The 61,643-nt window shown below is 39.8% G+C and overlaps 2 protein-coding genes across 4 annotated transcripts; one reads left to right on the forward strand and one right to left on the reverse strand.

The window, feature by feature from the left end:
- The first annotated feature begins 38,075 nt into the window (after positions 1-38,075).
- Positions 38,076-49,662, forward strand: LOC109237195 (potassium transporter 7-like). Of its 2 annotated transcripts, none has more exons than XM_019403465.1 (10): positions 38,076-38,751; positions 41,358-41,586; positions 41,688-41,936; positions 42,089-42,139; positions 43,022-43,282; positions 46,293-46,345; positions 46,507-46,621; positions 46,838-47,092; positions 47,839-48,361; positions 48,759-49,662. In XM_019403465.1, exons 1-10 carry the CDS (start codon positions 38,461-38,463, stop codon positions 49,291-49,293), a joined length of 2,562 nt encoding a protein of 853 aa, XP_019259010.1. In that variant the 5' UTR covers positions 38,076-38,460; the 3' UTR covers positions 49,294-49,662. The 2 variants fall into 2 exon arrangements, with proteins under 2 accessions (XP_019259010.1, XP_019259011.1); XM_019403466.1 differs by having other exon boundaries at positions 38,687-38,762.
- A 282-nt stretch (positions 49,663-49,944) lies between these two features.
- Positions 49,945-60,398, reverse strand: LOC109237197 (copper-transporting ATPase PAA1, chloroplastic-like; the record flags this gene model as incomplete). Of its 2 annotated transcripts, XM_019403468.1 has the most annotated exon segments (6): positions 49,945-50,548; positions 50,632-50,896; positions 51,412-51,492; positions 52,155-52,358; positions 59,957-60,197; positions 60,301-60,398. In XM_019403468.1, coding segments are annotated over 5 exon segments (873 nt in total), but the record flags the coding sequence as incomplete, so codon positions are not given.
- Between the last annotated feature and the right edge of the window lie 1,245 nt (positions 60,399-61,643).

Below are 61,643 nucleotides of genomic sequence, written 5' to 3' on the forward strand. Positions count from 1 at the left end.
CAAAGGTGATCTTGTGGCTTTAAAGTACTTGCCCTACCATGTTGGCCATTTCTCCACTGGTGATTTTGTTAGGCATATAAGCTTCATTCAACACTTTCATTAATGCATTCCTATGCATCTCAGAATTCTGTAGCAGCGACAGAATGGAAATATGAGCGGGGGTTTTGTTCAGACGATTAACAACAGAGTATTCTCGTGCATGTACTTTCCTCCAGAGATCATCTGGACCAGTTTCAATGATGGGTTGTTTGGCAGCAGCTTCCTTGCTTGTTCCTCCCAAATTTTCAAGTGTATAGATCCTTCCAATTCTGGTCATTCCCTATGTAGCACCAGAATCTTCCATTTTTTCTTTTCCTTTTCTCCTAGCTTAGGCAACATAATCCCAAGGTATGGCGTTAGAACTAAAGGGTGGTGTGGATGCTACCGTCACAGTGAAGGGTGTGACTATTTCTACTTCAAATGGAGTAGATGTAGTCACAGGTGCTGTCACTTCGATTTCAAATGGAGCTGATACGGCTACTTCGACTTCAACTTGTGGTTGTATCTGTACCACAATAGGAGTGAGTGTGACTGCAGGCTTCTGAGGGTCGTCACCTTCCCGAATAAGCCCAATTGATTCTTCGGGATCCCATTCTTCATCAGTTTCTATCACATTTACTCCTTCACCCCTATGATCTGGGAGGGGATTGTTGTGGACATTAGGTGTGGCTTCCTTTGCTTGTATGACTTTGGTATCAATCAGGGTCTAAATCTTATTTTTCAGAGTGCGGCATTCATCAATAGTGTGCCCCTTCATACCGGAATGGTACGCACATGTTTTGTTCGGGTTGACCCACTAGGAGGAGTTTTCCATGGCGACAGCGCGGATAGGGGTGACATATCCGGCAGCCTTCAGTCATTCATATAGTTGGTCGATGGGCTCAGCAATAGGGGTGTATTGTCTGGGCGGACTGCGATCGATTGGGTTTGGGTTTTTGATAGTTTTAACGGGTTGGAGGTGAATGGTAATAGGTTGGCTGGGTGTTATAAGTGTGATAGGTGGTAGCGGGTTGAGGATATTTGGGAGGTGAAGGTTGGTATGTAGGTGGAGGTGTTTGGTATGTGAGTGGGGATTTTGGACCTTGGGCTACCATCACTGCCCCTACTTCTTTCTTCTTTGATATACCCCCTGACTGTAATGCTTTGTTCGTAGCCTACAATGCCTCAAAGTTAGTAACGATCCCGCTCTTGATCCCTTCTTCAATCCTTTCCCCGAGTTTGATGATTTTGGAGAATTTGTGATTTTTGATGACCATTAACCTTTCATAGTATTGTGGATCCTGGGCCCTAACGAAGAATTTGTTCATCTAATCTTCTTCTAATGATGGCCTAACCTTTGCAGCTTCTGACCTCTATCGAGTAGCATACTCGCGGAAAGTTTCCGTTGGTTTCTTCTTGAGGTTCTGTATGTAGAAGACGTCTGGTGCATTCTCTGTATTAAACCTGAATCGGTCCATGAAGTCTGATGCCATGCTTACCCAATTAACCCACTTCTTGGGATTTTGACTGATATACCAAGATAGGGCATCTCCAGTGAGACTCCTCATGAATAGCTTCATGCGAATTCTTTCATCTTTCCCAACTCCCACGAGCTTGTCACAGTACGTCCTCAAATGTACCTTTGGGTCACCTGTTCTGTCAAATATCTCAAACTTGGGAGGTTTGTAACCCTCTGGCAGTTCTATGTCTGGCTGAATGCATAGATCTTCATAATCAGACCCTCAATTCTTTTGCCTCCTTCAACACCCTAGACTCGGCTTGTGAGATTATTGAGCTCCTCCGCTATATTCCTAATGAGCAGGTCCTTCTCGGCGGATTCTGGTGTGTATGAGATTGGTTGAGCGGAGTGAGGTAAGGTTTCTACGTATATGGGATTGTTTTGGTGGGTGCCGGGGGTTTGAGTGTAATGGTGATCGTTAGTTGAATTTTGCGGATCTGGGATAGGTTGTGGGGTATTCTGAGGAGTATGGTAAGTGGTTTGTGGGTATTGAGTCGGGAGATACTTTGAGGGGGTGTTGGTACAGGTGGAGGATTAGGATTTTGGGGAGGTGTTGCGTATTGATAGGGTGCGGGAGGATTTTGTGGACGTTGGTTTGGTGTATTTTGAGGAGGTGCTGGGTTTTGAGCATTTTGCTAGTTAAGATCGGGGACGTTTAGGGTGAGGGAGAGGTTTGCCAAATTGCGGACCTGCTTAAGCTCCTCTTGCAATTCTTGTATCTTCTGTTCCAATCGTAGGACCAAATCATTTTGTGCCGGAGTACTCTGACTGTCTGAAGTTTCAATATTCTCAGCATGTATAGCATTGTCTTTCCTAACACCACTCATATAATCCATCTTAGCTTTTCCTTTGCTTTTCGGATTGCTTGAAGGAGGAGGAGGTGGAGGGCCTCTGGATCTGGTGTGATATGATGACAATGCCAGTATGTGCGAACTAACCTTAGGGAATGGGAATAATAAAAATAAAGAAAAATGCAAAAAGGTAAACCAGTTAGTGAGGATTCTGAAAAGTATTTGCAGTATATAAACACATTTTGTAGGAATGTAAATTCGCGTCCTAATTTGGGGAACCTCGTTGTGCCCGAGGTAAGCCTAGCGACAAGAAGATTTGGAGAGATTTAATGCCGATAAATGCCTCATTTCATTAATGTAATAAGACAAACCTATAAACGACAATAAATAAATGAGTTACTAATGGCATTTGCCTTATTACATTCGAATTCCAAAATGACTCAAAAACAGATAAACCTAATCTACTTGGTCCTAGAGAGACCTTCTCCATATTTGACCCTTTTGGCTCCGTCGATCAGATTCCCCAGGTCGTGCATGTCCAACAGCATGTACGCCCTCGCTAGGTGTCCTCCTTCATTGCCCTCTGCATTCTGACAGTCTACGACCATTTTCCTCGTCTTCCCTTCTAGTTCAATTAGACCCTGCTCCAAATACTCCAACCTTTCTGTCGACCTTGTATCTATTTCCCTCCACTCGTTAATTGACTCCATGTATAACTTGTGTTGTTCCAAGTGCCTGGCTTCGGATTCAAGGAGTCTTTTGCGTAGCCTCTCATACTTCACCTATGCTTCAGCAGCCTCATCTATGACCATGTTCCCTTGACCAACCCCCGGCTCGACTATTCCTGTTATGTTATCTTCTAACCATGATGGGTAGAAGTACACATGACCTGCATGGTATCGATCTGGCTCGATGGTATCCTTTTCCATGATAATCTTCAAATGCCACGTGTTGGGCCTCACATTTGTATGGAATGGCATCATCCTGAAAATCGGCTCTGTAATGACTCATTTTGGAGACTCGTGGTATGACTTGCTTTCTACCAGCTTGTCTCATGACCCTGATAGGAACATAGGGATGTATTCCCCTTAACCCAATCAACACCAAATGCAGAACATCCCTGGATCTGATGATGAATTCATTAGTAGGGAACCACTCGAACATCCAATGAACCTTGTCCTCGCTCAAATTGCTGAAAAACTGTGCCCATTCTGTAGCATTCTCTGGCTATGCAAACCTATCTGGGATAAAGCTCATTCTTTTGGGATGGTGGAAAGCTATGTGATCATTCGATGGTCTCCGTGGAAACTCTTGGCGGTATTGGCCCCTCTGAAGATGTTCTAACAACCAAATCTTCAGCAGCAAGTTACAACCCTCAGAATGTTTGAACCCTTTCTTGCAACGATCTAGATCCCGGTATATTTCTGCGACAATCATCGGAACAATAGTGTATGTTTGTCTCTCAATTCCCTCCATTAAAGCTTTGGTTACCATGGCCAACCTAGTGTGAATTCTTTCCCCTTGGCTTGGAAACACTATCATACCCAGAAAGTAGACGATGAATACAAAAACCCAACGATGAGTCCAACCCAGGAAGTGATGGAGAATTTATCATGAAAAATATGGTAAGATTTGATGTGTCCATATCGTTCATAGAGGAAGTCGAAGGGTATGTAGGACTTCTTCAGGCATGCCAAGTCATCATTCTTTCTCAGACCCATCATCTTCAGAAACCCCTTGGTCGTGCGATTTTCTGGTACTAGCAAACCGGGACTATCCCATGGTAATCTAGGGAATCCTCTTATTTCCTCCAAAAGAGGAGTCATTTCTATATTACCAAAACGGAATGCATCCCTTTCTCCATCCCAGAACATAGTAGTGGTTGGATGTCCAATAAGGAGGGTAAATTTCCAAGAACCCTTTTTCACGTGATTTTTGTCGCTTGGCGAAAGGTTTTCCCACCGATCCAACAATAACGGTGGTATACTTCGGACCATGACGAACCTGGGGACTTCGTGCCTCATTTACTGCAAAAATAAACAAAGTTAGACCCTTGCCCCCTCCGGATTCGACTACTTAAACATAAATGATTAGCATGTCGGCATTTGTCTCTCCAAATAATGCACATATCATGGTTGCGCCCATTGGGATTATGCAAATCCCGGTGGACTTTGGACAAGGTTTTTCTTAGAGGGTTATTATGCGGACAACATATTAACCCATGCTAGGTTTGATCATGATGCATGTACAGTCATTATCAGAGTAAGGTGTAACACCCCGAAAATTCGTCTTAGGTATGAATGAGTTAAAGGAGTAGTAAGGTTATATTTTGAACATGTGAAGTCCCATCGGGATGATTATGGGTGAAAATAGTTGTTTCAAAATCAAGATGGAAAGTAAGGTGCATAAGATTTGACAAAATCGACTAAGTTTGCAGAAGGTCTGTCTTCCAGAATGGTTTAGTGAAACTATGTAAGGAATTTGGGAAAACTCAAAGAATGAAAGTTTTAGGCCTTTGAAATAGCTTTCCAACGATATATTATGGAACCCGAACAGATCTATGTGCAAAAAGCTATGCGCATTTTACAGAACAGTATATGATATGCGCGCCCGGTAGCGTGCCCATAGCGCGACCGTGCTAATTTTGAGGCAGTGTTACTGCCGTTTTGCGTGGTCAGTAGCGCGGGCAAGTCTCCAGGTGCACGGGCGCGCTCGTTGGGGGTCGTTTTAAAGCCCTACTTCGTCCCCCACAGCCCCAAAACATAAAAACTTGCTCTAGAAAGGGAAGCTCTCAAAAACCTAACTCCTTAAGGGTCCTTCCGCCACCCAAGGTAAGTTCTAATGGTGATTCTAAGCTAATTTCAATTTACCAACATCTTATTAACATGGGTAAACCCTCCATATCATTAGATATTCGATTGGGACATCATTGTTGAGAGAAGAAACCCTAGAACTCGAATTCAAGAGGATTGAACTTCAAAAAGGTAATGTCTTCAACCTCTAATTGATTATACTATTGGATTAATGATTATAGACTCTAGTTCATGAGATATGAGTTGATGGGTTTGATAGAAAAGCATGAATGATTATAGGGTTGGGGTGTTGATTGTAGATTATTGGTTAGGGGTGTTGTTTACCTTATGGGTGATGAAGAATAATGTTGATTATAATCATTTGAGACTTTAGAATTTATCTAGGAACAAGAGAATGGGTTGTTGGTTGTAGAGACACCATTAATAAGGACTATGAAGTTTTATGTCACCAAGCGTTTGAGGAAATGTTTAAGTGACTAAAACATGAGAATTTATGCTAATATGGAATCCCTTTGACTTGTACTGATATAGATTAAAGTTGAAAGGGTTGGCGAATATTGTATTACGCTCAAGAGAAGGAAGTTAAGGTATGTGAGGCTAACTCTCTATGTTTGGGAATGTTATACACTACGTTTCTTTTATGACGTTACTAATTGCCTCAGAAATATAGTTAAGCCTAGTTCCTTGAATAGTTGTAGAACTTCTATTCTCTAGCTTCGTAATTCGCTCATGAATTTCATTCTGAACGTTGTGAGCTCAGTGCATATTCAATATAGACTTGGGTTTGATACCCCCGAGTCTTAGTATAGATTACTCAGTATGCCATATACAGTTGAAATTTCAGTATTCATAATTAGTTCAAGAATACATGTCTCAGTCTAGTCCCATTCAGTATGTCAGTATTATGTAACCCAGTATGATCCAGTATTCCAGTATCATGTAACTCAATGTGATTTAGTATTTCACTATCATGTATTGCAGTATGATTATGAGTTTCTGATTTTAAATTCCTGAATGTTGAACACCTGTATTTGGGCCTGAGGCCGTAGTTTATGCTTTATGCATGTTTGGGCCTGAGGCCGTAACTTGTGCACATATATATTGGACCCGAGGCCGTAGCTTATTCAGATAAACAGGTTGTTCATCATTCAGAAGAGGGAGTATTCATATCCTTACTTCCTTTATTCAGTTCAGTTATCAGTTATCAGTTATCAATTATCAATTATCTTTTCAGTTATCAGTTCAGTTATCAGTTATCTTTTTAGTTATCACTTCAGTTTCAGTTTCAATAGTTAACATTTCAGTTATCAATTATCAATTCTCAATTACCAGCTTAGTTTCAGTTTCAGCATTTATAATTCTTTCTTTCAGTTGCTTTACATACCAGTGCAATTCAAATGTACTAACGTCCCTTTTGCCCGGGGCCTGCATCTCACGATGCAGGTAATGATTTACAGGTTGATGATTCAGAGCGCTAGGATCTCGTACCAGTTGTTTGGCGATCGCCAGTTCTTTCGGGGCATTATCATTACTTTACGGTCATTCAGTATTTACAGGCAGTTAGTATTTTTAGTACTTCATTAGAGGCTTCATAGACTAGAGTAACAGTTAGACAGAGTCGCAGGCTTTTCATATTAAGCTATGTTGGCTACAAATATGTTTCAGAATTGTATTAGTATTTCCGCACTTTGATTTATACCATCCAGACTTTCAGTATATCAGCATGTGTTAGTTTATCTTCCACATTCAGTATGTTATGATACCACATGTTGATTCATCCAGCCAGTTGGTTTGCTCGGTCACATGTAGCCAGGCACCGAGTGCCATGTTACGTCCAGGCTCAGGTTCGAGGCATGACAAAGCTTGGTATCACAGCCCTAGGTTCAAGTGTCCTAGGGAGTCTATGAAGCCGTGTCTAGTGGAGTTTCCTTTATAAGTTTGTTCCGGCCACTCATATAAACGGTTAACTACCAAGACATCCAGGATTGTCTCATTTTTTTCTACTCTAGATCGTGCCGTGAAACTTAGAGCAATAGGTAACCTTCTCTTCCTATCGAATTCCAAACGTATTGGATGCCAAAGCGACGCGCAGGAGAAACCTAAGGTCCTAGAGAGGATAATTGCCCATTGGGGTATAATTATGGAGTACAGATTAGTAAATATGAGACTTGAGAGGACGTTAAAAGTGGGATGCAATGGATAGTAGTACAGATTAAAGCATAACCTTATCAAAAAGTACAAAAGCAGTTATGATGTCTTATGGTTATCAGTTTACCTCAATTACCAGTTATACAATCTTTCAGTTAGCAAGTTTATGGTTATTCAGGATGCTAGTTATCAGTTATTCAGTTACCAGATATCCAATTTTCAGTGTATCAAAATTCTGGTGACTGGTGAGTATACAGTGATGCCTATGGGTGCTAAAAGAAAATGTAAGTAACAGTGATATAGCAAAATCTTCACATGTTTTAGGACCAGATTAAGACCAAGACTCACCGGATGACACATGAAGTGAATTATCAGGTGATGGTATACTTTGAAGGATAAGTTTATGCATTGTAGTGTACTTGTATGTATTTTACCTCCTAGAACAACTTTATGTAATTCTTGGGAATGGAGCCACAAGTTGGATGATGATAGTTCAGATGTCACACTCTAACATTGATCACTATAGTTTTGGACAGAAAAGAGCCTAGGGGTAAAATACCTAGGAGTCAGAAACGTTTGTTATTACCAAAGATGTGATTTCTTACAACTCATGCAAATGACTAGAAGATATGATGTATGCAATGAGAACCAAGAGCAGCCAATATTGACTTTCAGGGAATGATTTTAAGTTGTTTAGATTTATTCAAATCAGAACTAGAAGTACCACGTTAGTAAGCTACTATAAGAAGCAGCTATTGATGTAAGATAAAAGATATGGCAGTTCCCCCTTAGGTTATGTGACTAAGTGATTACCGCGGATGTTTATAGTATGATATGATTTTGTATTATATAGAAAGTTTGGGGTTAGATATTCTAATTTTTATTTAAGATAGACGAATTCCCTAAGTGTGATCCATGCACATGGTTTAGAAAAAAAAGGGATTGTATGCGACCGTAGAACAGGGCCGAATGGTGAGGGAAGTTAGAATAACATTATGCCTTACTTTAGTTATCCAAAGTAGAACAAGAAAACGTGATTCTAGCAGGTGTTTAGTAAAAGAATAATAAGTAAGTTTTGAATAGATACAGTGAATTAGCAATTTCAGCAGAGCTAGTAGAGCTACAATTTGATTTACTTAGCCAGGTTAACTCTAGTGAGTGGTTGATAGTTTGAAATACTGAATTTAAGTTAGAACCCGTAGAGTTTAAGTTAAACCCGAAGTACTGTGGCAGTGGGAAAAAAAATCAGCTAGCAGTGAGAGCACAAACTATAGAAGAATACCCTTTAAGAATTATCGAAAATGGGTCTCCCCAAGATTGATAGTGTGAGTAGAGTTAAATTATTAAGATTGTGTATGATATTTGTGAATACATTAGCTTTCCGTTAATTCATGTAGATCAAGTTCATAATGGTAAGATCCCAAAGATATTCCCAGCAGAGTCGCCATGCCGTCGTGCCCCCTTTTTCTCGCCAAAACCGGGTTTCGACATTTTGACAGCTCCTTTGAGAGGGTAGGGAAAAGGAATTGATTAGAGTCGCCACCTAACAGATTAAGGTGTGTTAGGGCACCTAGAGCAGATAACTCATATCATACCAGTTTGCATCATCAGATATCGGGTAAGGGCTCGAAATTACCTTGAGGGGAAGGTGTTCCCCTCGAGGTCCACAACGGTGGGTCCCGACCGAACTTAATTTATGAATTAGTCTAATAAAGAAGCTAGAGAATTACCTAATGGGGGGTCCTAAATTTTTTAGCCTAAAGGATCACCCCGTGCAACATAAATAATACTTCGTTACTCCCTCGAGATGGGTGTTACTCATATTATACAGTGGGCACAGACTATCATCTCCTGCTACCCAATTACTATCTTTAAGTTGTTACTTATAGCACTCTAGTTGATTCTAGTGCGTTTCCTATGTGTGCACTACCCGTCCCTTACCTATGGTCCTGGAGGCATTAGGACTTCTATTTGGGGTGGTTCTAGACTATGCCTGGGTTGCTCAAAATTGTAAAATACTGGGCGACAAACAAAACAGTTAGGACTTTTCACATAAAAATAGATATGGGCTCATATTGACCTCCACACATAAACAGCAAATGCACGCAATTGATTAGCAGGTTTTATTGATTGCAAAATCCTATAGACAGGATATCTATGTGAGAAGACAAGAGAGCAGTGATATACAGAAACAGTTTTATTACTGCGAGTGTTAAGGCCTATTATTTTGCCTACTGATTTTATTTAGTACGACATCTGGGCGTTTCATGCAGTGACGAATAACAGTAAATCATAGTTACAAATCCAGAATTGTGGTTTTAGTCCTATAGGCATATTGTCTAAGTGATTGGCAGTGGCAATTGTATTCAGAACCAATTAGTAGAATCTTATAGGTATGATATCTAATGTTGAACTGGTTTTAACCCTATAGGCATGATTTCTAGATGCACACTGATTTTAGCTTTATAGACATGTTTCAAAACCTTGTATTTCCCTTTAATCCTATAGGCATGCTTTCTAATTACTGAACCGACTTAAATCCTATAGGCATGATCTCTAGGTTTGAAACTGATTTTAATCCTATAGGCATGATATCTATTACTGAATTGATTTAAATCCTATAGGCATGATATCTATCAAGCAGCACAAGGGTAGAAATTGTACACATTCCCAGCAAACAATTGAGTCAAACATTGGGGTCCTATAGGCATGATTGCTAACACATATTGATGCGTCCTATAGGCAGGATTTCTAATGTACACACCATATAAAACTCATACGGGTTTAAGCAAAATTGACATCACCAATGAAAATCCTATAGGCGGGGTTTCTAAAACATATTGTAGGACTTAACAGTTTTGACAAATGAGCAGAATTAATAGCATAGATGAATCCCTATAGGCAGGATTCCTACCCAGTTTAACAAAAGGAAATAAGAACCCCCCTCCCCCCGATTTAACTAAATACCCCAGAATCTGTTTATTACAAAATTATTACAGACCAGATAATGAATGGATTACATAACAGTAATAAAAATACACTATAGGGAGCCTTCTTAGGCCCAAATAAACCTGGGAACCAGGCCTTCAAAACAATCAACTTCGAAGCTTATTTCACAGGTACAACATAGCCAAATACGAGTGATTTACCCATAGCACATATAGAACCAGGTTCCGGTGTGTAAAAGACCACATATTCAGAAATGATTCAAAAGAGATTAGGAACCAGTTCCTAGTGTGTCAGAGTTCACGAGAGTCTCACATAGACCCTGAGCAGTGCTCACACTGGGGTGGTTGAGGGTAGAACCCAAAGGACTAAGATTGGGAGTTTTTAAAAGAATAACAACATATAAAAAGAGGTGGGGATAGATTTAAAGCAATTTGGATTTCTCAAAAGGAGACTACCATAGCAGAACATGTAGGAATAATGGCATTAAGAAAACAAACAAGAGTGGCAAAGTACACAGTTTCAAACAGGTTAAGTCAGAAAAGACCTGATTACACTTAGTGTGCATGCTAACATTCAGGACAACCTTGTTTAATCACAGAAACATTTAGGCAGAGGGCTAAGGCAAACAGTCAGATTATCACATGAATCTAGAGGGATATGAATTAGATAATAACACAAATCTGCAAAGTTAGGATTGATGAACTAATTTCATGCTAGTAGTACCCTAAGGATACTAAGTTCAGAACAAGTTCAGGAGTAGCAAACAGTATGCATGAGACAAGTTAAAACAATAAGTTATCCTTTAAGAGGATTCATATTATTCAAAGGTAACCAATCTCAGAACTAACAGTATCAACTATAGGACTAAAAGAGAATCATATAGACAGGCAGGATCCTGCTCAGAATGCACTTTAAATATGCTGGATTGTACACATAGTTCAAGGATATATGGCGATGAAATGACAAAGGATAGTCACTCACCAGTTAAGCAAGCAAACCAGAGTAATACCACAGAGTCGAGAATCCAGAATATTTGGTATTGGCTTTCAGCCAGCCAAGACCAGTAGTAAACAAGAGAGAGCAGAAAGATTATAGAACTAAGCCCTCGATTTCTTAGTGAGAATATTGAGAGTTCGAGTCTGTCTAAAGGGGAAAGGGGGGAAGGTTTAAATAGCACTAGACTAGGCACATAAATATGGCAATAATCAATCAAGGAAACATCTAATAGTCAATTAAGGGAAGAAAACTCAGAACTTTATTTAAGGTAAACCATAAGTAACAAGTAATTTTAGGGTAAGTAAAATCAATCAGAATAATCAAAGGAAGATAACATGCATATAGACAGCTATGGGAAAGTATTGAACAAGAAATAAGAATCATAATAGGTCTTCCCTAATTTTAGGGCAAATAAGTTGGTCAGCAAATTCACCAAAATCGCAATAAAGTGCATATAGACGAACATAAGGGAACATTAAAGGAGATACTCAACAAAAATAGAACTAGGATAGATCTTAAAAGATCTGAGCCCTAATTTTAGAGAAAATAAATTAGACAAAACTTTTATAATTTAGAGTGCTATATTTTAAATACCCAATTTAACCAATAAATAATTTATAAAAAATAATTAACAAATAAAAAAATATCACTTGTGCATGAAAATGATTTAAAATAATTACTTAATATTATAAAAATATAAAAAGTTATTTTTTGTATAAATAATATAATTATACATGCATATGGGCTATTATTATAAAATGTGCAATTTAGCCTTGTAGAATGTAAATGTAATTATAAAAATGCACTGAAATGTACTAAAGCATTATGCTGGTATAAATGATAAGCTTAGATGATTAAGTCATCATAAAAAATAATTTTTGGATATTTATATAATAAAATGTAGAAACAAATTGATTTAAAGTCTTTAAAATTATGGAAAATTATGAAAAATACTTGTGTATGCCTGTAAATCAAAAGATGATGCATATGCACTATTTTGAAAGTATATAATATATACGTGAGGGGAAAATTGGGTATCAACAGTAATTCAGTATTATTCTCAATTCCTGAATGTTGAACACCTGTATTTGGGCAGGTGGCCGTAGTTTATGCTTTATGCATGTTTGGGCCTGAGGCCGTAGTTTATGCTTTATCCATGTTTGGGCCTGAGGCCGTAGTGGATGCTTTATGCATTTTTGGGCCTGAGGCCGTAGTTATGTGTCACGCCCCAAAAACCGAGGAGCGCGATCGGCGCTCAACCGAGTAAACTCGACTGAGCAAGCCTGTTAGGTTCATACTACCCAAATTCGTCTCTGAATAAAGAGGAAATGTACACCATTAACCAAATTCTATAAATATATCATTAACGACTTCAATTTCATTTCCATTAGCAACTTCGTTCATAATTTTCAAGATATTACAAGTTTTATACATCTTTGCCAAATTTCAATATTTCTATTTTGATTCTGATACCCGACACCACCCACAACCTGTCTACGGAGCCTCTAAATACGACTGAAGAGAAATATGGAAATGCTGGCAACAAGGCTCCGGCTATACCTCAAAATACAAGTACATGATAAACAAATGATACAGGACCCCGAAATGAAATGGGGCTCACCAAGTCGGTTGAAAAGAGGATGCGCCACTACCTGCGACCAACACTGTTTGCTATGGAATCACCTACATCCATTTAAAGATGTAGCTCCCCCGGCAAAAGGGACGTTAGTACCATGGAATAGTACTAGTATGTATAACTAAACACCATCTCATTAGAAAGAACTATCATACAAGAACAAAGAAATCATAAACACCATCTCAATAGAAAGAACCATCATACAAGAACAAAGAAATCATAAACACCATCTTAATAGAAAAAAACTATGATACAAGAACAAAGGAATCGTAAAGGTCAATCAAAAGCTTTAAACAATCACCACATCATCAAATCGAAGAATCATATAACTTTTACATAATTTCCATAGCTCTTGGTTGCGGCATTTGATACTTTTCATCATCACTCACAATACCACTGCTTTATTGCGCGGAGTCCGATCACGACCCGATCGGCTAGGTTGCCTCATTTGAGACATGTATCTCCATCACAATCTCATTCTCACTTTCCAGATTCAATATCAGCATAATACCACCATGTGTGCGGCATGGTGTCCGATCACGGCCCGATCGGCTAAGCCGTCTTACCAAGACGTTGTTCCTTTTTCATTAATCATCTCATTTCAATCTTTATTTCACTTATATCAATTCATAGGCACTTGGGGCCACAATTATCACATCGTACTTGCACTAGGCCACATTTCATAACTCAAGTTCTTCTTTTCCACATTTCACATCATTTCTACATATTTCACATCAATATCAATTTCAACAACAAGCCATTCAATTCAAGACGTCAAGTACACATGAGAGGAAACATGAATCATGGGCATATAGAGTATTTCAAAAATCATACACCTCAAGTTCATTAGCAATGGAACTTTAAACACAAAGGATTCTCCCCAAAGGAGGGGACACACCAAACCATAATAGAAACACACATCAAAGTCATAAACAAGCAATTACACCATTATTCTTGAATTACTCCTTTCCAATCACGACAGTTTACAATTTCAATATCGGAGTATGCAACAACTCGGGTCACATTGGAGGTACTTATAAGGCAAATCGTTATCTCGAACAGCCACTTATGGCCATAAATTGAGTACAAAGCCTTTAGGCCACTTTATTTTTGAAGTCATTTACGGGAAGTAAAGTCAAGGTTCATTTCGTAATCTGTTCACATTTTCTCATGTCATAGACATCACCAGGCACAATTATAACTCAAGTTCTCGGCACGTTGGCCACACTCATTTTCCCAAATTCATTTCAAACATCTTTATAGATTACCAACAACTAGATACAATCAATCAATTACATTTTGTATACATAAGAGCAATTAGGAGTATCAACCATATCGAGTTTTCTCACACAATTTGGCATAACAATCTCAGTTTAAACTTGACGTGAAGTCTAGGCATTTCAACACATGGTTCACATTCTTCTCACGTCCTTAAATTACCAAGGATAGCATATTGAACACATTGGGACATACCTTTCACGTATATACTTTGCAACACCAATTCATATGAAATAACAATCAATACATCAATCAAATTTTGGTCTTAACAACATTTGCATGGACATCAAAGGAGCTCAATTTCTAAAAAGAGGGGGTTTTAGCCATACATACCTCAATAGAGCTTTCCTTAAATTCTTACAAAATTCCGGAACTCTTAGCAACTTCAATCTATTTTATGAAAATTACAAGTTGAACCAAAAATCAGAGAGATGATTAAGATTCTAGTTCATTTGAGTATATTATCAAGCACTAAGTGTGCATTGTGATTTTAGGACCCTTTTGTGAGAGATTTTTATCATTGAAAATCTTCAAAGATTTGGGCAAGGATTGTAGTGACTTGGTGAGAATTTGTTTCTCCCTCTAGAACTCCTTCTCTCACTCTAAATGCAGTAAAATAGCATAAAAGGGGTCTAATGGGGTGTTTTTAATGGGATGGGGTCGGGTTTTAAAAGATAAAAAATAGGAGCCCCGACCCAATCTGCGGTCGCATATGCGATCGCATAACTGATATGCGGCCCGCAAAATGGCCCTCAAAACTTGAACATTCTGCTCGAGTATGTGGCAAGAATGCGGTCTGCATACCTGTTCTGCGGTCGCATAATGCACCGCAGAACTGCCCCTCGCAAAAATTCCAAAGAGGTTATGTGATGGCTATGCGGGCCGCATATTGATTATGCGATCGCATACTTGGCCGCATACTTGACCTCAAAACTAACCAACATCCTGCCTCACTCTGCGGCAACTATGCGGTCCGTATAGCTATTATGCGACCGCATAATGGACCGCAGAAACGCGCCTTTCTGAAAAATATTTTTCCTTAACTTTTTAATGCACAGATCAATCCAGAAGGTTAAATTTCTAACACATATTCCTAACTTGGCACTATGAGATTTCGGGTTTTTGAGTAAAAATTTTACGGGGCCTTACATTATTTATACATATATTTGGGCCTGAGGTCGTAGCTTATTCAGATAAACAGGTTGTTCATCATTCAGAAGAGGGAGTATTCATATCCTTACTTCCTTTGTTCAGTTCAGTTATCAGCTATCATTTCAATTATCAGTTATCTGTTCAATTATCAGTTATCAATTGTCATTTCAGTTTCAGTTTCAATAGTTATCATTTCAGTTATCAATTATCAATTCACAGTTATCAGCTTGATTTCAGTTTCAACATTTGTAATTCTTTCTTCAGTTGCTTTACATACCAGTGCAATTCAAATGTACTGATGTCCCTTTTTGCCCGGGGCCTGCATCTCACGATGCAGGTACTGATTTAGAGGTTGATGATTCAGAGCGCTAGGATTCTCGTACCAGCTATTTGGTGATCCCCGGTTCTTTCGGGGCATTATCATTACCTTACAGTCTTTCAGTATTTACAGATAGTCGGTGTTTTCACTACTCAATAGAGGCTTCATAGACTAGAGTAACAGCTAGACAAAGTCACAAGCTTTTCATATTAAGCTATGTTGGCTACAAATATGTTTCAAAATTGTATTAGTATTTTCGCGCTTTGATTTTTATCATTCAGACTTTCAGTATATCAGCATGTGTTAGTTTATCTTCCGCATTTAGTATATTATGATATCACATGTTGATTCAGCCAGCCAGTTGGTTCGCTCAGTCACATGTAGTCAGGCACCGAGTGTCGTGTTACGTCCAGGCCTAGGTTCGGGGCGTGATAAAGCTTGGTATCAAAGCACTAGGTTCAAGAGTCCTAGGGAGTCTATGAAGCCATGTCCAGTGGAGTTTCCTTTATATGTGTGTGCCGGTCACTCATATAAATGGTTAACTACCAAGATATCCAGGATTGTCTCATTTCTTTCTACTCTAGATCGTGCCATAAAACTTAGAGCAATAGGTAATCTTCTCTTACTATCGAATTCCATACGTTTCGAATGCCCAAGCGATAGTAAATAAAAGTCTAAGGTTCTAGAAAGGGCGATTTGCTTATTGTGGTATTACTATGGAGTACATGTTGGTGACAAATGAGATTTGAGAGGATGTTGAAAGTGGGATGCAATGGATAGTAGTACATATGAGAGCATAACCTTTTCAGAAAGTACAAAATCAGTCATTATGTTTTATGGTTATCAGTTCAAAATCGAACCGAAACCGAAAACCGAACCGAAATTGAAGCTTAATGGCTTATTGGTATCGGGTTAACAGTTTAACGGACGGGGAACGGATTGAAATTTTTTTATTAACGACTTATCGGTTTGGGGGCGGATTGTTCAATTTTCTTAACGGATAATCCGTTAACCCGTTAAGAATATATATATACATATAAAATTTATTTTTATCCATATGTATATTAAATAATCAAAAACCCTTCTTCCTCCAGTACTCTATCAATGTGAATTAGAATAAAAGAAAGCCAAATAAAAGGAGTCATCTAACTGTGACAAAAGATAGAATTTGCTGTCTGAAACAAGATAACAACACCAATTGCACCACTGCTTCATCATCTTTGCCTGGGTTATAAGGCATCCTAGAATTCAAAGCATGACGAATATTTGTTTTAACAACGGCCAATTGGAAATCTTTTACGTGGACTAAGGCCAATGTGCATAAATATAAATAAGATTATAGACAGATGATTTACCCATCACGATGTCTCTTCTGCTTCATCCCTCTTAGTACGTCGACCACCTATTTAAACATACAGAGACTAAATTTTATTTTGTTTCGATTGAATTAGGACGATAACCGTCCGACAAGAGCTAAAGCGATACCAATCCGCCCGATATCTTATCGGGTGGCTAGCGGATTAATATATTTAAAAGCCAATAACCAATAAACCAAACCGTTAAGAGTAAATGACCGCCCAATCCGCCCGATAAGCAGCCCTAAGTTATACAATCCTTCAGTTAGCAGATTTATGTTTATTCAGTATGCCAGTTATTTGTTATTCAGTTACCAGATCTCCAATTTCCAGTGTATCCAACGTCTGCTGACTTGGGAGTATACGGTGATGCCTACGAGTGCTAAAAGAAAATGTAAGAACAATGATTATAGCGAAATTGTCACATGTTTTAGGTCTGAATTAAGACCAAGACTCGTCGGATGGTGCATGAAGTGATTTATCAGATGTGTATGGCAGTGAATCTGTATGTCAGACCCCACGATGTAACAGGTTAAGAATTCAACCGCAGCGAGCATAGAACTGATCACTATAGTTTTGGACAGAAAAGAGCCTAAGCGAAATATAGCTAAGAATAATATGATGTACGAAATGAGAACCAAGAGCATGCGACATAGAATTTTAGGGAATTATTTTAAGGTGTTTATATTTATTCAAAACAGAACTAGAAAGTACCATGTTAGTGAATTTGTATACGAAGTGGCTATTATTGTGAGATAAAAGATATGACAATTCCTCTTCACATGATGTGACTATGTGTTTAGGCCGGAGGTTTATAGTCTGAAGTGATTTTGAAGTGTATAGAAAGTTTGGGATTAGATATTCCAATTTTATTTAAGACAAATGAAATTTCCCTAAGTGTGATCCATGTACATAGTTCAAAAAGAATGATAGTGTACGGCAAAAGAATATGGGCAGATGATGAGGGAAGTTAGGATAAACCTTATGCTACACTTTAGTTATTCAAAGCAGGAGAAGAAAACATGATGCTAGCAGGTGGTAAATAAGTTTTGAGTAAATACAGTGAATTAGCAATTTCAGCAGAGCTAGTAGAGGTAAGATTTGATTCACTTAGCCAGGTTAACTCTAGTGAGTGGATGACAATTTGAAATATCGAACATGTGTTAGAACCCAAAGAGTTTAAGATAAACCCGAAGTACAGTGACAGTGGGAAAAAAATCAGCTAGCGGTGAGAGAGCAAGCTATAGAAGGATAGCCTTTAGGAATTGTCGAAATGTGATTTCTTCAAGACTGACAGTGTGAGCAGAGTTAAATTATTTAGATGATGTATGATAGTTGTGATACATTAGCTTTCCGTTATGTGAATAATTTAGTTTTTCCTAGCTCAGAAGTAAGTTGGAAGATGAGTCATCATTGACGTAGAAAGCAAAGAATCGCAGAAAATAAAGAAAGTTATATAGATCCAAACAAAAAGAGAAGGATCCGCAAGTATAAGACCTTTGGTCTAAGGGGTTATGTAAAAATTTCAGTAAGTCCAGTTATTGATTTGAAACCCGAATAATTAGCATGGGGTATGAGAAAGAAATCAGTTCGATAATGAGGGAAAATTGTATAATTACCACAAGGAATATGTCTAGCAGGTGTAAGAAACACAACGTGATTAGACTGATCACCGAGCTTAGTTGTTGATGATAAAGTGATCACAGAAAAGCTATAAAACCATGCCTATTTATGTGTTATGGAGGTAGTGCCATTGCACGAGGCTCTAAAATTTGGAGTACAGGTCAAAGACTTAGTTCACAATAATACTATAAGTGTTTTCAGGAAATGCTTAAGAAGATAATAAAGTGGGAAGTATAGCTCATGAATGAGGTAAACAAGAGAACTATGTTGAAAGAAGTTCACTGGTTAGCCAAGGTAGGAGTTCGATTTTCGGACACCAAAGATAGTGGAGTTATTGTCTAGAACAGAACTTGTTCCTCCTTAGTAGCCGAAGTGAAGGAGAAACAGTTTGATGATCCCTACTTGTTGTAGCTGAAAGAGGGGATTCACATGCATAAGACGATGGTTTTTGAACAAGGGGGAGATGATGGTACTTTGAGGTACCGGGATAGATTGTGTGCCCCAACCATAGATGGACTTAGCGAGGGAGGAAGATGTTAGACGCCCATAATTCTAGGTATTCTATCCACCTAGGTTTCCCAAAGACGTGCCATGATCTTAAGGATACTTATTGGTGGAACGACATGAAAAAGAAGGTTGCATACTTTGTGGCCAAGCGTCTGAATTGTCAGCAAGTGAAAGTCAAGTAGCAGAAAACCAAGTGTTTATCTCAGAACACACACATCCTTTAGTGGAGATGGTAAATATGGACCTTATAATAGGATTATCTCGCACATTTTGAAAGCATGATTTTTAGGGGCAAAGGTGTAGATTGCCAATTAGTTGGTTCGAAGTTGGCGAAGCGGAGTTGTTGGGACCAGATTTGGTCAATCAGTCTATGGAGAAAGCCAAGTTGATTCGAGAGCATTTAAAGACAGCTCAGAGTTGCCAAAAGTCCTATTCAAACATGCAACATAGAGACCTAGAGTTTCAAGTTGATGATTGGGTGTTTCTAAAAGTTTCGCCTGTGAAAGGTGTTATAAGATTTGGGAAGAAAGGAAAGCTCAATCCCAGATACATCGGCCCATATAGGATCCTATGAAGGATCGGGTAAGTAGCTTATGAGTTAGAATTTCCACCATAATTAGCGGTTGTACACAAGTATTTCACGTTTCATGTTATAATATTCAAGTTTCTTGTATTCAAATCTCATGTCACGGCATTTGCGTTTCCAGTATTCAGATCTCATGTTAGAACATTCAAGTCAGTTCTGTACCCAGATACTCATGTCAGTCCAGTACTCAGATATTCATGCCAGCTTAATACTCAGATATTGATGTGAGTTCAGTGATCAGATATTCACGTCAGTTCAGCACTCGATTATTTGTACCAGTTCAATACTCATATATCCACGTTAGTTTAGAATTCACGTATCCATAAGAGACAAGTGTTCATGTATATGTATCATGTTATGCGTATTATTATGCCCTATGGAGCTACTGTTATGCTCTGTTAGCTGGTAGGTATTTTTCAAGAGGGATTTTCAGAGGAGTCCATTGGGGTAAGGTCTTTGGTCCCTAAACTCGTTATTATAGTGATTTTTATCATACTAAGCATGAAAAATTAAGGAAAATCAGTGGTAATTCATGGGTTAGGGCTTGACTAATTAGAGGCCTTTGAGTGATGATTTGAGGGACCAATTGAGGTCCGATTTTGGTACTTTTGGTATGACTGAACTCGTGAGAGTGTGAGGATTCTGAAAATATAAATTTTACCCGATTCCGAGATGTGGGCCCTAGTGGCATTTTGATCATTTTACCTAATTTCGCGTATTAGCTAAGAATTTAATTGTAGAATCAGTTAATTGAAGTGTTATTTACAATATGCAATTGAATTGAATAGATTTGGGTCATTTGGAGTCGAGTACTCGTGGCAAAGACGTGGTTTCGGGTTGATTTTGAGCTGGTTCGAGGTAAGTGGCTTGCCTAACCTTGTGTGGGGGACCTCCCCCTTAGGATTTGGTATATTTGTTAATTGAAATGCCTTGTACGTAAGGTGACGAGTGCGTACTTGTGCTAATAGTTGAAAAAAATCCGGTTTCCATTAAGTACTTAGAATTGTATTTTCCTCTCCGTTTACACTACTTGCAAGTTAAGCATGTTGTTAGCTTAGGGAAGCATGTCTAATTATTTTAACTGCTTATTTGTTATACTGCCCTATTTGAATTATGTGCAGCATGCTAGGTTAGAGATACCTGCTTTACCTTGGTGTGAAATTCGATTGAATTGAGTATTCTTCTTGTTGCTGCTGTGCATTTACTTTGGGACTACGGGACGGTATCCCGGGAGATCCCCCTGTATGTTTACATTGGGACTACGGAATTGTATTCCGGGAGATACCCCTGCACTTTTACATTAGGACTACGAGATTGCACCCGGTAGATTCCCCCAGTATTGAGTATTTATATTTGGGACTACCGATGTGGTATTCCGGTAGATCCCCACGCATTTATGAGTTGGACTACGGGACTGCACCTGGGAGATCCACTGGATATTATTATTTGGGGACTACAAGACGGTATCCTGGGAGATCTCCCGGCTGTTACCTCTGCGTTGAGCTGTATTTGTTTACCGTGATTACTTGTTTCTGTTTCTGTTGTCGTTATCCTTTATATCATGTGTCCTGTTGTACTCATTTATACTGCTCTGTTCTACACTGTTGAACTTTATATTATATATAATCTCAGTAGGGCCCTGACCTTCCTCGTCACTACCCGACCGAGGTTAGGCTTGGCACTTACTGAGTACCGATGTGGTGTTCTCATGCCCTTCCTGCACATGTTTTTCATGTGCAGATCCAGGTATCTCTACTCAGACTTACCATCCTTGAGGCGAAGCGATCTTTCGGAGACTTCGAGGTATATCTGTCGCGTCCACAAATCGAAGAGTCTCTCTCCATTCTCTCTTGTAGTTACAGTCCTCCTGTATTTACTTTGTTTTAGACATTCTGGAGTTAGAGCACTATGTAGTATTCTTAGCTTGTGATTTCATGGGTTTTCGGGTCTTGGATTTATGTGTTGGATTTGAGAGTCAAATATTGTGTATGCCGAGCGGCACATTTAAGCGTTGTTTATTTCTTTATTCCGTTTTAAATTGATTTACTTCCGCAAATTTGGTTTCTTTCCACAACTTAGGCTTACCTAGTCCTAGAGACTAGGTGTCGTCACGATGGTTCACGGAGGGCGAACCAGGGTCGTGACACTTCTTAACTTCTTATTTAAATTTACATGTTAGTTGTTAGCTTTTATTTTTTCGTTTTATTTCCGCAAATGGTAGGCTTACCTAGTTGTAGAGATTAGGTGCCGTCACGACGATTCACGGAGGGAGAACTTGGGTCGTGACAAATTTAAAGAACCATTAAAGCTATTATATTATCCCATTAGATTAATCGATCGAATAACATAGCATGCGTTTATATAGAGTACAGGGCCGTGTGAAGGCCAAAGTCACTAAGGCAATGGCCTTAGGCCCCCAAATTAGTGAAGCCTCATGTTTTACTAGAGAATTTTATATTTAATCTATTGAAAAAGCAATGAATGTTTTAAACTAAAAAAAATATAAGATCTTTATGTAAAAAATGATTGAATAATGATCATTTAATAATTTATACTTTGTCATCAATATACCTTTTTTTTCTCCAGTCTATTGTCTATTCTCTCAAAAAATAACATAAAGAATATTAAATAGATTAAAGTACACATACTTTTTCAGTCTTTCTCAAGTTTTTAAGCATTAGAACAATGAAATTATATTTTAATATTGTCACGACCCAAACCCCGGTCGTGACAAGTTGGTATCAGAGCCTAGCTTACTTGGTCTCGCGAATCATGAGCCGCTTTAGTAGAGTCTCGCGGATCGGTACGGAGACGTCTGTATTTATCCTCGAGAGGCTGCAGAACCTTTAGGAAAACTTCATATTCTTGAAATTCTTGTCGTGCGACTTTGTTGATCCCAGAACTAAACTTTTGTATTCTATTCTCTCGCAGATGGCGAGAACCCGTGCTACCGGACGTGGCGGACAACCACCAGTACCACCCACCAGAGGTCGTGGACGCGGTCGTGGTCGTGGTCGAGGCAGACCAGCGAGGGCAACACCTGTAGATCCACCAGCTGCCCCGGTTCAGGACCAGCCTCCAGCTGTAGATGCTCCAGCAGCACCTGTTCAGGCACCGGCAGTGCCCATTGTGATTCCTGGTCTCCAGGAGGCTTTAGCTCTGATACCAACTTGTCACGACCCAAACCCCGGTCGTGATGGCGCCCAACACATTGTTAAGCAAGCCCGACCATTTAACAACAAATCTCAACTTATGATAATTCAGGAATTCGAACACAGATACTAAATTACTAAACCATCTTATCAAACTACTGTAAGTACGGAGTAGTATACTGAAAACCAACAAAAAATACTGGAACATAACCCAAAATAGGATCCGGTGTCACGATCATGAGCCTCTAATACAGAGTGTCATCCAATAACAAGACTGTCTAAGAAACAGAATAATGAAAGATAGGGATAGGAGGGAAGGATCAAGGCTGCGAACGCCATGCAGCTACCTCGATGCTCCCGGTGAAATGCTGCTCAGCTAGACAGGTCCTCCCTCAGACTGTGATGCACCTAAATCTGCACACAAGGTGCAGGGAGTAAAGTGAGTACTTCGACTCAGTGAGTAATAAGCATAATAATAACTGAAGATAAGAAATCACTGAAAAACACAGGCAACTATAACGGGCAGTACCAAACATTTAACAGTAAGACCGGCAAGTCAATAAAGTAATAGTACAAAAAGAACCATGACAGGTAACAGGTAAGGAATGATGCAATGATGCAATGCAATGCAAATACCGGTACACTCAGGTACCCACTGCGGCGTGCAGTCCGAGCCAACCATATATTTTACGTCAACGGCGCTCACTGGGGGTGTGTACAGACTCCGGAGGGGCTCCTACAGCCCAAGCGCAAATAAGCCATCTCGTGGCACCAACCAGGCCCTCGGCCTCAATATCATATAGTACTGCTACGGCGTGCAGCCCGAGCCATCCATAAATCCAGAAATCACAATAAGCCCCTCGGGCACTTTTAAATCAGTAATCCATAGCCCAAAATATCATTTAAAATATCATTTGAATTTTCAAGTTTAGAAAAAGGGGCTGAGTTTGCAAAAATAGTACTTAAAACCTTGGAATGAGGTTAAACAATGTGCAAAGTATGTAAATCAGTGAAATCAATCCTTGAAGGATCCAAATAACCGGCACGAAGCCCAAATACAACAGTCAAATCCAAGTAACGATGATTTCCAACAAGTTCTAGTAGAAAAACATAGTAAAACATCACCGGGACGGACCAAGTCACAATCCCCAATAACCAACAGCCCCGCACTCGTCATAGAGCACGTGCCTCGCCTCAATATAGCGGTACGATGTGAAATTCTGGGGTCTCAAACCCTCAGTACATCATTACACCCATTACTCACCTCCAGCCGGCCCAAAATCTAGCTCGTTATGCCTTTTCCTCTCGAATTGACCTCCTCGCGCGTCAAATCTGATCAAAACCACAAGGAATACATTACAATAGGCTAAGGGAATATAACCCAATCGAAAAGACTCGAAAAACACCAAAAATCACGAAGTTGGCAAAACCAGAGCCCCGGGCCCACTTCTCGAAAAATTATAAAATTCACATCATCGGATTCCTCGTCTCGCCACGAGTCCATACATATTAAATTTACCAAAACCGGAGTTCAAATGCCCTTTCAAATCCCAAATTTTCATTTCAAAAACCAAGCCCTAGTTCTTCCAATTTTTACCCAAATTTCCAAGAATTAAAGGTTTATTCTCCAATAAAATGACGTTTCTAGGTCACGAGACTCACCTCCAATCAATCCCTGTCGAAACCCTCTTCAATTACTCCCAAAAAGCTCTCAAGGTGGTTAACAATGCAGGAAAAATGAATACACTCGCGGATGAAATATTCAAATAAAATCCTTTCTGCCCAGGTGTTTTACTCTACGCGAACGCGGCCACAACCCACGCATTCGCGATGACCAATTATTAAGGCTGCCAAAAATGCCCTTCGCGAACGCGAAGGCCTGGGTCTTATATCAACGCGATCGCGAGCCCATAGACGCGAACGCGTAGGCCAAATTCTTGGCCCTTCAGATTTCCTCTATGCGAACGCGTGACACGAATCGCGAATGCGAAGCTTCGCCTTTCAATACTACGCGAACGCGACTAAGGAGACGCGAACGCGAAGACCAATTTCCAGACCTCCAAATTCTCCTCTACGCGTTCGCGACCCTACCCACGCGAACGCGATGGGTAAATCTTCTGCAATCCTACAGCTGAAAACCTGCAACATATCAAGTCCAAAAATGGTCCGATTGACCACCCGAAATCACCCCGGGGCCCCGGGGGCCCCAACCAAAGGTACCAACACATCTTAAAACATTATTCAAACTTGTTCCAATCTTCAAAACGCATCAAACAATGCTAAAACCATTAAATCACATCGGATTCAGGCCTAAGTTTCTTCAAAACTTTCGAAATACGCATTTGATCAAAAACCTGACCAACACCTCCGAATGACCTGAAATTTTTCACACATATCCAAATTCACCTAACGAAGCTGCTGCAACTCTCGGAATTCCATTCCGAGCCCCGAATCAAAATCTCACCTACCAACCGGAATTCGCCAAAATACTAGCTTCGCCAATTCAAGACTAATCTACACCGGACCTCCAAAATCACTTCCGATCACACTCCTAAGTCACAAATCATCCCCCGAAGCTAACCGAATCACCAAAAATCACATCCGAGCCCTCTAACTCATTAGTCAACATCCGATTGACTTTTCCAATATAAGCCCTCCTTAAAGAGACTAAATGTCTCATTTTCTACCAAAATCAAACCAATCCGACTCTAACTCACCAAATGCCGATAATGGAACATGAAGAAGCAATAAACGGGGAAAACGGGGCAGTAACACATGAGACGACGGGCCGGGTCGTCACAAATATCAAGTAATTCAACTTCTAGAATCCTGCTTTATTGTTTTTAATTTCTATTATTTTTTTCTTTTAATTTAACATTTGTTATTTTTGTAATATATATATTGTTTTTATATTATATATTAATTTAGAATTTAAATTTGTCAAATAAAAACTATCAATGAGATTACTTATTTACACAATTTTAAAAAGAGAAAAAGGGATTGAAACGTTAATACAACCTCAACATGGAGCTCTTTAAAATAATGTTTCAAAAAAGGATGAAATAGATTGATTGTATTGTCAATTGATAAAGAATTATTAGAAGAAATTGATTGTAAAAAGTTATTGACCACTTTACATCTCAACAAGTTAGAAAATAGATTTTACATAAAAATATATATAATTCTTAAATATAAAAAAAACTTAAGGCATCTAAATAGTGTTTGGCTTTAGGTCTCCGAATGTATTAAGCTGCCCCTAATAGAGTAATACAGAAATAATCTGCTACAATCTAATAGCTATTTGGCCAAGCTTCTCCAAAGCTAAAAGTAATTTTTTTCTTCAAAAAAGTATTTTTTTTTAAAGTTGAAGTGTTTGGCCAAGCTTTTAGAAAAAAGTGCTTTTAAACAGAAGCAGTTTTTGGAGAAGCAGAAAAATATAACTTCTCTCAAAAAATACTTTTTGAAAAGCAGTTTTTAGAGAAAAACAAGTTAGCAACAATTTTTTAAAGCTTGGTCAAACACTAATTGTTGCTTAGAAGTGCTTTTCAAATTAATTAGCCAAACACAAACTGCTTCTCACCAACAATGCTTTTGAGAAAATCACTTCTAATAAGTTGATTTATGCCGCTTGGCCAAACAAGCTATAAGTAAATTTGCTCACCAAAATGTTTACCTCGAAAAATGTGAGTAACAATTAAAGATAATTTATGGTTTTAAAGATATGTGATATATTCTAATACTAGTGATTATACGAGTAATATTAAGCTTAAGTAAGAAGAATTGATGAACCAAATTAGTGTTGTTGGAGCAATAGGGGCCTCGAGCTTGATTATCCTAAGGGCCTCGAGGTTAGCTAAGAACGATAAAGTATGAACAATAAAGTAAAGACAATAAAGTTAAAGAATAATTGTTGAGGACGTTAAACAAGAAAAGCAGAGTGGAATGTTCTATTGCAGTGTATGAGATGTCTTTACAAATGATTGGGGTCCCCTTTATATAGGAGGGGAAAACCCTAATATGGTATATTTCCAATTATGATTAAAAAATTCTATTGGTACAACTGTATAACGACCTAGTACGGACTTGTACTATTTCGTACAAATCTTATCCTATAAGTTATGCCCTGATCCACGTGTCCTTGAGAAATTCCCGCTCTTTCTTGAGTGTCTTCGAGATTGTGCTGGCCTCAATGTAGGTCGTGCCAGGACTTCCATCTGCTTCCTCGAGGTGTGTGTCCTCCAGCCGGGTCCAACCTCCACTTCGAGTCGCCCGGACTCGGACTTATAGCCCAATTTAAGACTTCGAAATTGGGCTCCTTGATTGACCGTATACAGATAGTCCCCGTGTTTCTTAGAATGGAATGATATGAAACGATTTGGATTCCCGAAGTCCTTATGATGACATCACCCCTGTGATGCAAGCATTCAAAATGACCGAAATGTCCCGTTGGTCTGCTTCCCCAAAAACGTTGAATACATGCCAGTATTGGTCGGCCACTAATGTCGCCGAACCGTCATTGCCCGTCTATAAATATGAGGCGATTCCTCCAAGTAAAGAACTTTACTCTTTATTCTTTCCTTTGCCATCTTCATCTCTTTCTCCAATCACCCATTTCCTCCGCCTCTTTAAGTGCCGGAATTGCCAAGCTCTTGCCTGAAACAACACATTCCCGTGCACCCGTATTACTTAGCTTATAACCATGGCCAAAACTTCCAAGACAGTCCCTAAAAAGGATAAATCATCATCTTACTCTGCCTCCCGGCCGGCCAAATCGGTGGTGCCGCCAACACTAGAGGAAATCACCCCCGGTAATTGCATTATCAAGAAAGACTTTGGTATCGAGAATCCTCTCGATGTCGAAGGCCGATGAAAGCACGTATCCTGATACATTAGCTTGATAATGAAGCAGCTCACCAAGGAAGTAAAGGAGGAATGTTGCTGGGGAGACGAGGTTAAGGTTCAAATCCCGAGCCCCGATGAGAGCATTACTACCCACAAGGAGGGGTTTTTAAGTGTTTACACTTACCCCTTCACACTGGGTCCCCTCGATCCGGTAGTGATCGACTTCTGCAAAACGTACGAAGTCACCCTCGGTCAGATTCACCCTTCCTTCTGGCGTATCATGATCATGCTGCGGTATTTTTCTGAAAAGGCCAAGGGTTTGGACTTCACCCTCAGCCACCTGATTCGACTGTATCGGCCCCAGTTATTCCGAGGGCTCATCAAGCTACAACGTCGAACAACGAAATCCTTCTTCGCCAGCACTGACGAACCCAAATATCGGGGTTGGATGAGCCGGTTTGTTAGAGTAAGAACTTCGGACTTCATTCCCGAGGACAAAATATCGTTCCTAGAGAGAAGGAATTTTAACCGTAAGTGGAGTTTGTATTCCCTATACCTATTCGTATTCTGCTTCTATGTTTCAAATGGCATGAATTATCGAGGGGCCGGTGGGAGGCTAAGAACCATGGTAAGTTCCTTTCAGCAGTTTCAACACTTGCCATAGATTGGCGGCGTTCTTACTTACTCACACTATGCCTGTGCAGGCCTTGGCGATGCATCCGAGATGAGGCCGGCCCTGCCCGGGGAAAAAACCAAACCTTTAAATCCAAAGTCCGAGAAGGACAACAAAAGAAAAAGGGTCTCGAAACCCGAAGACCCTTAAGACAAGAAAACCTCAGCTCGAAGGCTGCGGAAAAGGTTTGCTCAAACGGGGGCAAACTCGGCCCATGACTCCCGGATGGAGAAGAAAATGATGATGAAGAGTCGGCGCTGGTGACTCGGACCAAGAAGCCGGTCGAGGTCGTCAAGCCTTCCGAATTGGAAACCTCGTCCTGTGGCGAGGATGCCCCAAGGGAAGAGACGGGCAAAGCCCCTGTATCCTCGGAGGTCGAGATTGTCCCTCCATTTTCAACAACTACACCGGAGGGGGTTAATGCTGGGACCCCCGATGCTAATGAGAACGCCCCGAGTGAAGAGCTCGGGGCTGCAACAATAGGTCACTCCCTTTCATTGCCAACTTATTCTGGGGGGGGGCAATCGAGGAAGCCAACGCTTTGCATATGCCCGACCCAAATAAGGTCATTGAGGACGATCCTTTTCAGGGCTGCTACACTGGGATCGAGGATGCTGACGACCTCAATGATGCATCCTCCATTTTTTGAAGAAGCTCAGCGTCTCCTTTCCTGGGTAAGGACCTCCCCTTTTTATTGCAAATTTTTCTTCCTTTGTCTTCATTCCACTGATATGTCTCCATTTCATGCATAGGTCGTTGCAAAGTTTAGAGCTAAGCTGAGCCAATGTGAGGCCGAGCTCAAGAAGGTTTCAGGAGAAGAGAAGGCCTTGAGGCTCCTTTGTAGCCAGAAAGAAGAGGAGCTTAAGGATCTCCGAACAACGTTGGCTAAAGCTTAAAAAAGCGAGTATGAGCTAGATGAGCAAGTAACAGTGATTTTAACAAAGTTCGGCCTTCTTGGCCCTACTTCGGAGGCTAATACTTCGATATCTCAGCTGCAGCAAAAGCTGGATATGATTGGGAAGCTCTGAGGCGAGGTAGATCGAGTTCGGGCTGATTGTCATCAATGGAAGAAGAACATGGATCGACTTGCTGCCGAAAAGGAAGCGGTTACGGCCCAACTAGCCTCGGCTGAAGCTAAGCTCCGAGGCGTTAAAGTGAAGGGTTTGGCTCAGGCCAAGAAAATCGAGGGGTTGGAGGCCAAACTGGCTAAAGCCCGGGCCAAAGCTGCACAGGCTAAGGCTGAAGCTGTACAGGCTAAGGTCGAGGCTGAGAAGACGAAGGCTACGACTGATAAATCCATTGCTATATACATGAGGAAAGTCGCGGCCGTTCAAGCTGAGTTGAAGGAGACCTCCGACCGGGGGAGACGGAGAAATGAATTGGCTAAGTGCCAAGCCCGGAGGGAGACTCTTGAAGAAGTCCATGCCCGAGGGTTTGACCTCGCAGGGGAGATAGCCGAAGCAAAGGCGCGGGAAACCGATGCTAGGTTTCTTGTCTACTCCGATGACGAGGATGTGGTGAGTGGCTCCGGGGACGAGGAAGGTGAAGAAGATGCTCCCGAAGGGGAAGAGACTCCTGAAGATAAAGCCACAGAAGATGAAGACGACATTCCCAGGGGCGTGGCCCCGAAAATATATTAGGTTCCTTTTTTGTACAAGGGCCCATTATCGGCGTTGTAATATGCTTTGTAAATTTCTCTAATGACTATAAAGTAACTTTTTGTTGTATCCTTGATTTGTGTTGACTTTTATTTTGTCCCTATTTATGAAAGATTCTGATGATTCAGATACTAAGCTCGAGTATCGGTTTAGACTCGCAATAAGCCCTTAGGCTTTCATTGCTCAAGATCATACCCCTTAGGCTTTTAGATGATCCCCGAGCCAAACTTAAAATCAATTTAATGCGAGCTCGGGGTAACGGGGCCTTTGGGTCCGAGTTGAATGAGAACGGAGTCTCGGACTCCCATAAGCTTTTGGCCCTATATCTTTTTTAAGCTGGCCCTTAGGCTCTTGTATATCGGCCCTTAGGCTCTTTTTAGAATTGGCCCTTAGGCGCTTTAAATTGGGCTGTTTCGGCCTCTAAAAATATAATTTTCCCCTCATTTCGGCTAAAAGACTTAGTGAAATTTTAGTTATACCTTAGAATGTGTTTTTGTACCCGTTGGGTTTTTTGATGGTTCGAAGTATCGGAAACTTATCAGTCATTTCATTTGTGTAGACATAATTGAATACCTCTTAAGGGTTTTCCGAAGGCTGGTATTAGTCAGGCCTTTGGATTTTTCGAGGGCTGATTTATCGATGCCTTTAGATTTTTCGATCGAAGCCTTTGGATTATTAGAGGGCTGATTTATCGAAGCCTTTAGATTTTTCGGGGGCCGAATTTATCGAAGCCCCTTATATTTTGCTTTTGCCGGGGGTAGCCTGACTTAACCGGTTTTTAAATGTTTGAAGGCCTTTAATTTTATAGCGGAAATCGGACGTCTCCGAATCTCATTATTTTGGCAGTAGCCTTTATATGGCCGTAGTATTTAGTATGGCCGTAGCCTTCGGGTTTGTCACTTGAACTTGTTTCCTGATAACTTTTCGAACTTGTTCGAAAGTTAGTCCCTGAGTTTATTGGCCTTGGCCTTTGTTTCGAGGGGTGCCTCTTTGAGGTCTTATGAGTCCGAATTTTCGATGACTCGGATGTATTGACTGTCAGTGACAGTCCTCGGGTATTTCGGGGTGCTTTGGCCCTTGAGTCGCTTCCCGTAGGATTGTAAGTGTAGAGCTCGTACGAGATACAAAGTGTTTTTGATATAACCAGAATGCTTCTTTAAATAGTTGATACATGCGTACATGTTCTACCGTTGGGGTTCGACTATTCTATATGGACACGGTTCATTTGATCGTTTGGACCATTACAAAGTTCTCCTATCGAGGCCCTCTTAGGCATGAAATATCTTTCTCAAAAATATAACCTCTGAGGGTGATGCCCCCCAGTATTCGAGGTTGATCGAAAAGAAGCCTTGAATACTTGTTGAATGTTCCTTAAGTAGCATATAGGTGTTGCCCCGTTAAAAACCTTGCCGGTAAAACCCATTTGGAATAAAACCCGATCTAAGGTAAAAAGAGTGCAACGCATGCTTTCAAACCCAAGGTCTTCAAGCTGAGAGATGCCTCGATGTCTCCAGTTGAACATCTGCAAGGAGTTAGTTTTAAATACAAATGAAAAGGGGGGGGGGGGGGAAGGTTATACCTCAGCAGTAATATCGCTTGAGTATTGATATATTCCAATTATTTGGTAGTTACTCGCCTTCCATTGTGCTAAGTTTGTAGGATCCTTTCCCTATGACTCCGAGGACACGGTACGGTCTTTCCCAATTGGGACCTAGCTTCCCTTCGTTTGGGTCTCGAGTGTCCTTAGGACTAAGTCCCCGACTCTGAAATATCGAAGGTTCGTCCTTCTGTTGTAATACCTTTCGATCCTTTGTTTTTGTGCGGCCCTTCGAATTAATGCGGCCTCACGTTTTTATCGAGTAGTTCAAGAGAAGTGTTCATAGCTTCGTGATTTAAGTCCTCGGTGGCATGCTTAAACCTGACGCTCCCCGACTTCGACTGGGATCAATGCTTCAGATCCGTATACCAAAGCAAACGGGGTCTCCCCCGTGCTCGACTTCGAAGTTGTTCGATATGCCCATAGCACTTCGGGCAACACTTCTCTCCATTTCCCCTTAGCATCATCTAACCTTTTCTTTAAGTTTCGACTGATGGTTTTGTTTGTGGACTCAGCCTGACCATTTGTGCTTGGGTGGTAAGGTGCTAATAGAATCCTTTTGATTTTATGGTCCTCGAGGAATTTTGTCACTTTCTGCCGATGAACTATTTCTCATTGTCACATATTATCTCGGCGGGTATCCCGAACCGACATATGATGTGTTCCCATATGAAGTCGATGACTTCTTTTTGTCTTACCTTCTCGTAGGCCTGCGCTTCAACCCATTTTGAGAAGTAGTCAGTCATAAACAAAATAAACCTAGCTTTACCTGGCGCCGTTGGTAGGGGGCCGACGATGTCCATCCCCCATTATATGAATGGCCACGAGGATAGGACCGAGTGGAGTTGTTCACCGGGTTGATGGATTATTGGTGCAAATCTCTGGCATTTATCACACTTCCGGACGAACTCCTTGGTGTCCTTTTCTATGATATCCCAATAATACCCTGCTCTGATCACCTAGCGAACTAGAGAGTCTGCACCAGAGTGGTTCCCACAGGTGCCCTCATGGATTTCCCATAGTACATAATCACTGTCCCCGGGTCCCAAGGACACTACCAGTGGTCCATCGAAGGTTCTTCAGTACAACGTTCCATTTTCATCGAGCGAGAATTGAGTTGATTTGGCTCGAAGTGTTCTTGACTCTTTGGGGTCCGCGGGGAGCTTCCCATACTTTAAGTAATCGATGTACTTATTCCTCCAATCCCACGTTAAACTTGTTGAATTAATCTCTGCATGGCCTTCTTCGACCACCGACTTCGATAGTTGGATGACAGCCCCCGGGACGATGTCGCCTTCTTCGACCGATGACCCCAAGTTTGCAAGTGCATCGGCCTTGCTATTCTGTTCTCGAGGTACATGGTCCAGTGTCCATTCCTTGAAGCGGTGCAATGTCATTTGAAGTTTGTCTAAGTACCTTTGCATTCGATCGTCTCGAACCTCGAAGCTTCCATTTACATGATGTACTACCAAGAGGGAATCACACTTTGCCTCGATGACCTTTGCTCCAAGGCCCTTGGCTAGTTCAAGACCTGCAATCATGGCCTCATACTTGGCCTCATTGTTAGTCAATTTAGAAGTTTTGATAGATTGCCTAATAACACTGCCCGTAGGCGGTTTCAAAATGATGCCGAGCCCGGATCCTTTCATATTCGAGGCATCGTCGATGAAGAGGGTCCAAACCCCCGATGACGTACCCGCTTTTAGCAAGAGTTCCTTTTCTGCTTCAGGTACGAGGGCAGACGCAAAGTCGACCACGAAGTCTGCCAAAATTTGAGACTTGATAGCCGTTCGAGGCTGATATTCGATATTATATCCTCCAAGTTTAATGGACCATTTGGCCAATATGCCCGATAATTCGGGCTTATGCAAGATATTTAAAAGTGGGTATGTAGTCAGTACACATATAGGATGGCATTAAAAATATGGTTTTAATTTCCTAGATGCGCTTATTAATGCACGAGCTAACTTTTCCAAATGTGGGTACCTGGTTTCAGCATCTCTTAGGGTCCGACTCACCTAATAGACAGAAAATTGTGTACCTTGCTCTTCTCGAACCAACACGCCGCTTATCGCTACCTCGGACATGGACAAATGCAACTAGAGTGTTTCATCCTCCTTTGGAGTATGGAGCAGGGGTGGGATCGAGAGATACCGTTTTAATTCTTCCAAGGCTTGCTGGCACTCCGGAGTCCATGTGAAGTTGTTCTTCTTTTTGAGTAGGGAAAAGAAGTGATGGCTCCGATTTGATGACCTCGAGATAAATCGACCTAAGGCAGCTATCCGTCTGGTCAGCCGTTGCACGGCTTTCACATTGTTCACCATTTCCTCAATGGCTTTGATTTTATCGAGGTTGATCTCGATACCTCTGTTCGATACCATGAAGCCCAAGAACTTGCCCGAGCCGACTCCAAAAGTGCATTTCTCGGGGTTGAGCTTTATGTTGTACTTTCTAAGGATGTCGAACGTCACCTGCAAATGGGTCAAATGGTCCTCTGCGCGCAGGGACTTAACTAGCATGTCATCAATATAAACTTCCATGGATTTGCCTATTTAATGTTCGAACATCTTATTAACTAGGCGTTGATATGTGGCCCCTGCATTTTTTAGCCCGAATGACATTACATTATAACAATACGTACCATACTTCGTGATGAACGAAGTCTTTTCTTGGTCCTCTGGGTTCATTTGAATTTGGTTGTACCCGGAGTAGGCATCGAGAAAAGTAAGAATCTCATGGCCGATCGTAGCATCAATCAAACGATCGATGTTGGGCAATGGGAAAGAATCTTTAAGGCATGCTTTGTTCAAATCTTTGTAATCTACACACATTCTAAGTTTATTCCCCTTTTTAGGGACTACCACTACGTTAGCTAGCCATTCGGGATATTTTACTTCCCTGATGGATCCTATTTTGAGAAGTTTGATTACCTCTTCTTTGATGAATGCATGGTTTACCTCGGACTAAGGTCTCCTCTTTTGCTTCACCGGTTTAAATATGGGATTGACACTTAGTCGATAGTTAGTTATCTCCGGTGGGATCCCTATCATATCTAAGTGGGATCAAGTGAAAATCAATATTATCGATGAGAAACTGAATGAGTTTTTTCCTGAGTTTGGGGGTTAACCCCGTCCGTGGGTATACCTTTCGTTCTGGAAGATGTTCGATCAATGTGGCCTGCTCGAGTTCTTCGACCGTGGATTTTGTCGCATCCGATTCCTCTGGGGCAATGAAGGTTCGGGGGATGAGGAAATCTTCTTCTTCGTCCTCAGCCACCTATTTATAGAGCACTTGTCGGGCTCAACTGAGGGCCCGGGCTGTGATTGCTATTTGGCCGCCTGTTCGTCCTTCGACTTTTCCGATATGGATGGTGCCGATACCGGTGCCAAGTTGTGTACTGCAAACATTTCCTTAGCTGCATGCTGCTCTCCATATATTGTCTTCACGCCATCCTTCGTTGGGGACTTCATCATCTGATGAAAGATTGATGGCCCCGCCCTCATGCTATGGATCCACGGCCTTCCAAGCAAGCATTATACCTCATGTCACCTTCAATGACATGAAATTTGGTGTCTTGTATGGTTCCGGCCACGTTGACTGGGAGTATGATCTCCCCCTTCGTTGTTTCACTTGTCATGTTAAAGCCATTCCCGAGATGCCAGTATGATTTGATCGAGCAGTCCGAGCTGCTCCACGACCCTTGACTTGATTATATTTACCGAACTACCTGGAACCACGAGAACACGTTTAACTTGAACTTTATTTAAAAGGATAGAAATTACCAGTGCATCGTTGTGAGGTTGAGATAAAGCCTCGATGTCTTCCTCGCTGAATGTGAGGGTATCTCCGGGCATGTAATTTCGAAACCGTTTCTCCCTTGTGATGGATACTTTGGTACGTTTGAATATTGGTCCCTATGGGATGTCGACTCCACCGATGATCATGTGAATGACATGTTGAGGTTCTTCAGGTTCATTCTTTCTGCCTGCATCCCTCTCCTTGAAGTAATTCTTAGCCTGATCACTTAGGAATTCTCGAAGGTCGCCCTCATTGAATAACCTAGCCACTTCTTCCGTTAGCTGCCTGCAATCCTCCGTTCTATGACCATGTGTGCCATGATACTTGCACATCAAGTTCGGGTTCCTTTGGGAGGGATCGGTCTGTATTGGCCTAGCCCACTTAGTATCTTTGATTCTCCCAATAGCTGAGACGATCCCTGATACATCTATGCTGAAGTTGTATTCTGATAATCGGGGGACCTCGGTGGGGTCGACGTGCTTATCGAATCCGTTCTTGCTCATGAGTCCCCGAGAACCTTGACCTTGGTCACTTGTTCGATCACTCCGAGAGGTGTTGTGGCTCGGGCCGTTGTTTCTTCGATCGGCATATGGTTGAGATCGTTCTTTGTTGAATCTTGATCCCCGGTCTGTGTCCCTCGGGGGCTTGGCTGCGAATCTGTTAGGATGAACTGAGCCCGAGGGGGCTCCCAACTAGTCGTCCTCGACCCTATTTTTTGACTGATAACGATTATGCACATCCGACCATGTCACAACTGGATATTCAATCAAGTTCTGCTTTAGCTGTCGAGATGCAATCGAGCTTCTTTCATTCAAACCTTACATAAAGGCCTGAACTACCCAGTCATCGGAGACCGGTGGTAATTCCATCCTTTCCATCTGAAACTGGGATACGAACTCCCTTAGCATCTCGTCACCCATTTGTTTTATTTTGAAGACGTCCGATTTTCTTGTGGCCACCTTTTATAGCCCCAGCGTGTGCTTTCACGAAGGCGTCCGCCAACATAGCAAATGAATCAATAGAGTTAGGAGCTAAGTTGTGATACCAGATCATAGCTCCTTTTGATATTGTTTCCCCAAACTTTTTCAATAATACTGACTCGATTTCATCATCATTCAAGTCATTTCCTTTGATTCCACAAGTGTATAAAGTAATATGTTTATTAGGGTCAGTTGCTCCGTTGTATTTCGGTATATCTGGCATGCGAAACTTCTTGGGAATGGGCATCGGAGCCGCACTTGGGGGGAAAGGTTTTTGTATGAATTTTTTAGCATCTAGACCTTTCAAAACTGGAGGTGCTCCTGGTATCTGGTCGACCCTTGAATTGTATGTCTCCACCTTTTTGTCATTTTCTTCAATTTTCTTTTCTCTGGACTAGATTCTTTTGGTTAGTCCTTCTAATAGCGGGATCAGTCCCGAAGCCGTTTTCATCGTGCCTTTCAGGCGCAGGTTTCGTATGCCGGGCGTCCATTGGTTCGGCGGTATTTGGAGTCCTATTCTGACTCTGAAGTTGAGCGATGGCGACTTGCTGAGCTTGCAGCATTTCGAATATCACTTGGAGGTTGATCCTCCTTCTTCCACTCCTCGTGTTTCCTGGCCTCCGGCTCGGGCTTCCCTGTGCGCATTCCTTACAGGGTCTGTGCCTACGTCCTTGTTTAGAGCGTTATGTGAACTGATATCAACGGGCTCCAAATTTGGCACTCCCTTAGGGTTTATGGGTGGTACACCGGCCCCTATACCGCTATTTTCTCCGAGTCCCTCACTGTCATGAGCTGGTGCGTTTTGTGTGCTAGACATATCTTAGCCTGAAATCAAAGAATCTTTGACAAGAAAAAGTGTGAAGAATAACGTGTGTTATCATAAAACTAGCACTAAAATAATCACTATTATATTTAGCCGCACGGTGGGCGCCAAACTGTTTACCTCGAAAAATGTGAGTAACAATTAAAGATAATTTGTGGTTTTAAAGATATGCGATATATTCTAATACTAGTGATTATACGAGTAATATTAAGCTTAAGTAAGAAGAATTGATGAACCAAATCAGTGTTGTTGGAGCAATAGGGGCCTCGAGCTTGATTATCCCAGGGGCCTCGAGGTCAGCTAAGAACGATAAAGTATGAACAATAAAATAAAGACAATAAAGCTAAAGAATAATTGTTGAGCACGTTAAACAAGAAAAGCAGAGTTGAATGCTCTATTGTAGTGTATGCGATGTCTTTACAAATGATTGGGGTCCCCTTTATATAGGAGGGAAAAACCCTAATATGGTACATTTCCAATTATGATAAAAAATTCTATTCGTACAGGTGTATAACGACCTAGTACAGACTTGTACTATTTCATACAAATTTTATCCTATAATTTATGCCCTGATCCACGTGTCCTTAAGAAATTCCCGCTCTTTCTTGAGTGTCTTCGAAATTGTGCTGCCCTCAATGTAGCTCGTGCCAGGCCTTCTATCTGCTTCCTCAGGTGTGTGTCCTTCAGCCGGGTCCAACCTCCACTTCGAGTCGCCCGGACTCGGACTTATAGCCCAAGACTTCGAAATTGGGCTCTTGATTTTGACCGTATACACAAAACAAAAGAAAATTGGCATTGGAACATCAAATTTTATTTCATAAGTAATTGGTTTAACTACTCAGCCATCACGCTGCAGACACCTTGATAGATATTAAAAGCAAAACAAGCGCGGGTTGTCAGATTTTACTAATTCACGGCGTGCACCACCACGCTTTGGCTGTTTCAAACAAAAAAGCGTTGCCACTTGCCACCCACGTAACCCCTCACTGCTCGATCCATTCAAAGCAAAATACCACAGACACGCAGCTGAAAATCATTTTCAAAATCTCATCCAAAACCTTCTCTAACTTCTAGGGTTTCGATTCATTGCACTCTCTCAGACCATTACGTCTATATTTACATAAATGCATACGTATATATACTCCGTCGGACGGTCGGAGGAACGTTTCACTTGCTGTTGATTGATTTCGAAATGGCATAGTTCTGATTCACAAGCGCACTAATCGAAGCCTGAGAGTAGTTTTGAGATGATGGACGAGGGTTTAGAGAGGGAAAGGGACCGGGAAACTGGCAGATTAGCGTCTATGGATTCGATTGAATCACGCTGGGTATTTCAGGACGAGGATGATTCGGAGATTGATAGTGTTGATCGCGATACTGTGGATGGAGATGGCGATTCGACACCGCGAAATGGCTTGGAATTGGACTCTGATGATGAGGATAGTGCAGAGCAGAAGCTGATCCGTACTGGTCCTCGTATTGATTCGTTTGATGTGGAAGCTCTTGATGTTCCCGGTGCTCAAAAGAACGACTATGAGGTGAATTTTCGGTAATTTCTTTATTTTGCACTTGCTATTAATCCTACTAATTTTTCTAGAAGCTTCTTATACTATCAGTTTATACCTTCCAAACTAATACTCCCTCCGTCCATAATAAGTGACTTTTTAATTTTTGGCACACCCACAAAATACAAACTTTTAGAGAAAAAAAGATAGTATTCACTAAATCAGCCTTGATTAATTGTTACCTTGGCACATTGGGATATGTAAATAAGGGCAAATTTTGGAAAAATAAAATTAATTCCTTCTTGATTATGTAAAAGGACACTTATTTTGGACCAAAATAAAAAGGCTAAAAGGTCACTTATTATGGACCGGAGGGAGTATAACAATAACTACGCCTTAATACAGTTAATAGTAAACTATTTGTGATAAGCTATATGAATCTTCTATATCCGTTCACTTTATTTGGCCCAATGCCATTCCAAATTGATAACTGAAGAAGTTGAAAAAAATGAAGTTTACTAATGTTGCTAGTTAATGCCAGCGGCTGGTGCAACGCTGTATTGCTGTTCTTTCTTTAGATGATCAACCTATCATAGAATCTATTTGCTGTGAGATCATTTTCTTAACAACAACAAAAGAAGGAACTGAAATGTGGAGTCTGTTGATGCTCATTTGATGTACTAGAGGTAGATAAACAGAAGACTACAAGAACTTTAATAAATGGACAGAAAGAATTAGTCAAGCTTAGAGAAAGAAGCATGAAACTCAAGCTTGTTTAAGCCTTTTATGAAGAAGGAAAGAACATACAAAGTTGTTGAACTGGATCTAGGTGCGTGCTTAGCTCTTTTCTTAGTAATCAGAGAAGCATTTATCTTTTTTCTCCTATTCTGTTTGTGACAATGCTCCCAGTAAATCTGCAAGCTGACATTTCCTTCAGCTACTGAAACTTTGCACTCCATCCCATTAAATTAATGCATTTAATCATGCATTTTACAGCTCACCAATGCCGATTTATTTCACGTAATCAATCTTGCTTGCTTTTGTGACAGTTAATCACGAGAATCTTTCACTTAGTGCTGTTTTAATCTGACTGGAAGTTTCACCTTTCTGACTAAGCTAATGCCCTTTGTCCAAGTTCACATCCTACCATTGCTTGCTATAGTTTCTTTACCACGAATGACATGTGAATGCCAGTTACCTTCTTGTTAGAGACAAAAACATTTCCAATCTAGATCGAGACTAGGCCAGAAGTCATTTGATGGCTATACCTACAGAAAATTAAGGTGTGAAATGACTATCCAGCAAACTTGAAGCTGTGTGCAGAGGAATAAGCCTTTCAGCCCGAAGAAATGGCTGAAAGCCAGCATTCTGCAGTGAATGCTCTGACAGTGTCATTGCCTGCAAATCTTTTAAAAGAAAAATGATGCTGCCAGCAAAATAGGCTAAAATCAAGGCGCAAAAGGGGCCTAGAATCTGTTAGTGGTGGTTTTTTGTTATCCACAGTACCTTACCATTAAAAAACTAAGGGGGCCAAGAATCTGCCGGCTATTATTGCTACAAGATAAATGGTAATGCTTCACACATGAGCTAACACCAGCTAGTCATAATGGGCCAAGTCAGGTACTAATAATAGATACTAGAAAGATGATATAGTTACTACAAGCTTCTAGGTTGGCATTTGCTTCAAAAAATCTGGAAACTTGTTTTGTATTTTTTTTTCAATTTTTTTTTTTGCAAAAGTTGTTTTTGAACCAAATACCAAGTCGGGCACCACTAACAGATATCAATTTTATTTGGAAAACTGAATAAACTTTTCTTTCTTGATGTTTGGTTGAAAATAAGTTATTATTATATATTTATGTATTTTTTTTTGCAGAAACCCTTCTCCATATATTTTTTTTTGCAATAATTCTTCTTCAAATTTTGAAGCAACACCACCAAAAAACTGAAAATTTCTTCTTTCCTGTTGTTAGGTTGAATTTTTTTAAAAAGATTTTATTTGTGCAAAAAGCTCTTCTTCGAATTTTGATGCAAATACCATCTAAGTTCTTGAATGAGTCAACCACCGATCAGTGATGGACTTAATATGAGAACCTTCACCTGCAATTTGCTTTTGGCTTTGTCTAATGGCTCCTTTTTCTATCGAACACGAAAAATAGAAAAAGCGTTGGTCTGTTGGATTTTAAGCGCAAAGAGCTCATAAAGTGCAAACTTTAATGAAAAAGGTGCAAATGAAGATATAATGAAAGATACATGTAATACAAGAAAACAACAATAAGCAAAAACAACAATTATTTAGACAAAAGAATTATTGGAATAGCTATTGTGTAGTGCTGTCTTCTTCAATACATAGCCTATGGGTGATTGGTGATGAGATGTAAGCCTTAGAGGCTTGGTGCCTGAACTAAAGCATTGCCCAAGGGAGGCGAAGCACTCAGCCTAGTTTGCACCTTGCTTCAGGGCTGAAGCATGCCTCAAACAAGCCTTTGACAATACTGCTTTTTATCTTAACTTCATTGGGCAAAGGTCCTTTCCAGGGAATGCTAGCTTTTATTTGACTTATGTTTTGACCAAACTTACATGATTTTGATTTTGAGCAACAGATGCAGAATTATCTAAATTTTGTATGTATTTTGCAGGATGTCTCAGTGGGTAGGACAATCCTGTTGGTCTTTCAGACTCTTGGAGTTGTTTTTGGCGACGTGGGAACAAGTCCCTTGTATACCTTTAGTGTGATGTTTAGTAAGGCCCCAGTCAATAGCAATGAAGATGTTCTTGGTGCATTATCCCTTGTTTTATATACCTTAATCCTCATTCCCTTGGTTAAGTATGTCCTTATTGTTCTTTGGGCCAACGATGACGGTGAAGGTAAGCTATCATTTAAACTGGCTAATTGTTTCATGACATTTACCATACACTTTATGTTTTGTGTCTTCTGATTTATCCAATTAGTTGGTTAATAACTGCAGGTGGTACCTTTGCTTTGTACTCATTGCTTTGTAGGCATGCAAAGGTTAATCTTCTCCCCAATCAACTTCCATCAGATGCTCGCATATCAAGCTTTAGACTAAAGGTGCCATCTGCAGAACTTGAGAGATCTTTAAAACTAAAGGAAAGACTAGAGGCTTCATTGACATTGAAAAAGCTTCTTCTGATCTTAGTTCTTGCTGGCACTTCAATGGTGATTGCTGATGGTGTTGTTACACCTGCTATGTCAGGTATCCCTGGGACATTTTACAAATTCTTTTGGTTCTGAGAAGTGGATGGTTGCTGTATTATGGTCCTCTGGGTTCCTTTTTCTTTTGTATAAATCAGCCTTCCTTGTTTCTTTGTTGTACTTAATGTTTGTTTTAAACTATTGTTGATGCAGTAATGTCTGCTGTTGGTGGCTTAAAAGTCGGAGTTTCTGGGGTTAAGCAAGGTAATGCTATCTGTATAAAATTGTTCACTTTCTGAAATAGATAGCATTGCCATTTTTTTATTGATCTATTACTCTGTCAGTTATAAAAGCTTCACAAACTGAAATAGTCTTACAAATGGTGTGCTCATAAGTTCCATTGTACCACCCCTTTAAGGACATCTGTGGAAATTGGAACTATATATAGAAAGTAAGCACTCTTTGCAAAGATGAAACTGGCTAATCAAGAAATGGCTCAAATTTGCTTTATATTCTGATAGTCCACGGGCAACGAGGTGTAAACTTCACTGCCATCACCTAGCTCAGTAATTGAAGGATTTTATGAATATGTTGCATGTTGCATTGCTGAGTGTTTGTTGCCAGTGAATAATGTCAGAACAAAGATTGCTAAAGGAAGACTAAGTGTGTGATATGAGATATCCCATCATGGCCTTAATATAGGCCAAATTATATCATCTGATGATGTAGTGATTTTACTAGCCTTTTATTTTTGGATTGTCATATCTAATGTTGTTGAAGTTTGATGTGGGATTGCTGCTGCCCAATTACTCTCAAGTATTTGTTCTTTGAATCTTGTGGTGATGAAGTCCTTAATTATTATTGCAAAATTAGTGCACATAGCTCAATGAATGTGGTTGCACGAAGGGGATTCCTGTGAGTTATTGGCTAGCTGGTAAAATTGAAGATCCGATAATTTGGGCCAACACTGATTTATAGAGAACTCGTTTACTGAATATCACTTGAGCAGAAAGTGCTAAAACTAAATCCGGAATGTTATTTAACTTTCTAGAATCAGACGAGAAAATGAAGTCCATTCACTCTTTTATAATTTTCACCTTCAAGCCCTTTTGTTTCAAGTTTCTTAGATTTTATTTTCTTTTGCAGATCAAGTAGTGATGATCTCGGTGGCATTTCTTATAATTCTCTTCAGCGTACAGAAGTATGGGACAAGTAAAGTGGGTCTTGTTGTTGGTCCTGCTTTGTTTATATGGTTTTGTTCCCTGGGTGGTATTGGTGTCTACAACCTCATTAAGTATGATTCTCGTGTTTGGAGGGCATTTAATCCTGTTCACATATACTATTATTTCAAGCGAAACTCAACAAAGGCCTGGTACTCTCTTGGTGGTTGTCTTTTGTGTGCAACAGGTAGACACCTGAGAACTGATTCTTTTTGATAGTTGACACTGTAATTTGATGGCCTGAAAACTAAAGGAATGGTTCTATGTGTTTTTCTTTCCATGTTTTTTTTTAAATGAAGTAATATGTTTCATTAAAAAGGCATCAAGAAGATGCAAAGTTAGAAGAGGCATATTTGCAAAATAAACAAAAATACAGGAGATCATTGTTTGCCCCAAAACAAAGTTTCAATCTAGGACAAGAGAGCTAATAAAATCTAAAAGGTGTCCAGTACTGTTTACGGGGGACAACTTTGTCCAGCAAAAAAGATTGAGCAAGCATTTAGATTTGAGTAAGTGGTTTGGAGTTGAGGTGCCATCAAAACATCTTGTATTCCTCTCATTCCATAAACACCAAAAAATAGTTGCAGGGGTCATAAGCCAGATCTTCTCGATGGCCTTATCAACCTCCCAAAGACTCCAGCTCATATGTGCCTCTCTCAGGCTCTGTGGCATGACCCAACTTAGGCCAAAAATACAGTAGAACATGTTCCATAGGTCTGTGGCTACTGGGCAGTGCAGAAATAGGTGACTAACTGTTTCCTGGTACCTCATGCAAAGATAACATCTGTTGACCAGCTGAAATCCCCTTCTGTTAAGGTTATCTTGTGTTAAGCAAGCTTCATGAAGGGTAATCCAATTGAAGCATGTCACCTTCACTGGTAATTTTGTCCTCCATATCAGTTTTCAAGGCCATGAGTGCAATACCTGATTCTGATTGTTAAGTTGCCTATAGCAATCTTTAACATTGAAAAAACCCTTACAGCCCCATCTCAACTGTTTGAAACATTCTCATCAATGTTGTAGGCCTCCAATCTTGCTAGCATTTCCATCAAGTCTTCCATCTCCCAGTCTTGAACAGATCTCCTGAGATGCACATCCAAATTATTATTGCCCTGTTATGAGCAACTGAAGAATTCTTGTCCAAGGCAATGTTGAATAAGCTAGGATAGTCCTCCATGAGAGCAATGTTGTTTACCCATCTATCCTTCCAAAACTTAATGTGAATTCCACTGCCTGGCTTGAAATGAATATTCTGAAAAAATTCATTCCCCAGTTTGCTAATATACTTCCAGGGCCTTACTCCATAGGGTGCATTGACAGTTTTGGTGCTCCAATTGTCTTTAAGCCCATGTTTTGCGTTAATCACCTCCTTCCATAGACTTGGTTCACATGTGCCATATCTCCAGAGCCATTTCATTAGCAGACCTTTATTGTGCATGTCTAGATCTCTCACCCCCAGTCCACCATTGCATTTATGCTGCAAGACCTTATCCCATTTTATCAAGTGATACTTGTGAGAGCTGCTGTTTCCTTCCCAGAGAAAGTCCCTCCTGATTTTGTCCAACCTTGTAAGCACCTTTTTTCCATGGGGTTCAATTGAGTTGAGTCAAGAAGGTTGATGTTTGCTCCACTGAGCTTGCTTTCTGAATGTTGGACTTCTCTATTCTCTTCATATTGGCACAACATGAGATGTATTTGCAATTTCCTTCATTAACATTTTCCTGCAAGCTTATTGCTAAGAAACATCATTTTAAACCTATCCATTTCTTATTTTCTCTCTCTCCCCCCTAGGGGAAGTCAATTTAAACATAGTGCTATCATAGCCCTAAGAGAACGAGATTGGGTTTGTGTGTGTACTAGGGGTTATGGCAAGATAAGTATTTGCAGGCTGAAGTGACTTACTAAATTGGCTTCCACTGAAGAAGTAAAGTTTTGGGACTCACATATATTGCTTGATGTGAATCACCAAAAGGTTGCAGCTCCAGAGATTTCCCTTGATAGATAGGGCTTTAGCATGAACTTTTTTCAAGTTCTGGTAAAAAGGCGGCCCTTGGACATGGATGCCTTTTAAGTTGTTTCCTTCGACACTGATTAGTGCATTTTGCAGATTCCGCTTGAACTAGATTTGCCTGTAAAAGTGATGGGTTTTTTATTAGGGCCAGTAGAAGTCATGCTACGTGTGAAACAATTATCATTTCACTTCCCAATCTGGTGTTTGATCAAATTTCCATCTTGACTATCTTTCTAATCACCTTAATAAGCTTGTTCACATTGCTGTATTCTCATTTCCGTTGTAGGGTATGAAAGTTGCCTTCTCTAAGTTATTTCTCTTTTTCTTGTCCTAACCTGCGTGGTCAATGCAGTTACAATAAAATAGAATCCACTGAGATCGTGAAGCCCTTCTAAGTAAGGGCCTCTTTTAGAGACATGCATTTCCTTTTGGGTTTTTTTCACTTTTAGCTCGAGCCAGAAACTATTTACATTCAGTAGCCGAAAAAGTGTATAAAATTTGTATATAACATACAAAATATATATTTATCTATTACTTTGAGAGCGGCTATATAGTATCATTTTCTCTTTTTTTTGGTCCTTAACTTTTTCTAAAGGGTAAAACTTTGGGTCAAACTTTTATATGCAACATAACCAGTTCTAAAAATTAAGCTTTGTCTTCTAATTAGCGTGTTGTCTTGTGAGGAAAACATAACAAAATGCCTCTTCGTGTTCGTATCGCTTGGCCTATTAATTATTGCGTCCTAGTTCTACTTGTGTAATCTTCTGCTGATTGTTCTGCTTCAAGAACTTAGTTTTTGGGTTTTGGTCCAACCCGCCAGGGTATAACTCTTCCATGTGTTTGACTAAAGAATACACATAGGGGTTTGACAAATTATTTTCTTTACCTCTCTTTTGCGAGAGCATGGATTTTGAATGGCATAAACCTTTAACCTTGGCATTGATATTGGGCCCACAGTATTTTCCTAATGTTTTTCTTGTACCACCTGGACAAAGATAGCTTTTGCTTATCTGTTGTATCACCCTTTTTTCTCGAAGAGTTTGTTTGGGCTTATAAAATGCATACAACAGATCGAGTATCTCCTTTTTGAATTTCTAGGATATGTTGTGTTTATAATTTTTCCATTATAGCTGTTTTTAAATATATTTTCTGAGATATACAGCTGATCACTAATTCTGAAATTCAGGTTCTGAGGCAATGTTTGCAGATCTTTGCTATTTTTCAGTGAGGTCAGTTCAGGTATGCAGCACGAGACTTTTTTGGTGGAAATGGGTGCTGCAATTAATATAATACCATAGATCCATGCATCTTTGGGATATAACCCTGCCTCCCTCTTATGTCACTAATGATGTCCAATTTGACAGATAGTTATTGATTATATAACGTTGTTTAATTTACAGCTTACATTTATGTTCCTTGTGTTGCCATGCCTTCTATTGGGATACCTTGGTCAAGCTGCTTACCTGATGGAGAACCATGCCGATACAACACAAGCTTTCTTCTCTTCTGTGCCAAGTAAGTTTCTAGTCCTGCAGCGCTCACTCTGAGAACATCTTGTTTATTTATAATTAATTTTGAAAAAATTATGAGAATAATGATGGGAGATATAACAATATATATCGAAACAGAAGTGTCATGATTGTGTGTAGTTTTCATTACAGATACGTTTCTGAATATAAAAGGGCACACAGACAAAGTACTCGATGGGTGAAATTCTGCAATTGTATGCAGGTGGAGCTTTCTGGCCTGTCTTCTTGATTGCCAATATAGCTGCTTTGATTGCCAGTAGAGCAATGACCACAGCAACTTTTTCTTGCATTAAACAATCTACAGCTCTAGGCTGCTTCCCTCGCCTTAAGATTGTTCATACGTCTCGGAAGTTCATGGGTCAGATTTATATCCCAGTCATGAACTGGTTTCTTCTGGCGTTGTCTTTGGTGTTGGTCTGCTCTATCTCAAGTATATATGAGATTGGAAATGCTTATGGTAATCTTTCTCTTTAGACCTTGCAATTTCGTTGCTGATTGCTCTCTGTTTTACCTTAATATTTATTGTTTGTTGTGATGTGCACATGGAGCTTCCTGATTAATATTTGAAAGTTGGTAGATACAAAATTGAAATACCTTGTCCATCTACTGTCTTGTTATTTGTTAACTTGTTTTCCGATGTAACCACTACATAATCGTTGTGCTTCTTTTATTTATATAACATGGTCACTTATTATTAAAAAAAAACTACCATATTGTTAACTTGTTATTACATTGATTTGTCTGGTGTTTCAGAAGCATAGTGTGTTTTCAAACTCATTTGTGAAAATCTTTAGTGTCGTACTATCTTTCAATATTTTACTTTTATTTTTCAAGTTATCAAAGCCAAGATTTGAAGATGACAGGAAACACTTGTACAACTGTTTGACAAAATGCTGGTTTGTTGTCATTGAAACCCTAATTCTCATGCATCAGATGTTCTACATATTCTTTTGTGGTACAGTCCGTTTGAAGTGTGTAGTATATGTACAATGATTGATTTGTTCGTGAAGAAACTTAACGTACCTCTGGTATGAAGAGTTATTGCTTGTGAACCATGGTAGACAGGAGAAAACATTCTTGTAGTTTTTGGTGTTCAATTTAGAGTTATGTCTTTTTAGATGAAAAACATAAGGTGCTTCCAAGTTTTCATCAAATTATTTATTGACTACCTTGTTGTTTTCTTATGCAAACCCTGTTTGACAGCTGTAGCGGAGCTTGGGGTCATGATGATGACAACAATATTGGTTACTATTGTTATGCTTCTGATATGGCAGATCAACATCTTAATTGTGCTAAGTTTTCTCATTATATTCTTGGGATTGGAGTTAACATTCTTCTCATCTGTTTTATGGAGTGTGGGAGATGGAAGTTGGATTATACTTGTCTTTGCTGTAGTCTTGTTCCTGATTATGTACATCTGGAATTATGGAAGCAAGCTGAAGTATGAAACTGAAGTCAAGAAAAAGATGTCTATGGATTTGTTGCGGGAACTGGGCCCCAACCTTGGAACTATCAGAGCTCCTGGAATTGGCTTGCTTTATAATGAACTAGCAAAGGGAATACCAGCCATATTCGGACACTTTCTCACCACTCTACCTGCTGTGCATTCCATGATCATTTTTGTTTGTATAAAATATGTTCCTGTTCCAGTTGTACCTCAGAATGAAAGGTTCCTGTTCCGGCGAGTCTGCCCCAAAAACTACCACATATTCCGTTGTGTTGCCAGGTATACTAAATTTCCCTGTTTTGCTAGTGCCTTCACTACATAGACCAACTGATGTGACAGAGAGCTAGAGTAAATCTACACGCTTGCACAAATCCTGAGACCAACCTTATTAAGACTGCTGCATGACAGATGGCTAAATGAATGTGTGGCGGACCGTCACCTTTGAGAAGCTGGAAATTTCTTTAATCTTTAGGGCAAACCTATGTGTATGATGGTTAATTCTTTTCTCTAAACAAGTAATAGCTAAACGACCAGCTTATCTTCGTATGCCCTCTGCTTTGGATGCTTATAGATTTCAACAGTTTCCTGTCGTAATATTTGCATTCTCTTCTGCAATTGATGTGCATTTAAGTTTTCTTGGCTACTAATTTCTCTGTCCAAAACTTTGGACCCACAGATATGGGTACAAGGATGCTCGTAAAGAAAATCACCACACTTTTGAGCAACTGCTCATTGAAAGTCTCGAGAAGTTCATACGTAGAGAAGCTCAGGAGCGATCACTTGAAAGTGATGGCGATGGTTCGGACTCTGAAGAAGAGTATGCCTTCTCAAGGGTTCTTGTAGCTCCAAATGGAAGTGTTTATTCACTAGGTGTTCCTCTCTTAGCGGATTTTAGGGACACAGGAAAGGCAGTTATGGAAGAAAGCACTTCAGAAGAGCTGAAACCTGGGACTTCTTCTGAGTCGTTATTGTCTGATGCAGAACAATCCCTTGACAAGGAGCTCTCGTTCATTCGCAAGGCTAAAGAATCTGGTGTTGTCTATCTTCTTGGTCATGGAGATATTAGGGCGAGGAAGGATTCATGGTTCATTAAGAAGCTTATCATAAATTATTTTTACGCTTTCTTGAGAAAGAATAGTAGGAGGGGAATTGCCAATTTGAGTGTCCCACATTCACATTTAGTGCAAGTTGGCATGCAATATATGGTGTGAGTTGGCTTTTTCTGAAAAGGTCCATATGGGCTATTTTGGCAAAAATTTAGGTAATCGCCTATCGGTCAACTTGGCTGTTATGTACAGCATAATCAATGCCACACATTTGATCGATGGATGCACAGAAATGGCCACACGCCTGTCTTGCTTATTGCAGAGCTGAATTTTGATGTCCCTCGTCTTAGAAGCTTGGAAGATTTTGCGTTTGTTATAGTTGTACAACGGATTCGTCACCCAAGTTTGTTGTCGGGTTGCACCCGGGACTGTAATGATTGCCAAGACATGCAAATCCATGTAATTGTAATTCTTTTTTTACTAATGCATGATGTTCAACCTTGTGGGTAAATTTTAAGGTTTTTGCTTGTGGGATGAGTGATGTGTTTGCAGCTCATTGCGGTGATGAGTCCATTTAGGTATAGAATCCCTACATTGCTCTACTTTGTTTTATTTATTGCAAATGTGCTCGACAAAAGACGTCTAATAGTTTCTTAAAGAGAATCTTATGTAAAATACCACAAAATAAACTTCGACCCTATTCATGGAAATTCGGTGACTATTCAAAAAATGGACAAATTCACAGACCAAAAGTTGTTTGGAAGAAGTATCTACAAACTCGCAAAATCAATGCTAACTTACTGAAGAGAAACAAAAAGAAAGCAATATCCAATGATATATAGACTAGCTTAGTTTAAGATTTGGGTGTTAAACTTGTATGTTGGTTTACGCGCAATATTTATCTATAGTTACAGAATTTACCTTAAATGATGTAACAACTTAGCACTGGAATGAAATGAATCCAAATATGATAGAATGACATTGCCAACTCCAACACAATTTAAGATTGGACTACAGTACATTGATTTATATCTAGACGCTTCATTTTCCTCCTCCAATCCATACTGACGGGGAACTGGATATCTTCTATATCTTTATTGCAGCCCATCATCCTCATTTGGCATGTTGTGTAGATCTCGGTTTTAAAAAATAAAGGCGATAATGGACGACATTCTGCACCTCAAATTCATTGAGATCTACCAGTGGCATTTTCTTGGCACGAACTGACAATTACACTTCACATCATTAACCAAACTGTATGCAACTCCTAGACAGGTCGATTCAGTGCCTAGCAACTTATATACTCACTAAGTAGTTAGCATGTGTAGGCTGTGATGAACAAAATGATTCTCGATCTCCCAACCATATAAACCCGCATAAGCTTGAGCTGAGCATATTCCACTATTCCCGTCCCTTCAAACTGCACAGTTACACGGTTAGGATCCCTTCAAATGGTAGGTATCTGAAGCCGAGGATAATTGAATGTCAGAATCAATCACTGACTTGGCTTTGTAGGACACTATCTGGAGGTTGGATACGGGTGTCTTAACTTTTCTTGATTCAAGCTATCAGAAGCATCAGAAGGAATTTCAACTATTACTGATGGTCCATGAATTTCCTTCTGCCTTGATTGAAACTTGAGTCTCAGCAACAATGAATTTGTCATCACGCCAATAGAGCTCAAACCCATGAGAGCTCCTGCTATTGACGGAGTAAGCATGGTTCCAGTAGACGGCAGCAGGACTCCAGCAGCTACTGGAATTCCAACCTGTTGTGAGCAAAGATGAGAAGAAAGACAATATGAAGAAGAAACCAAATAAAATGTATGAATATCTCAATTGCGGATACAATTGCACACAAATTATCAGCAGCAAGATTAATATGGAATCAGATATGTGACATATACGTAGTTTTAGATCTTCAATATGTGACCGACTACTCAAGATCTTGAAAAAAAAAAGGAAATGCACCAAAAGGAAAGAGAGGGGACAAGGTAAAAGAAAGAATAAAGAGCATTCCCATCAGTGATTTCAAGCAAACTGACAGATATTGGTTAGGTGTCCAAAAGGAACGACTTACCGTGGAGGACAAGAAGCAAGAGTCTTCTCCCCTCCCACAAGTTTGAATACGCTTTAATAATGGTCATTTTAAGTCCTGAATCAATGTTTTGCATGTAGCAAATCATTGTTCTCTATGGATTAACCAGTTTGTTTGTCCAAAATGATAATGCACATAGAAACACTTCCTGTCCGCTTAATGGACAGCTAAGATGAAAAAACTTACAATGTTGTATCCGAAGGCCCACCAAAGATTTTGTTTTACAGTCTTCATGGTTAGCCTGCTTAGCTCCAGAGCATCGAGCAACTGCAGCAAGGTGATTTTGTTCAAAAATTATGGTACAACACATCGTGCAAGATAAAACATCATAAAAAAATTTTAGTATCCAGATCTAGATCAATGTATCGATGTGTGTGTGTGTGTGTGTGTGTGTGTGTGTGTATTTGTAGATTCAAGATTCAACCCAAAACCTGTACATGAGCATATAGAAGACACGATTAATTAAAATCGTGCTCTCTCGAACAAGGTAAGTAAATGTTTAGATAAGGTGTATGTGACAAGCACCTGCAGATGGTCCTTTGAGGCTAGGTATTGCATATTTGAACAGTCAACTTATTCAAGATGCTCAGAAATTAACATATAAGCATGGGATTTTTCATTCCCAAATGCTATGTCAGGGATTCAGGGAATTCATTATTCAAATGGCTCTTTTAGAAAAAGTAGTAATCCGTTCCAAACAATCCCATTAGTAGTTTAAGTATAATGCAATAACTATTTATACCTGTAGAAATACAATATTTTCAGCATGTATTCTGAAGGTGGAGAGAGATGGATAGATAACAAGATGAAACCTTGGAGGAAAAAAACCAAGAGACCATGTTTGCAGCTTGAGGCAAGGTTACTCTAGTTCCAGAAAAGACAAAAGAACATGAATGGTAAGGAAGTTGCAAAAAAGAGAGGAGGAAAACCTGAGATAGCCGATCGTGCATCAGTACAATAGAAGACACATCACTTGCAGCTCCAACTCCACCACCAATAGCTACTCCTACATGTGCTGATGCCAAGGCTGCAGTGTCATTTATTCCATCGCCGACCATAGCTACAACTCTCTGATCCTTTTGTAGTCTGCTTACAAACCTACTCTTTTCATCTGGTTTGACTCCATAAAATACCTGAATTCAACCATTTATCTTATTGGCATTTCTAATTAAGTGATGTAGAACTTGTTGTAATGTGTTTTAGCAAAAGGGTTAAAACAGTTTAACAAATATTTCTGTCAAAGGCAGTGCTTATACAGACCAAAATAAACATGCATATAATACCAAAAAGAAATGCAGTAAAAATTTTATTTCTAATAAATGTGCAAGACTAATGAGTACAGCCAATCTGGGACCAGGATTTTTTGTTATATTCCACTTCTGCACTTGTCTTTTAGCTTCTATTGCCGACACACTTACGTATAATGCTGTCCTTTAATTTTGGAAAAGATGACAGAGAGCAATAAGAGATGCATTTCCCAATTGAATCCAATAAAATTACATCTCGAATATATTATCAAAAGCTAAACATACAATAAAAACCTCCCAGGTCAGAGGTCTCTGTACTAGTGATCCACGTATTCCTTTTTAGAGGTTGTAACAGTAAAACTAAAGAGCCAATAAGGTGAATGTTAAGTAGTTAGTCATGTATAGAATCCCACATCGGGAAGTAGATACCTATTATTATGTATCACTGTATATAAATAAGGCGTTGAGCAACACTTTAGAAAATTAATAATATTTTCTCCCGTGCATTCTCACATGGTATTAGAGCATTAGTGAGAAACCTATCGTTGTGCATCATTCCAGCAACTTCCGGGAAGAAAGACCTCGTCGCCGTGCAATTTTTCGTTGATTTAGAAGGTTGTCCGTAAGCAAATCACTTTCTGCTGGTGCTGTGCAAAAACCAACACCACCACAAGACTCCTCAGGCTCCGGCGACCAAACCCCAGTCAACCCCACTGAAAAACACACATCCACGCGCCCTCACGCGCCGGAAAAGGAAAATATTTTCCGGCGAGATCTGATGAGCCCTGTTCCGGCCAGATTTTGAACAAGTTCTAGTTGAACAGTCGGATCGCCTAGTAATTCCGAGTCTACCCATACCTTTTTCTTTTTATTCCGATCACTTTGAGATTTTCCAGCAACTTCACTGACTTTCCGACGGCTACAGTGATTTTTCCGACGAAACTTCTTTTGGACAGATTACTCAAGAGGTTATTCCGAGTCTTTTCATTCTAAGTTTAAATCAAAATCCAATCATTTTTATATTTTTCCGGCATGAACAGTGATTTTTCCGCCGTAAACAGTAATTTCCAGAAAATTTTTGCTTTTTCCGACGCAACATTATAATGGCATTCGTATCAGAAGCCTTTAACTCACAATCCGTTGGATCTAATTCATTGAATCCAATCCAGATGGTTTCTTTACCGGATTATATTGAGTTCCTTCAGTACCAAGCATGTAAACAAACATTTTCAGCGATAGCTTCCGTTGTTCAAACAGATAGTATCGTGACTTGTGTCTCCCAATCTCAACCTCTGAGTCTTGGGTCATTGATTCAGGTGCATCTAATCATATTTCTGGTAACAAATCTCGTTTCACTACTATTTTATGTTCTCAATCTCTTCCAACAGTCACAATGGCCAACGGGTCTCAAACCATGACAGCTGAAATAGGTTAAGCAAGTCCACTTCCTTCATTACCTTTAGATTCAGTTCTTTATGTTCCCGATAGTTCTTTTAATCTCATAGCCGTTAGTCTCTTAGCCAACTGTTTTATTTCTTAATGACCTTGTGTTTATACAGGAACGCAGTACAGGGCGGATCATTGGTACCGAACGTGCATCAGATGGACTTTATTACCTTATCCTTGCAAAATCACATGGACTCACATCTTGTCTTCCTTCAACAACTTGTTCTGTTACCGATTCATCAGATTTATTACATAAACGGTTGGGACATCCCAATTTGTCAAAACTTCAGAAAATGATACCTGGTTTATCTCACTTGTCCACTCTAGAGTGTGAGTCATGTCAACTCGGTAAGCATACCCGCTCCCATTTCCCTCGGCGTCTTGATAATCGAGCAGTTTCACCTTTTACTTTAGTCCATTCAGATGTTTGGGGTCCTTCGGGTCAGTTCTACGTTGGGATTCCGCTACTTTGTAAGTTTCATTGATGATTATTCCTGGTGCACTTTTCATCTTGGATATTTTTGATGAAAAATCGATTTGAGTTGTTTTCTATTTCCAGACCTTCCAAGCTGAAATTCAAAATCAATTTGGGGTTTCTATCCGCACATTTCATAGTGATAATGCCCTATAGTATTTGTCTTCCCCATTTCAGTCGTTTATGAACTCTCATGGGATTATTCATCAAACATCTTGTCCGTACATATCTCAACAAAATGGGATAGCTGAAAGAAAGAATAGACATCTTATTGAAACTGCTCGTACCCTACTCATACAATCTCATATACCGTTGCGTTTTGGGGGGGATGCAGTTCATACATCTTGCTATCTTATTAAACGTATGCCATCTTCAGCTATCCAGAATCAAGTTCCATTCTCTGTCTTGTTTTCCCACTTACTTTTGTTCTCTCTTCCACCCCGTGTCTTTGGAAGTACGTGTTTTGTTCATAACCTTACTCTAGGAAAAGATAAGTTAGCTCCTCGTGCTCTTAAGTGCGTATTTCTGGGTTACTCGAGAACGCACAAGGGGTATCGATGCTATTCTCCTGACCTCCAGCTGTACCTTATATCCGCAGATGTTACTTCTTTGAAACCCAATCATACTTCATAGGTTCACGTAATCACTTAGATATTTCTGAAGTGCTACCAATTTTATCTTTTGGAGATTCAATCACTATCTCCCTTCATCTTCCGCTACAACTCCAGCTCCACCACCTACAGCTCCAGTTGTAGCTCCACCACCTATAGCTCCAGTTCCACGTTCTGCAGCTCCACCACTCATGCCTTATCATCATCATCCACGTCCAGCATCAGGCCCAGGTGATTCACGTCCTGCATCATATTCGACACCTACTGGGGACTTGTCTCCTCTTAGTCAACCAATTGCACTCCGCAAAGGTGTACGATCCACACTTAATCCTAATCCCCATTATGTCGGTTTAAGTTATCATCGTCTGTCATCACCTCATTATGCTTTTATATTATCTTTGTCCTCTGTTTTCTTTTATCCCTAAGTCTACAGGCGAGGCACTATCTCATCCAGGATGGCGACAGGCTATGATTGACGAGATGTCTGCTTTACATGCGAGTGGCACTTGGGAGCTAGTAAGTCTACTGTTGGTTGTCGTTGGGTTTATGCAGTCAAAGTCGGCCCAGATGGTCAGGTTGATTGGCTTAAGGCTCGTCTTGTTGCAAAAGGATACACTCAGATTTTTGGGCTTGATTATAGTGACACTTCCTCTCCCGTGGCTAAAGTAGCATATGTTCGTCTCTTTTTATCCATGGCTATTGTACGTCATTGGCCTCTTTATCAGTTAGACATTAAGAATGATTTTCTCCACGGTGATCTTGAGGAAGAAGTTTATATGGAGCAATCACCTGGTTTTGTTGCTCAGGGGGAGTCTAGTGGTCTTGTATGCCGATTGCGCAGGTCACTATATGGTTTGAAACAGTCCCCTTGAGCTTGGTTTGGTAAGTTCAGCACAGTTATTCAGGAGTTCGACATGACTCGTAGTGAAGCTGATCACTCTGTGTTTTATCGGCATTCTGCTCCTAATCTGTGTATTTATCTAGTGGTTTATGTTGATGATATTGTTATTACTGGCAATGATCAGGATGGTATTACTAATCTGAAGCAGCATCTCTTTCAGCACTTCCAGACTAAGGATTTGGGCAGATTGAAGTATTTTCTAGGTATGAGGTCGCTCAGTCTAGCTCAGGTATTGTTATTTCACAGCGGAAGTATGCCTTAGACATTCTTGAGGAGACTGGAATGATGAGCTACAGACTTGTTGACACTCCTATGGATCTGAATGCTAAGCTTCTGCCTGGACAGGGGGAGCCTCTTACAGATCCTACGAGATATAGGAGGTTGGTTGGCAAATTGAATTACCTCACAGTGACTAGACCTGACATTTCTTTTCCGGTGAGTGTTGTAAGTCAGTTTATGGATTCTCCCTATAATAGTCACTGGGATGCAGTTGTACGCGTTCTTCGGTATATAAAGTCAGCTCCAGGCAAAGGATTACTATTCGACGATCGAGGCCACGAGCAGATTGTTGGGTACAAATGCTAATTGGGCAGGATCACCTTCTGATAGACGTTCTACGTCTGGATATTGTGTTTTAGTAGGAGGTAATTTGGTCTCTTGGAAGAGCAAGAAACAGAATGTAGTTGCTCGATCTAGTAGCACCATGGCTATGGCAACGTGTGAGCTAGTTTGGGTCAAGCAGTTGCTCAAGGAGTTGAAGTTCGGAGAAATCAGCAAGATAAAACTGGTGTGTGATAATCAAGCTGCTCTTCATATTGCGTCAAATCCGGTGTTCCATGAGAGGACTAAACACAATGAGATCGACTGTCACTTTGTCAAAGAAAAGATACTCTCAGGATATATTGTTACAAAGTTTGTGAAGTCGAATGATCAGCTAACAGATATTTTCACTAAGTCTCTTACTGGTTCTCGTATTAGTTACATCTGTAACAAGCTCGGTACATATGATTTATATGCACCGGCTTGAGGGGGAGTCTTAAGTAGTTAGTCATGTATAATGTCCCACATCGGAAAGTAGATACCTATTATTATGTAATCATTGTATATAAATAGGGCGTTGTACAACACTAGAAAATTAATAATATTTTCTCCCGTGCATTCTCACAGTGACAAGCTCCAGTCTCAGGCAGTGAAATAAAAAAGATAGGGAAAATGACATTGTATAGCCGCTCTCAAAATAATAGCCGAAAAAATGTATATCTTTTGTATTTTTTTGTATATATATACATTGTGCATGTTATATACAAAAATTATACAAATTTTATACACTTTTTCGGCTACCATATGTAAATAGTTTCTAGCGCGGGCTAAAAATGAAAAAAGCCCAAAAAGATAGGATTAATTAGTTTGACCATCCTAATTTAACAAAAAAGTAAATAGAGCTCCTCCCTAGTTTGACGTTCTATTAAACATATCTATTTCGCCACTATGAAGTGTTAAACATCTGTTTAAAACAAATGGTGTCAGCAAAATATGATAGCAACACAGATTATGATACCCTTGTGAAAAGTTTGAGACATGGAGCCTACAGGGTTGGAATGTTACCTTCAGAAGGCTCCTCAATGACTGGGAGTTTACTAGAGTGATTGAATTCTTCAAATTGCTGGTTAGTTTCAAAGGTACTGTAGAAGAAGAGGACAAAATTGTATGGGGAAGAAATAGCAAAGGAGTATATACTGTGAAGTCAGCATATGATACTTAAATATTTCCGGACAACTACAAGCAGGGCCATGGCACTGTAAACACATCTGGAAGGTGAAAATCCCTTTTAAAATAGCATGTTTTTGGTTGGCTTGTATCAAAGAAGCTGTTCTGACTCGTGACTGTTTGATGAGAACAGGAATGCCATTGTGCTCAAAGTGCTTTTGTATGGAGGCGAGATTGAAACAAATAGTTACCTCTTTTTACATTGCAGAATAACCAGCAAGTTGTGGTATTTATTCATCAGTATGAAAGGGTTGAGCTGGACAGTTCCTAGGACAACTGCAGAAATGATAGCATGCTGGAATGATCCAGCTATTTGACAGAGGCAGAAAAATGGTGGAGCATGATTCCAGCATGTATTTGGTGGACAATATGGAAGGAAAGAAACTCAAGATGCTTTACAGATAGAGCTAATTTTGAAAGAAGATACAGACGGATTGTATATTTTTGTTTCACTTTTGGTGTAAAGAAGCCCTTGTAGAGGATGTAGAGTCTGTAGTGAACATCATTGGATCCTTGTAACTACCACAAGACTAGGTTTTTTGCTCTTTTTGGGGGGTCTTGTAACTTTGTTTTACTCTTAGCACAATCTTTGTGCTAAGGTTTACTTTATCATATTTATATAAAATTGTTACCTCTCAAAAAAAAAAAAGTTTGAAGCAACTTAATACTTGAAAAATGAAAAGAGAGAGAGAGAGAGAGAGAGAGAGAGTATTCATCTCCTCCTCGGACTAGTTTCTATTTCTCCCACTCAAACCCACCGAGCCCCACCTTTCCATATTTAAGGAAACCGACACCAGCACACCACTGTTCATGTGGATTAATTACCCCTCCCCTCCCCTCCCCCTGCACTGGTGCACAAATGTCATCCCAGCCTGCAAACAACCATCACGGTCATTCCTTCGTGAGTATTCCAGCCAGCATCAGACCTCCCTACCACTTATTCTCGTTAATGTTTGGTCCCTATGCTTTCTTTTCTATTTCTGATTCTATTTGTTGTCCTTCTATATCAATCTGTACAAATTGATTTAAAGGAATAGTTAGGAATTCGTGTTGAATGATAAAGGAGGCTTTTGATTGTGTGCGAAAGAAGGTGCTTTGAACTATGGTTATTTTTATAGTTAGTTTCTTAGGATGTTTCTAGAATGAAGAAGTCTTCACTATCCTCACAATTTGAGAATCTGAAAGTTGGAAACTAAAATAAGGAATAACCGAATAACAATGAAAGGATATGTCGCTCAGGAAACAAAGAAAACAGGGTATGACAGGAGGATTAGAATTTTTGTCAAAACACATGCAATTTTAATCTGCTCATATCATTAGGTGGAGAGGTGTCAAATATTATTGAACGGGAGAGATGTTCTTTTAGTGTCATTATACGTTTTTGATAACCCTTTTTAGTTTTATTATATTAGGAGGAAGGTCCAACTAATTGATCCAAAAAGTTAGATCTTTCAACTTTTATTCAGTTCGAACATACTAAAACAGGAGAATTTCCATGCACAGTGATGGCCGTAGAGGTTAGTATTCGTCTTAAATCTGCTAGTTAATTTACCATATCCTTCACAGAACACCTAATTTCATGACTATATGTCTCGCTCTACTCCAACAAGATTGACCGGATTAATCCATTTTCATGGACATTTTTAAAAAGCAGGGGGAACAGGAAAATTCGATATAACAAATTTCTATTTAGTTAGCCATTATCAACTGTGAATAAAAGGAAACAGATGCTGATTCCTATTGGCCCTAATTTCTGCTAAGCTAATTCTCCATAAAGAACCTACATTCTGTACCGAAACTATAGTGGAATTGTGGAAACAATATAATGAGCTAATTCTTTCACATCTCAGTGTAGTCCAAATATTGGTGTCGTCACCACATAATAAGCTGTACATCCTATTAAGAACCATCTTGCGAACTGTCAGTTATGGACTTCTACCATTCTCTCTTATCACAATAAAAAGGCAATGAACGACACGAAGTACAAATTCTGTAAGGATGACCAGAGATCAAGGTCTTATTATTATAAAGCTCATAAAAACTTCCTCCTAGCAGTTTTTGCTACTTTGCTTTTACGATGCATATTTCTCTTCAGCGCAGCAGTTACTTACTATCATTAGCTATATCACTTTTTTCTGATGATCCATTAGCTATATTACTTATTGTGGATCTTTTCCTTTGGAATCATTAGGTCCACTAGGCAGCTTGTAATACACAAAAAGATATAAAGAATGGTCCCAGAACTAAGATGGATTCTGGTCTTAAGAAAGATGAAACCGCTTACATTTTCCTTAGGGATGCCAACAACAGATGCGACGTACTCGGCAGCATTCTTTTTGTCACCAGACAGTAAGTAAGTGCTAATCCCTTGTTTCGACAGAGATTCTACAACATGCCTTGCGTCTTCTCTGATCTGATCCTCAACATAAATTAGACCAGCAAGGACGCCATCAACTCCCACATATACTACTGATTGGTTCTTAAAGTCATCAAATTCTAGGAGCGGATTCTCAAGAACTCCATGCCTGCACAGTTTCAAGATGTAGCATCTAACTGGGACTGTATTGAAAAGGATAAAATAGTGTTCAACAGAAAAAGATAGTGATAAAAGCAAAAAGAAGAAGCTACCTTTTGACCCATTCCAGTGTGCCGACAGAAATCCTTTTATTATCAATATACCCTACAGCACCAGATCCAGGCTCCTCCATGAATGTTCCATCCAAAACCTGCATGTACACATTTAAGAAATTGGACGCTCACACTGCTACACATTGACATTTAAGAAATTGGAGGCTCACACTGCTACACGTTGACAGTGGACACAACAAATACCTAAGCCCAACTATATCCCTAGATTAAATTATGAAATCCCAGGTGTTAGGCCTCATTTGTTATTTTTTAAGATTAAGACGTCTGAATCTGAATACACGTCTGAATATCAAGATGCGTATTAAGATTAAAACATCTAAATCTGAATACACATCTGAATGATAAATACACATCTGAATGAGAAGATGTGTATTAAGATCTGAATATTAAATGATTAAGACTGTTTGACTTTTAACGTCTGAATGTATAAAATTTACCTTTATTTAAAAATTAATAACATAAAATTCAAATAAATTACTAATTAATCTAATATTCCATCAATAAAATATATAATTTTTGAAAATATGATAGTTGCTGGTGGTGATGGCTAACGGGACTGCTTGTGAATGCTGACTAAAAGCGGCGGTTGGTGGTAGATTTGGTTGATGGTGGTAGTTTAGAGTAGTAGCTAGTGGTGATTGGTAGTGGTAGCTATTATAATTGAGGATGGTGGTGGTGGGTGGTGATAGTTAATAATGGCGAGTGGTGGTGGTGGTAGTTGTGATGTGGTGGGTAGTGGTAGTTTATAATGATGGGCAGTGCCAGCTATGGTTGTTGATGGTGATGGGGTGGTTAGTTGTGGTAGTTGAAGTGGATGAGCGTTGGTTGTCATTGAGAATGTTGGTGTTGGGAGTGGTGGGGATGGTGGGTGGTGGTAGTCGACAATGGTGGCGGCTATGATGAGGATGATGGCGATGGTGGTTGAGTATGGTGGTGGTGAGTGGGATAGTGGTAGTTGATAATGGTACGCAATGGCATCGGTTAATAATAAATATGGATGATAACATCTTAATAAAATTAAGTGTCTGTTATAGATCTTAGTCGTGAAGTAAAAAAAAAACAAACACACTTAATGATTAAGATCTGAATAATTAAGATTCAGACTTTAAAAACAAACGCACTTAATGTCTGAAATCTGAATGATTAAGATTCAGACCTCCATAAAGTGCAAACAAATAACGCCTTAGTCTCCTCTGCATCTTAATGCTCAACTAGCACAAATAGAACAACAGCATGTGATCATACATACATACATACATACATACATACATACATACATATATATATATATATATATATATATATATATATATATATATATA

Source organism: Nicotiana attenuata, unplaced genomic scaffold (genome assembly GCF_001879085.1).
Source record: "Nicotiana attenuata strain UT unplaced genomic scaffold, NIATTr2, whole genome shotgun sequence".
In the NCBI taxonomy this organism is placed as follows: domain Eukaryota; kingdom Viridiplantae; phylum Streptophyta; class Magnoliopsida; order Solanales; family Solanaceae; genus Nicotiana; species Nicotiana attenuata.

What these genes read in the sequence shown, in the direction of transcription:
- LOC109237195 (XM_019403465.1), top strand. Translation starts at nt 38,461, where the DNA reads ATGATGGACGAGGGTTTAGAGAGGGAAAGGGACCGGGAAACTGGCAGA. An exon ending in TTTCTTCTCTTCTGTGCCAA is followed by an intron (nt 46,622 to 46,837) that starts GTAAGTTTCTAG and finishes AATTGTATGCAG; the next exon opens with GTGGAGCTTTCTGGCCTGTC. An exon ending in ATATTCCGTTGTGTTGCCAG is followed by an intron (nt 48,362 to 48,758) that starts GTATACTAAATT and finishes TTGGACCCACAG; the next exon opens with ATATGGGTACAAGGATGCTC.